The sequence below is a fragment of the Zea mays genome, chromosome 4, assembly GCF_902167145.1.
Source record: "Zea mays cultivar B73 chromosome 4, Zm-B73-REFERENCE-NAM-5.0, whole genome shotgun sequence".
In the NCBI taxonomy this organism is placed as follows: domain Eukaryota; kingdom Viridiplantae; phylum Streptophyta; class Magnoliopsida; order Poales; family Poaceae; genus Zea; species Zea mays.
The window spans coordinates 87,982,548-88,054,636 of NC_050099.1; the positions used below are offsets into that span (position 1 = coordinate 87,982,548).

Consider the following 72,089-nt stretch of genomic DNA (forward strand, 5'->3'; position numbering starts at 1 on the left):
GGCATCTTACTATACTTCTTGCGCTCATGGCGCTTAGAAGTGGCAGATGCCGATTCCGAGCCGGAGGTGGAGGGTGACGAAGAGTCGGTCTCGTAGTAGACCACCTTCTTCATCTTCTTCTTCTAGTCACCCTTCCGTTGGGACTTGATGGAGGAAGAGGATTCCTCCTTGTGCTTGTGGGCGGACTCCCTTGAGTGAGTTCTCCCCGAGCTTGTGGACATGTCGCCGGTCCCGATCTCCCTCATGGCGGATGCTCCCGACATCTCTTCGAGCGGTTAGGCTCTAATGAAGTACTAGGCTCTGATACCAATTGAAAGTCGCCTAGAGGGGGTGAATAGGCAAATCTGAAATTTATAAAGTTTAAGCACAACTACAAACCGGGGTTAGCGTTAGAAATATAAACGAGTCCAAAAGAGAGGGCGAAAACAAATCACAAGCGAATAAGAGCGGATGACACGGTGATTTGTTTTACCGAGGTTCGGTTCTTGTAAACCTACTCCCCGTTGAGGTGGTCACAAAGACTGGGTCTCTTTCAACCCTTTCCCTCTCTCAAACGGTCACTTAGACCGAGTGAGCTTCTCTTCTCAATCAAACCGGACACTAAGTCCGCACAAGGACCACCACACAATTGGTGTCTCTTGCCTTGATTACAATTGAGATGGAAACAAGAAAGAAGGAAGAAGAAAAGCAATCCAAGCGCAAGAGCTCAAATGAACACAAATGTCTCTCTCTCTCTAGTCACTAATTTGTTTGCAGTGATTCCAGACTTGGGAGAAGATTTGATCTCTTTGATTGTGTCTTTGAATGAAGTCTAGAGCTCTTGTATGTGGTTTGATGGCTGAAAACTTGGATGCAATGAAGTGTGGTGGTTGGGGGGTATTTATAGCCCCAACCACCAAAATGACCGTTGGTGGAGGCTGCTGTCATATGGCGCACCGGACAGTCCGGTGCGCCACCGGACACTGTCCGGTGTGCCAGCCACGTCACCAGGCCGTTGGGTTCCGACCGTTGGAGCTTCTGACAGGTGGGCCACCGGCAGTCCGATGGTGCACCGGACAGTCACTGTTCACTTCCGGTGCGCCTTCTGACGCCTGCTCTGACTCTGCACGCGCAGTCTGCACTGTTCCTGTTCACTGTAGCCGTTGCAGATGACCGTTGGCTCTTGGAGCCGTTGCTCTGCTTGGCACACCGAATAGTCCGGTGCTACACCGGATAGTCCGGTGAATTATAGCGGAGCGGCCTCCCGAATTCCCGAAGGTGGCAAGTTCGGAGTGGAACTCCCTGGTGCACCGGACACAGTCCGGTGCGCCAGACCAGGGCTGCCTTTGGGTTGTCTTTTGCTCTCTTTATTTGAACCCTTTCTTGGTCTTTTTATTGGTTTGTTGTGAACCTTTGGCACCTGTAAAACTTATAATCTAGAGCAAACTAGTTATTCCAATTATTTGTGTTGGGCACTTCAACCACCAAAATCAATTAGGAAGAGGTGTAAGCCTATTTCCCTTTCAGCCAGTCACATCTCAGGCCCTGTTTTAGTGCACACAAGACCATGAGGAGTATATTCAAGCATATGTCCGAAGGTTCTTGCGTCTGAGAGCACAAGCGCCTATAGTGCCTAATGAAATTGTCATTCAGGCCATGATTAAGGGGCTTTGTCCAGGACCTACTGCCCAGTACTTCGCTAGAAAGCCTCCACAGACTCTAGAGAAGCTGCTTCAAAAGATGGATGAGTACATCAGGGCTGACAATGACTTCCGCCAAAGAAGGGAGGAAGCTTACAGGTTCTTTGAGATGACCAGGGGCTTCGGAGGAAGAATCCACCCGAGGCATGTCAGGTCAATTCACAACTCCACTCAGAGTGATGACAGAGGAAGTCAGCTGCAGAGGCCGTAGTATACTTCACAATCTTCGGGGCAACAACAAAGCTCTTTTAGGCCGCCAGCTCCAAGAGGCAGAGGTGCCAGGGGCTTCGGAGGAAGATATGGGGACCAGCCCAGAAAGATCTACTGCCTATTCTGTGGTGAAGACAAGGGCCATACTACAAGAATGTGCCAAATCACCATCCAAAAGCAGAAGGAGATCGCAGAAGCCGAAGCCCAACAAAGTCAACCGAAGCAGGTCCTACACACTGCTTCGTGTCACTCACCCTACATACCAGAATATGTGGGTAATCATCTTGTAGCTTCTGTTGCTTCGGCTAGTCAGCCACAGGCTTCTTGGCCACAGCTTCCACCTCCGACGCCACTACAACCTGCCTATTCACGAGGTCAGCAGCCAGAAGGGAGCCATCAGACTCATCAGTAGCGGGATCTCAGGGAGGAATCCAAAGCTCGCACAGTCAACAGTACTGTGCCAGAATCAAAACACATCTATTAAGAGATATCCTACCTCTGAAGCATTTTTACATTCATTGTCATTTTCTTTTTAATAAGGAACAATCAATGTAAATCTAGTCTTGTAATTTTTAATTTCTTTTAATAGCTTCGTTCTTGTCATAATGAAATATATCTTCCCCACAGACTCACGAAGCTCAAAAACTGCTGAAGCTCAAAAGTCGTTCCTAAGGGAATGCAGAGCTAAAAATCCCATTGCAAGTTTTACCGAAGCTACAAAAAGTCGTTCCTAAGGAGCACAGCGTAAGCCTGCCGAAGCTACAAAAAGTCATTCCCAAGGGAGCGCAGTGTAAGTTTTCTTCTCAAAAGTCGTTCCAAAAGGAATGCAGAGCCAAATATCGCCAAAATATAAGGCGAAGCGCGAAAAGTCAACGCGAATACCGCCGAAATAGAAGGCGAAGAAGTTCAAAAGACGTTCCTAAGGGGATGCAAAACTTACACCGAAAAATAAGCGGTGAAGCCGAAAAATAAACGGCAAAGAGATTTTGATGGTTCCTAAGGGGACGCAGAGATTGTGTTTCAGCGTGGGTATGTGTCTTCGGCATTAGCATCATTCTTTGCATCATATCATCGCATCATATCGCATAGCATCACATCATACATCATATCACATCAATGACATCAATTGGAAACGAAGCCGATCTTCGGAGAATGCTTTACAAAAAATGAAACGATGCCAAGGCACAAAGCTGAGAATTACAGCTTCATCAGTTCTGATGTGGAAAGAGGGATCTATTGTTTACGAAGCATTGATGATTTTACAAAGTGTGGATGATTCTTACGAGGCATAAAAACTCTTGTTTACGAAGCATGAAAAGAAGGAAAGGTGTTTTTTCGCCGAAGGCTCAAAAACGGTATGTACATAAAGTTTCATGCATTACAAAGAACTGAATTACAAACAATTTACGTATTACATTGAAAAATATAAACATCAAACATTACAGACTTAGTTCAACAAATATTACATTAATATCCTAGAAATGTTTTTACAATAATTGCTATTCTTCCTTCAAAACTTTCTCTGCAACTTCGTTAAGCAGCTTGGTAACAACTTCGTCGACAATAGCTTCGACCATATTAATAATTTCTATCGCTTTCTTTGTCTCTGGGTCGGCCAGGTGGTCGAATGGCTCTAGGGGAGGAGATAGTTCAGCTGCGGTAGAAGACATCAATTAGTTCGAAGTCACGAAAATAAACAACAAAGCTAAAAGCCATTAAGTAATACATATCCGTCTTTCGAGTTCCGCAGCTTTCTCAGCTTCTTTCGTTGCTTCTCGAGCGTCATGAATATCTTTTTCGCTCTTCTTCATTATTTCATGAGCAATCCCTCGGCCGCCATTTTCCCAGATATCAGTGAAAAATTTTCCGCCTATTGAACTCGCTTCGGCCGAGGGGTCCTTCGTATCGTCAACAGAGAAGGCAGCTTCGGCCTGGGCCAAGGTTTTAACATGTTCGCAACCTGCCTTCTTCAAAACGGCTGCAGCCCCCCTCGCACCAGAGAATGTGCAGACGTCCCCGCGGTCACTCAAAATCTGCTCAAAAGCTTTGGCTTCACTACTGATCCACTCGATGACGCCCTCAGGGTCACCCCGTATGAAGTTGTCTTCGTTTCAGTAGGCGCCCACGTTGGCGAAGCTAGTCTTTATCTTTTTCACACACTCCACAGATTTTTCAAAGCACCTTTCTTTGGATGCCCGAAGCTCTACAACAGTTTTTTCAAAATAATTTTCCAGTATTCGCTGGCATCTCGATCAGCTTCGGCAATAGCGCATTTTAATTTGGCCTCAGCTAATTGTTTCCGAAGGTCTTCAATTTCACTCTTTTGGGTCTCAGCTTGAGTTTGGAACTAGCTTCGTCTTCTTTTATTTTGCTCACCAATGAAATTAATATTTTATCCTTTTCAAGGCCTCCGTTCCTTAGTTCAATTACTTCCAAACGAAGGTTGTTTAGAGCCATTTTGTACCCTTCATCTTCAATGTTTTTCTGTGCCCTGAGGGCATTACTAAGGATCAAGCCCAGCAAGAGAAAGTACAGTATTAAGCATAAACAAATAATTCATTTCCAAATACAAAATTTGATTTTCATACCTTTATGCTATTATATGCTAAACTGTCAGCTAATTCATCATTCGACAATACTGAGAGGCCATCTTCTAACTTCAGGAATCCGAAGCTTCTTCCTATCTCTTGGCTGACGGATATCTCGTTGTTATCCGGGAGACAGTATAAAAAATCTTCTTCTCCGCTGCCATTAAACACCAGTGCCCCCTTTGGGTATTTCAGTTTTTGGGCATAATGGTGAGCTTCTCGTTTTTCTTCCAAAGAAAGCATCTTTCCCGAAGCATGGCGGATGATATAATCAATGCTCTCTTCCAAAGCTTCGGGAGCAGGAGTAGCAACCTTTTCAGGCAAAGTTTGCTCTGAGGCTTTTTCTTCTATTGCTTTCTCTTCAATTTCTGAAGGTTTTTTCTTGGCAAGCTCTGAAGGCCCAGCTTCGGCACTAGCTTGGCTTACTGCAGCTTTAATTTCGGTCGGCTTCGTTTCAGCTTCGGTTTGCATTTTTGAAGCCTCGGTAATTTTCCTTGAAGGAGTAGAACTTAAAGCCTTTAGTGTCTCTAGCACGTCTAGTACATTTGCCATCCTTCTTCTTTTCGGAGTTGCCGCAAGACTTTTTTATGCCTTCGGCACTGTCACTTCCGCCGAAGGACTTAAAATTTCTAACATTTTTGTTCCTTCAGTTTTTGGCTCTTCGGCGTTATCTCTACCAGTCTTTGACTCAGCTTGCTCGGCTGAGGGTGCCTTCAGCATGATGGCCGGTTCTTCAGCCTTCTGCGTAGGAGGAATGGATTCCTTTGATTCAGCAGCTGAACAAGTCTCCCCGCCAAACTCAGGCACCACGGTCGGCTCAATATAACGTGGCCGATGGGTAAGGACTTTCAACTTTTTGCTCTTTGGTGCAGGCTCATCTGGAGTGGCTGAAGCAGCAATCTTGGCTGAAGCAGCAACTTTCCTCTTCTTTCCCCGTCCCCGCAGCGGGTAGCTGTAGTCGGGGTAAACAAAACCAATAGCATCAAAAACTCTATTCAATCTCTTTTTCCCTCGGCTCCCGAAGGATGTGGATAATGCATTATCTTCTGCTTTGGAATATGGCCCAAGCAATTCATCACTTATAGATTCGATACATTTCAGCCAGTCATCATTTGGTTCATCAAATTTATCTCCATATCTGAAGGTGTATTTTAGTTGAACCAAGTCACCTTCGCTAGATTCGGTGACAGTCTCTGTCGGCATCTCCCAATCCTCTACAAGCGGCCATACTTTGAAAGTTATATGCTCTTGGATTAAATCTCTTGTACCAATGAAAAAACAGACAGTACCAAAGGCCTTTTGGCATGCTTCGGCGGCTTCATCGATTTCAACCTTCGGCCTTCGAAGGCCGAAGCGGGACCAAATGGGGCGCACAATAACCTCCTTAACATCCCCCTCGCCACTAAGTCGTTCTTCACATAAAACCATTCTTCCATCCAATTCCCTGGCCACCTCTTCCGAAATTTTGGCACTGGGTAACTTGCGTTGGGACGGGCGATGAACCTGTAACAACCGAAGTTGTTGTGATACTGTTCCTTCCTCGTGGCCTTCGTCTCATACATGAGTTTGTGCATGCTGCAGAAGCACTTTGCACTTGGTTCTAGCCCTTGACTCCTTACTGCCCAGACAAAAATCCCCATCCTTAATATAGCTTCGGGGGTAATCTGATGGAGGAAGATCTGATAAATTTTTAACACTTCGACCACAAACCTGCTCAGTGGGAACCGAAGCCCAGCTTTGAAGAAGCTTCGGAAAATCACAACTTTGTTCTCCTCAGGCGCAAGAACGTTGTTGTCTTCGCCAGCCCTCATAATAGACATGTCCCAAAAGTATCTTCCCCTCATATTTTCAAGGTGACTTTGCTTGATGGTCGATTTTCCAAAAATTGCATGACTCGGCCTCCAAGGTCGATCCTCGGAGTCTTCGCCTCCACTCTGTCACACCCGGGTTTCAGGGGTCCAAAGCCCGGGCGCGAACATAATCACTAGGTGTGCTAGGACCAAGTCTCACACATATGATGAATCATGGCACAGGATCGAATGTCACATATTTACTAAATAATAGGAATCTATACAAAATAAATAATTACATTATAAGGAGACAACGGTCCAGCAACCCAAAGTTGACTGGGAGACGACAGCCTAGACCTCTCACGAACTCGTCACAACATCCTCCATGTGCCTCATCCCGTGGTACCTGTTCTTGACCTGTGGGGGGTGTGAGACAGCAAGAGTGAGCTCACATACGTTTATCGCTCAACAAGTTGTGGGGAATAATGTGAATGAACTCGCCAAAGGTGGGAGCTCACGTGAAGTGTGAGGCTTACCAAAGAGGATGGTTAGAGCTGAGCATTGCTTTTAAAGTTGGTCAAAATTTTATTAGAAATTACTAAGTATAAGTAAATACCAACCCAATTAAGTAGTAGAACAAAAGTAACAACCTCACCTGCGATGCAATGCATATAACAAATTGGATTTAGTTCCATAATTTAATCATGTGAGGGTCTGAGCTGCTCATGACCATGAGCACGGCTAGTATACCAGTTTTACACTCTGCAGAGGTTGCACATCTTTACCCACAAGTCATGTCACCCATCTGCCAAGGGATCGCGACTTCCCATACACCTCTACCGAGGAGGCGAGGCAGGGTAACACTACGAGGCCTTTACAAAGTTCCAATAGCTTCAGAAAACCCGCTACATTTTATAGGAAGCTCCAATGCAGGGATCCCTTGCCTGACCGCCATCGCAGCAAAATCAACCAAGGACCTCCCTACACTGACCACTCCCCTACTGCCCTTGCCCCTTTCGGATAAGGTAGTCCTCCACTAGCTTTCCTAATTAATCAGCCAAGGGCGTCCATAAACCCTTGTGGTAGCACTGTTTTCCTAGGTGGTCGCTCCATGTTCCAATTAACATAATGATCTTATCATGAACAGTAAATAACAACGGATAACAAAAGTATAATCATGAATAATGTGTATCTCAATGCCCAAAACCACATATAGCACTAGCAAGTACTACCCAAAAAGATCAGTGGTAAACAAGGCATAAAGATAGACAAACTAGGGTAACCTATTAGGTCCCATCAAAATTAACCTATGCAGATCATTATGATTAATTAGAAAATGAGTGGGTAAAAGAAGTGATCAAGGGCACAACTTGCCTGGGACTTGAGATTCCAGGTACCAGGATGATCTTCAGGTGACTCGTAACCTCACGCTAGTCGTAGCAATACAACAAACATGGTATAGGCAAAATCAACATTACATCAAACATAAGGACAACTGCATAATAATATTCTACGCGTTGCTACGAGATCGTAGAAACAAGAACCACTAAATTCAGAGCTACGGTTATTAAGTTAGAAATTTCTGAAGTTATTTAATACCTAGAATAGAGTTATTCATGTGAATAATTTTAGATCAAGTTTCATGGTTAGACAAAGGTACTAGGTAATAAACAATACTTAAACAAAATTAATGCCACTGGAATGAATCAATTTGAAGCTAAATTCATCAAGTTATGAATTTCCTAAGTTTGGGACATTATTTTGCATTAAAAAAAATTTCTGTATTAAATTTAATAGATTTCTGAGTTACTTGGACAGCGGCCACTATTTAACAGAAACCCAGGGGGTTCTGCGCATACGACACCAAGACTCAGAACTCCCATAGTGTGGACTGCGGGTTGATTATCTAAGAAATCGAGGACTCTTTTGCATACTTCTCCAGCCGAAGGGGTATCGGCACACCGGAGCCGTTGGATTAGATCCGATGGACCAAATTTAATGAAATGTGATTCTCTCACAGCCCCACGATCTATGACCTATGGCCCCTGATCTACCCAGTCGAACCGTTAACCCGACCAATCCTGGCCGCTAGTTAGAGAATCAACGGCCAGAGCCCTTTCTTCTTTCTCCCTACATCTGAGCGGTCAAAAGTGGAGCTCCAGGGCGGCATAGTTCACCGGCACGTAGAGGTCCGGCGACCCGGCGCGTCCCCCCAACTGAATCGACCCAGGCCTCTAGCAGTGTTTAACGAACTCGTAGAAGTCACATACCGGCGTTGGTCACTGACATAGCAGGCTGGCCACGGAAACAGGCGGATCCGCGGCGACGACGTATCCATGGCAAGCGATTCCAAGAGCTCCGTCCACGATGAGGCCACGACGGTATTCCGAGCGGCATGATGAGGCCCATGGGTCCAATTCCGAAGACCCGCCCTAACCGCATGCCAATCCTAGAGCCGCGCCGCCAGTGAGATGCCCATGCGGCGGCCAGGATCTTCTCTCGCCCCGCTCCGCTCTGTACTGGTGTCCCCATCAAATCCCGGCACGGCATGGGGGGGTCCAAGGGGCGGCTCAACCTTTTATAGCACGGCGATGGATCGGATTCCGAAATCAGCACCGATTTGGGGGGAAATTAGTTGGAGGAACGTGAGGTACGCACGCTTCTATTACGAACGACGCAACGGAGAAGGAGGAGCTGACCTTGCGGCCCCACTGGTCATTGGGTTGGAGCACACTGACTCCACGCGACATGGGGCTAATGAGCAGGGGAGCGACTGGCGAGGCGGCCCCACTGGTCAGCAGCGCGGCGCGCGCGACAGGTAGTGGGCTGGGGCAAACGGGCTGCGCGGTGGGAAACGGTATTGGGCCGAGGGGGTGTGGCAGACTGGGCTGACTGGGTGACTTCGGTCCAGCATCAGGTTTGTTCCATCCTTTTTCTTTTCTATTTCTATTTTTATTTCTTATTTCAAATCCAATTCAAACCATGTTTAAATTCTAAATTTCAAATTTATGCACAAGAAAAACTCCACATGATGCACAATTTCTACATAATATTTATTTATTCAGTTATTTTATTTAGGCTAGGTTTTCAACATGAAGTACACACACCACATTATTATTTTGAGTGTTAAGTTGGATTAAAGGTATATTCAAAAAAAATCTCCCTTTGTTTTGATAGGAACATTTTCCAATGTCTACTCTTTATTAGGATTTATTTTAACTATTGTTATTTTATTATGATCATTTACCTTTAAAAAGGGTGAATTATAAAGTTTAATTATTTATCAAGGGTAATTTGCTCAGATTTCTTCTCTCTATCCCAAATCTAGAATTTGGGTGTTACAAATCCTACCCCCCTTAACAGAAATCTCGTCCTCGAGATTTGTAAGGACAGGGATGTAAAAAAAACTTTACTTATAGTTTAGCATTAACTTCTAAGAAGTGCCATGTTATTTAGAAAGTGGTTATGAAAACATGGGTATATATATGTATAGCCACTTTATTAGGTATGATAAAAGATGTCTTTAAAGCATAGATAGGTTTGTGTAAGAAGTAGTGGGTAAGAAAAGACTCCATCCAAGATTGTGGATCTTGATTCCTATGAAGGTATGGCTTGACTCTTATTATTCTTTCAACGAGTTTGATCTCCTTCTTTTCGAGTCTTCATCCAGATTAGGGACAAGAGGTTAAGATAGATCTGTAGGTAACACGTTAGTAGGTTGAGTAGCTAGTTTGGTAGATGGCTACGAGTTAAATGAGATTAGTCAGAATCTGGTTTGGTTGTTTGCTTCTAGATGGGTGGGATAGGTTATGTAACCTATTATGTAGGTCAAGTTGTTGGGTATGGCCGAGTTGATCTAGGTCACCAGTTTAAGCTTAAGTGGATTTGGAGTATGGCTTTATTCTTTGTACCAGCATTAAGTAACTTACTCAAGATTAGATCATAATAGATTAGATAGAATCTAGATTAGGTTGGTACGACTAGATTAAACTAGTTAAGATCTCATCATTTTGGATTAGATCCTAGTGGTTACTTTAGGATCAGATAAATATAGTGGTTAGGATAAAACGAATCTTTCATGATGAGATGAATCTATTAGGATAAGAGACAATCTTCTAAGATAAGATGAAATGGTTAGAATGGGATCTTTTAGGATAAGATAAATCTCTTAAGCTAGATGTATTCCAATGGGGATAATCTATGTTGTCTAGTTATTTTATAAATATATATTTTTATACCTATGTGTGTATGCAGATGCAATTGTGGACATTACTCCATAACTCATCACACTCAATCAAAAATCCAAATCAGACATGTATCACAAGAACAAACATTCAAGCATATAAATATTGACAAAAATAGTTTTGATTTTGTTCCTAAGTGTAGGTCTCCTATTCCTAAAGTCACTTTAGGCACATGATTTCAAAGTGTGAAATCCACATTTGTATTTAGAAAGAAAAGGTAAGAATAATCAGAGTGAAGCGGAAATAGATGAGACAAGATTAAGAAAAGTTTAGATAAGAATCAGAGTAGCAAAGGTGAGGTTAATCAGAGTAGAACAGTAGAAGGTGAGACAGGATCAAGATAAGTATAGAAAGAATCAGAGTAAGTGAAGTAGGTAAGGGTTTTGTTTGTTTCTATCAAGGTTTCGTCCTACAGTCAACATTCCTCTGGTACCACTTCTGTCACACCCGGGTTTCAGGGGTCCAAAGCCCGGGCGCGAACATAATCACCAGGTGTGCTGGGACCAAGTCTCACATATGATGAATCATGACATAGGATCAAATGTCACATATTTACTAAATAATAGGAGTTCTATACAAAATAAATAATTACATTATAAGGAGACAACGGTCCAGCAACCCAAAGTTGACTGGGAGACGACGGCCTAGACCTCTCATGAACTCGTCACAGCATCCTCCATGCGCCTCATCCTGTGGTACCTGTTCTTGACCTGTGGGGGGGTGAGACAGCAAGAGTGAGCTCACATACGTTCATCGCTCAACAAGTTGTGGGGAATAATGTGAATGAACTCGCCAAAGGTGGGAGCTCACGTGAAGTGTGAGGCTTACCAAAGAGGATGGTTAGAGCTGAGCATTGCTTTTAAAGTTGTTCAAAATTTTATTAGCAATTACTAAGTATAAGTAAATACCAACCCAATTAAGTAGTAGAACAAAAGTAACAACCTCACCTGCGATGCAATGCATATGACAAATTGAATTTAGTTCCATAATTTAATCATGTGAGGGTCCGAGCTGCTCATGACCGTGAGCACGGCTAGTATACCAGTTTTACACTCTGCAGAGGTTGCACATCTTTACCCACAAGTCATGTCACCCATCTGCTAAGGGATCGTGACTTCCCATACACCTCTACCGAGGAGGCGAGGCAGGGTAACACTACGAGGCCTTTACAAAGTTCCACTAGCTTCAGAAAACCCGCTACAGTTTATAGGAAGCTCCAATGCAGTGATCCCTTGCCTGACCGCCATCGCAGCAAAATCAACCAAGGACCTCCCTACACTGATCACTCCCCTACTGCCCTTGCCCCTTTCGGGTAAGGTAGTCCTCCACTAGCTTTCCTAATTAATCAGCCAAGGGCGTCCATAAACCCTTGTGGTAGCACTGTTTTCCCAGGTGGTCGCTCCATGTTGCAATTAACATAATGATCTTATCATGAACAGTAAATAACAACGGATAACAAAAGTATAATCATGAATAATGTGTATCTCAATGCCCAAAACCACATATAGCACTAGCAAGTACTACCCAAAAAGTTCAGTGGTAAACAAGGCATAAAGATAGACAAACTAGGGTAACCTATTAGGTCCCATCAAAATTAACCTATGCAGATCATTATGATTAATTAGAACATGAGTGGGTAAAAGAAGTGATCAAGGGCACAACTTGCCTGGGACTTGAGATTCCAGGTACCAGGATGATCTTCAGGTGACTCGTAACCTCCCGCTAGTCGTAGCAATACAACAAACATGGTATAGGCAAAATCAACATTACATCAAACATAAGAACAACTGCATAATAAAATTCTACGCGTTGCTACGAGATCGTAGAAACAAGAACCACTAAATTCGGAGCTACGGTTATTAAGTTAGAAATTTCTGAAGTTATTTAATACCTAGAACAGAGTTATTCATGTGAATAATTTTAAATCAAGTTTCATGGTTAGACAAAGGTACTAGGTAATAAACAATACTTAAACAAAATTAATGCCACTGGAATGAATCAATTTGGAGCTAAATTCATCAAGTTATGAATTTCCTAAGTTTGGGACATTATTTTGCATTAAAAAGAATTTCTGTATTAAATTTAATAGATTTCTGAGTTACTTGGACTGCGGCCACTATTTAACAGAAACCCAGGGGGTTCTGCGCAAACGACACCAAGACTCAGAACTCCCACAGTGTGGACTGCGGGTTGATTATCTAAGAAACTGAGGACTCTTTTGCATACTTCTCCAGTCGAAGGGGTATCGGCACACCGGAGCCGTTGGATTAGATCCGATGGACCAAATTTAATGAAACGTGATTCTCTCACAGCCCCACGATCTATGATCTATGGCCCTAATCTACCCAGCCGAACTGTTAACCCGACCAATCCTGGCCGCTGGTTAGAGAATCAACGGCCAGAGCCCTTTCTTCTTTCTCCCTACATCCGAGCGATCAAAAGTGGAGCGCCAGGGTGGCATAGTTCACCGGCACGTAGAGGTCCGGCGACCCGGCGCGTCCTCCCCCAACCGAATCGACCCGGGCCTCTAGCAATGTTTCACGAACTCGTAGAAGTCACATACCGGTGTTGGTCACTGACATAGCAGCCTGGCCACAGAAACAGGCGGATCCGCGGCGACAACGTATCCATGGCAAGCGATTCCAAGAGCTCCATCCACGATGAGGCCATGACGGTATTCCGAGCGGCATGATGAGGCACATGGGTCCAATTCCAAAGACCCGCCCTAACCGCATGCCAATCCTAGAGCCGCGCCGCCGGTGAGATGCCCATGCGGCGGCCAGGATCTTCTCTCGCCCCGCTCCACTCTGTACTGGTGTCCCCATCAAATCCCGGCACGGCATGGGGGGTCCAAGGGGCGGCTCAACCTTTATAGCACGGCGATGGATCGGATTCCGAAATGAGCACCGATTTGGGGGGAAATTAGTTGGAGGAACGCGAGGTACGCGCGCTTCTGTTACGAACGACGCAACAGAGAAGGAGGAGCTGACCTTGCGGCCCCACTGGTCATTGGGTTGGAGCACACTGACTCCACGCGGCGTGGGGCTAATGAGCAGGGGAGCGCCTGGCGAGGCGGCCCCACTGGTCAGCAGCGCGGCGCGCGCGACAGGTAGTGGGCTGGGGCAAACGGGCTGCGCGGTGGGAAACGGTATTGGGCCGAGGGGGTGTGGCAGACTGGGCTGACTAGGTGACTTCGGTCCAGCATCAGGTTTGTTCCATCCTTTTTCTTTTCTATTTCTATTTTTATTTCTTATTTCAAATCCAATTCAAACCATGTTTAAATTCTAAATTTCAAATTTATGCACAAGAAAAACTCCACATGATGCACAATTTCTACATAATATTTATTTATTCAGTTATTTTATTTAGGCTAGGTTTTCCACATGAAGTACACACACCACATTATTATTTTGAGCGTTAAGTTGGATTAAAGGTATATTCAAAAAAAATCTCCCTTTGTTTTGATAGGAACATTTTCCAATGTCTACTCTTTATTAGGATTTATTTTAACTATTGTTATTTTATTATGATCATTTACCTTTAAAAAGGGTGAATTATAAAGTTTAATTATTTATCAAGGGTAATTTGCTCAGATTTGTTCTCTCTATTCGAAATCTAGAATTTGGGTTTACACACTCTCTGCATCATAACTGTCACTGTCACCAGTGTCTTCAGACAGGCCTTCCAAGATTTCCTTGGTAATCTTCTCTATATTTGTCTTCTCCATTGACTCGATAAACCCAGCTATATAAGGATTAGCAGCCTTCTTCTGCTCAAAGAGCTTCTCCTCTTCAGTGAGCTTCGTCTCAGCAGCAACTTTCTTGTCTTGAGACATCTTTTCTTCGGAAATGACGAAAATGTGTCCTTAAAACCGAATCTTAGGAAGTCTGAGAAACTAAGCAAGCGTTGGTGAGCAAGAGCTATAAAATTGAGCAAACAAAGCAAGTGGCACAAACAGTGTACCAAATCTGGCCAGGGTGAGTTCTTATTTATACGCTCGGCGCGCTCTAAATTGGAGGGTCCCGCCTGTCATTGACTGTTGCTATTCTAGCAAAGGGAAGGTGTTTTTGGACCTTCGGCTTAAGGCCTTCATCCATGTCGCAGTCTGAATTCGTTAACCTAAACAAATTAATACTGCGAGGGGCTACTGTTGGGGCGCCTTCATCCTCCGAAGGTCCTCAAAAACGTAATTTAACAACGTCTTCCAAGTATAGCTTATGGACAAGTACCTTCGGACTCAGGGTAAAAGCATACACGACGGGAGGAGCATGGTCATGACGAAGGTTGCCGCTGCTCCGAAGCCACACTCAAGGGAGCTTCGGCTCAATCGCAGAAAAGGGGACCGACTTGAAGGGGAAAGGGTTGTTTAGTCCTCATAGATTTATCTACAAGTCAATAATAAATGTAAAGGGCATGATTGTAATTTCTCATAGGCTGCGTCCTGTGCCTATAAATAGATGAACAGTACCCCCGTACTGTTCACGCGGACTTGTACTCTCTTTTGCGTCACATTTGTACTTTCTAGCCTTCTATCAAGTCGAAGGTACCTTTTGTAATTCAATATAGTTCTTATCTTTCCATGATTATATAATGAAGAATGAATAATATTTAATTATTTGTGTTGTTTCTCATATGTCATATGTTTCTTCTTCTATTTTAACATATACTGCAATGATGAAGGTATGCCCTTCATGACCTTCGTCTGAAGATCATTATATCCTAAGGGAAATAATGTTTTGACAGACGAAGGGCATTAACATTTAACATTTTGTGTTGCATTGTTCTTAACTCATAGCATTTGAGAACAAGTCCCCAACAGGTATAAAATGTGTAAATGCGGAAAGTGAATTATAGAATTGTATAGGACATAGATGGGTCAAGGGACACTTGCCTCCACCAACCAGCTGTTTCTCAGGGGCTTCTCCTGCGAGCTCTTCAGACTCCTCAACCAGACCGTTATCTATGCGAGCATCCATCCATTTGAATTAGGAAATAAACAGTACAACATCCAAGAGAGCAAATAAGTCAAATATGCATAAAATATGACATACGATTTTGCATTCGCAATTACTAGAAAGAGAAGAAGGAAGGTATCACAGTGGTTAAAGTTATAATCGAAGCGTATTACGGGTAGGTGTATAATTAATCATTACTTCATCTAGTTCTACCTAGTCATACTAACAAGTATTAATCACATGCACTAATAGAGTTATAACTATTTCCAATTAGTCGACATTAAACAAAGTCAATGATTAACTACATGAGATAACTAACGTAATCAATTTCTGAGTAGAGTTCCTTTTCATTAACATAAATAACATGATCAACGTGCATAAAATACACAAGGGAGGGGTGGTAGACGGGTGCCTGGGGGTAGATGGGCACGTCTAGGGGTAGACGGGCACGTCTCGAACGCGACAGGGCGCTACGCGTCGCGCCGAGGGCACGGCTGCGCACACCACGCGAGCACGCGCGCGCGCAAGGCCGCGCTGACGCGCCGTGAACGAGTCGCGCACAAGCCGGGGCCAAGCCGCAGGCAGGGGGCCGCGCCACGCAGGGGCACCGCGGCCGTGCGAGCCGAAGCCACACCGAGCCGGGGCCGCGCTGCGCAGGGGCACCACACCGTGCCGAGACGGGGCAAGGCGCCGCGCAGGGGGCGGGACCGCGCGCAAGGAGAGGGATGAGCCATGGGCACGCCGTGGCCACAGGCGCAGGGAGCCGGGCCGCCTTGGCCGCGCACCAGGGACGTGCCGGGCGAGGCTGCGCAGGGGCATGACGGGGCGGGGCGGACACGCCGCGCCGCGAACAGGGGTGGGCGAGCCGGGCGGGAGGGAGCCGCACCGGGGCAGGGCTGCACCGGGGCGGGGGGTGGGACGCCAAGGGGGATGGGACGCCGAGCGAGGAGCCTCGCCGCGCGCCATGACCGCGCGCCGAGGCAAATGGGGCCCCGCCGGGACGAGCGCGAGGGAGAGGGAGCCGGGGGCGCCGAGGGGCACCGGGGCAGGGCCGCGCCAAGGCCGGGACGGGGCTGAGGCCGAGTAGGGGAAGCCGCGCTGGGGCCGGGCCGGACGGCGCCATGGCCGGGGAAGGGAAGGAAGGGGGAGGAGAGAGGAGGGAGGGGCTTACCATGCGGGGTCGAGGGCGAGCGGCATCGAGGGAGAGAGAGAGACGTGCGCAGAGTAGGGGAGAGAGAGAGAGGTTTGAGGAGGGGGTGGGGCTGACGGGTGGGCCCCACCAGGGGCGGCGGCGGTTACGCCCACGCGCGCAGCGCGTGGAGGACGCGGGGGAGTGGGCGGCTGGGCTGCGCGCATGGCTGGGCCGCGCGGGGCCCACGGCGGGGAGGGGCACCGGCTGGGCCGTGGCTAGAAGGCGGCCCAAAGGGGGCGAGAGAGAAATTTCCCTTTCTTATTCTTCTCCTAATTTTCCGTTTTAATCTATTTTCAAATGCATGCTTTCACAAATTCATTCAACGAACAAAATAGATGCATGGACCGGCATGGTGCAACAATCCAAAAGATTTAACCCTAGAGTTTTACTTACACGAGATCTCGAGCTAAATCTCGCTAGAATATTTGAAAAAGAACAAGGCATAGTGAGAAGAAAAATAAAGAGGAAAGGTAACGCCCGAATTTGGTGAATGTTGGAGAAAGAAAAATTCAACTCTCTAATTCGGGGCGTTACAAAGAAGTGTCTGCGTGTGCCAGAGGACCAGTTGCCAGTGGAAGGTCTGGAAGTCCAAGAAGACTTGACCTACATAGAGAAGCCAGTGCAGATTTTTGAGACTGCAGACAGGGTCACCTGGAGGAAAACCATCAGAATGTGCAAAGTCAGATGGGGTCACCACTCTGAGGAAGAAGCAACCTCGGAGCGTGAAGATGATCTGATGGTCAAGTATCCCGAATTCTTTGCTGGCCAACCTTGAATCTCGAGGGCGAGATTCTTTTAAGGGGGATAGGTTTGTAACGCCCTAAATTTGGGGGGTAGAATTTTTTCTTCTTTAATACTCACCAAATTCAGGCGTAACTCTCTTTTCTCTTCTCGTTTCGCTCCTTCTTCCCAATTTCAAAGCAGTATAGCGACTGGTGTCCGTGTTGCGTGTAAACACAAACTTAAGTTGTCATGGGTGTTGCATCATGTCGAATCATATTTCTTTTGCCTGATGTTGTGTTTAATCGTGTGTTTGCCTAGTCTTGTTTTGGATTTCGTTTCGCGATTGGATTCCAATCTGTGGTTGTGGGCGTCGTGGGTTTTTGTCCCGTGGTGCGGCCCAGCCCGGCCCTGGCCCGCGCGCCCCTGGCGCCCCTGCCCCTCCCCATTCACGCACCCCCCTCCCTTCTCTCCTTTTTCCGCTCATTCAATTTTTCCCGCGCAGCAACTTCCTCTCCTCCACCTCTCCCTCTTCCCCGTTGTACCCTAGGTTTTGGAGACAGTGATCGCCGGATTTTGACCCCGAGGTGAGCTCCGCTCCCCTCTCTCTCCCTTCCCCTCCCCTTCCTTCTCCATCTGTTCGCGTCTCCTGCGCGACCCCTGGCGGCTCCCCGTGCGCGCCCCTCGCGGCCCCCAGTCGGCGCCCCTGCGCGGCCCCCCGCGTGCCCCTGCTCCCCTGTCCCGGCGCGCCCCTACGCGCCCCCCGGCGGCGTCCCTGCCCAGCCCCCACGCACCCCCGCGCGGCCCTGACGGTGCCCCTCCCCTACTCAGCCCCGGCAGCGGCCCCCTGCTCGGCCCCTCCCCCGTGGCGCCCGTCCTGTCCCCGACGCGGTTTCGCGCGCCCCCGGCACGCGCAACGTGTTCCCGCGCGCGTGGGGATTGTTTTATGGTTTTTAATTAATTTTAAACTTTGTTTAATTAACATGCTGCGTCGCGCGCTTCATCACGCGACGATCCATTTTAATTTCAGATTATTTAATGTGTGGCGTCGCGCATCCAGTCGTGTGATATTACTTTTTAAAATTCAGTTTGGATGACGTATGCCGTCGTGCGCTTCGTCACGTGACGCTTGACATTATTTTCATAATTAGTTTGAGTGTCTCGTGGCGCGCTCCGTCGCGCGATGAGTCGTTTTATTCTTAATTCAGTCTAAGTGTTGTGTCGTGCGTTTCACCGCACGACCATCCTTTTTAAATTTACTTTGGTCCGTTTATAATGATTTAACATGTAACATGATTTTATCCTATGCATAGCGCGATGGCCAAATTAATACTATTCTGTTTAGACGAGTGCTTTGATTTATTATCGCGTAACGTGATCGCTCTTCGATCGTAGCCTCGACCGTTACTTTCTCTTTCTTGCTTAGTCATAGGTGTGAGCCCTGCGCCGAGCATCTATTTATTTATGATATTTTATTGTATGGTGTACTGTTCTTTTGTATTAAATTTGTGGAATGTATGTTTGGACTCGTATAGATAACGGTCAGTTGGTGGAGTCCGAAGGAGTTGCAGGTGAAGACCCTGAGCAGCAGCCGGTTGGTGAAGGCAAGTGTCCCTTGACCCATCTATGTCCTACTCATTCTTATAATTCACTCCCCGTATTTATACAATTTATACTTAAGGATTGACTAGCTTTTGATTTATCTTGTCCTTGTTTACCTATTGTGGTTGGGTTATTTTGGTTTAGCTTCATGCTAGTGCTTCACATTAATCAATGAACATGATGAGATTATCTACGATACGTTGTTTTCCCTTTTGATTATGATGATGATACTGTGACATTTAAGGGGACTCGAGCTATTTCTCGAGTGCCTCTCCGTAAGGATTGGTTCGTTGGATGACCGCCTGGGAAAACAGTGCAACCATGAGGGTGGAATGGGACGCCCTTAGCTGAATAATTAGAGGAACTAAGGTGTAGTTCTCTTCGCCGTCGTGCTGTCAATGGGGCTCGGTGTATGCGGCTCGCTCTGCCAAGGTTGGTTTGCCCCTTGGGGATAAGTGCGGTACATTTAGGAAACCTAACGGGCAACTACAGCCTCAGGGAATCTTTGTAAAGGCTACGTAGTGAAACCCTGCCTATTCACCTTGGTAGTGTTTAAGGGTTTGATCAGCCCGAGGCAAGAGGGAATCACAGCTTGTGGGTAAAGTGCGCAACCTCTGCAGAGTGTTATGAAACTGGTATATCAGCCGTGCTCGCGGTTATGAGCAGCCAAGGGAGCTCCATTGATTAGAGTTACTTTGATTAGAGATTCATTGATTAGAGATACTTTGATCAGAGATGTTTGGTTTACAGGTGATGGCAAGGATGATGGTTTGATTATGCTTATGGTAATGTTTCTAGTATTCTTTCCGTTTGGAAAGGGTACTTTTGGGTTAATAACTTGGGTTAATGCTAAAACCTGGCTCTCTATTAGTAATAATAACATGACCAACTAAAAGCAACTGCTTAACTTAACCCCCACATAAAGCTAGTCCACTATAGCCAAACGGGACATATTGCTGAGTATGTTGATGTGTACTCACCCTTGCTTTACACACCAAACCCCCCAGGTTGTCCTCGTTGCAACCACTGCTCAGGAGAAGATGAAGTCGTGGAGGAGGACTTCCAGGAGTTCCAAGAGTACGATGAGTTCTAGGCGTGGGTTAGCGGCAAACCCCCAGTCGGTTGCCTGTGTAGGCCGTTTGTATCTACGTTTCTTTTCCGCGCTTTGATAATTGTTAAAGACTATGTGGATGTCTCGGACATCATGATGTAATCGACTATTACCTTCTTTTATGCTATTATTTGAGCATTGTGTGATGATGTCTAGTTATGTAACTACTGTTTACGTGAATTGCTGATCCTGGCACGTACATGGTTTGCATTCAGTTTGCCTTCTAAAACCGAGTGTGACAGGGGCACTGGACACAGCGGGTCGGGCAGAAGCGCGGGGGCAGGACGGCCCGCATACATGCCTCACACGGGGTGCAGGCGCTGCGCGCTCGGGATGCACGAAGGGAGATGATCCCCACTTAAAAGGAGTTACTCTCTCTTGTTCCAGAATTATTAACGTTTAAGGGCATGTTGGAAGCACACCAGTTTAAAAAAACTAGTTTCTAGAAACTGGTTTATGAAAAAAGATGAATGGAGGTGTTTGAAACTCAGAGGAATCACTTTCTAGTTTTTTATACACAATTACTAGCATACCCTTCCTCTATTTTAAAAAACGGTGGCGATAGATTTAAATTCCACAAAACCAACAAGGACATGATGTAACTAAACAAACAAAAACTAGTTTTAGCTAGGGGAGAGTAGCGGTTTTTAAGAAACTGGGAATCCAGTTTCTATAAACTAGGACATGAACTGGTATGTTTGGAACCACTCTAGTTAAACTAGGACATGAACTGGTATGTTTGGAACCACTCTAGTTTCTATCTATAAAATAGTTTCTTAGAAATTGTGCCCTTCCAAAAGAACCCTAATGCATTCAAAGTTTAGATGAGAATACATGACCTTTTAGCTATCCATATCACAAAAGAGCCAATAAGATGCATGGCCAGGGGTCGAACATCGAACTAGACACCAGAGGTTTTAAAAACGCAGTCACACCCGTACGAGCTTAGAGGCATTACTGATTTCAAGTAGCACACAAATGGTAAAACAGAAAATATGTGTCCTTTAGAGCTAGTTTGGGAACCTCATTTTTTAATAGATTTTTATTTTCCTAAGGAAAAATAAACTAATTTTCGAAAATGAAAATCACTTGAAAAATGGGGTTTCTAAACTGGCCCTTAATGGTTTCTTGGCATGTCTAAAACGTCAAAAAAATTTAGACCATGATAGAGTAGAGATTTAAAAGTGGCGACTAGACAGGCCTTGGCTCTTGTGAGTGTGAGTCCTATTGTCGCACTTTGTAGGTGCATCTAACAACCTAAATTCAGTTGTACGGGATTTCACCATATTAATTAAATTACTACTAATACAACAGGGGGCACTAGAGCAGCTTGTTAATAATGGCAAAACCACCAATCACAAACTGAGCAGCAGAGCATTATGTGCCTGTTTGTTTCGGCTTTTCGCAGCTTCTGGCCACAAAAAGCTGCTACGGACTGCTAAACAATCAGTTTTTCAGCCAGCTTCTATAAAATTCGTTTGAGTCGTCGCAAGTAATCCGTCACTTTATAGATCCTGAGCCTCATGGACAACTTTATCTTTCTTCGCACGTAATCCTAATGATACTCAGATTCTCTACACAGACAGGTTCTCTCCACAACTAGATTTTCGGAAAAGCTGGTCAGAAAAAACTGAAGCAAACAGGCCTATATGTCAAGGGGAGAATCGCACGACCTTTTCGTGATCTAATAGCCGACTTTGGTGATCTAAACATAAACACCAACGGTAAGAGTTTATACGACTTTCGGCAGACTGCCGCAACAGCTAATTGGTGAGCAGACACTTTGCGTGGGTAGTACAAACGTACTGTACAAAAGGAGAGGCAGAAGATGTCAGTGACTGGAGTGTTTCATGTTGACACGTCACACGTACGCGTGGTACAGTCCCGCGCCACCCATCACACGGTGACGCTGACGCCTGCTGTGCAGCGCGAGGGCGAGGCGGCGGCCTAGGATCCGGAGCCCCGCCCGCCAGCCAACAACCACTAGCCAGAACAAGTAGCTCCTCGTTGTTACGTGTTGAGGCTATCCTCAGCGGTTCTCTCTAAATTTTTCCCCCTATATCACTTTTCTGGGTCACATCATCAATAGTGTATCCCCTACTTTTTCATCTCCCGCAGTGGTTTCCCCTAAATACTCCCCCTATATCCCACTACAATATAAAATATCATTTTCTATACCTACTTTTTATCTACTATCAATTTTTCTTCTACTATTAATTGAAGGCGGGCCCACAGGAACAGTGGTAGGGGGAGAGAGCGCGCGCGCTGCAGCTGAGGGGAGAGAGAAGAGTACCGCGCGGTGGAGTGCGCGATAGCGTGCTGCGCTGCGGGCTTTAGCGCGCACGCTGTAGCCGCCATGCAAGGGAGCGCGCGCGGTAGCGTGCGGCGCTGCGGGCAGTCTGAGACTGTCTTCAGCGGTTCCCTCTAAATTTGTCCCCCTATATCCCACCCATGTGTCACGTCAGCGATCTCTCTCCCCCTATATCTCCACGCTCTACAGCGGTTCCCCCTATAACAATCATCTATACCCCACCACACCAATATTATATACTTTCATCATCAACTAACTCAACTACCATCAAATATTAATTTTATTTTTATTTATTCTTTGCACAGTACACGGGCGTATTTTGGTCCACATTTAATTAGCAAACTTGATAATTAGTATTAATACGTAAGTATAAATACGGTCGAATTTTATGTTTTTTTATAAATAGAAATTCTCATTCTTCTAGTACACGACACGAGTGGCTTGCACGACACGACTGGCTTGTACTGCAAGCCACGACTGCCTGGCTTCCTTCACACACCGAAGCCACCTATAAATAAGGTACCCTGGGGGCATGCTCCACTCATCTACACACTCGTCTCTTCTGTATCATCCGCCATTCCATCACAAGTCGCACGACCTTTTCGTGATCTAACAGCCGACTTTGGTGATCTAAACATAAACACCAACGGTAAGAGTTTATACGACTTTCGGCAGACTGCCGCAACAGCTAATTGGTGAGCAGACACTTTGCGTGGGTAGTACAAACGTACTGTACAAAAGGAGAGGCAGAAGATGTCAGTGACTGGAGTGTTTCATGTTGACACGTCACACGTACGCGTGGTACAGTCCCGCGCCACCCATCACACGGTGACGCTGACGCCTGCTGTGCAGCGCGAGGGCGAGGCGGCGGCCTAGGATCCGGAGCCCCGCCCGCCAGCCAACAACCACTAGCCAGAACAAGTAGCTCCTCGTTGTTACGTGTTGATGCTATCCGCAGCGGTTCTCTCTAAATTTTTCCCCCTATATCACTTTTCTGGGTCACATCATCAATAGTGTATCCCCTACTTTTTCATCTCCCGCAGTGGTTTCCCCTAAATACTCCCCCTATATCCCACTACAATATAAAATATCATTTTCTATACCTACTTTTTATCTACTATCAATTTTTCTTCTACTATTAATTGAAGGCGGGCCCACAGGAACAGTGGTAGGGGGAGAGAGCGCGCGCTGCAGCTGAGGGGAGAGAGAAGAGTACCGCGCGGTGGAGTGCGCGATAGCGTGCTGCGCTGCGGGCTTTAGCGCGCTCGCTGTAGCCGCCATACAAGGGAGCGCGCGCGGTAGCGTGCGGCGCTGCGGGCAGTCTGAGACTGTCTTCAGCGGTTCCCTCTAAATTTGTCCCCCTATATCCCACCCATGTGTCACGTCAGCGATCTCTCTCCCCCTATATCTCCACGCTCTACAGCGGTTCCCCCTATAACAATCCTCTATACCCCACCACACCAATATTATATACTTTCATCATCAACTAACTCAACTACCATCAAATATTAATTTTATTTTTATTTATTCTTTGCACAGTACACGGGCGTATTTTGGTCCACATTTAATTAGCAAACTTGATAATTAGTATTAATACGTAAGTATAAATACGGTCGAATTTTATGTTTTTTTATAAATAGAAATTCTCATTCTTCTAGTCCACGACACGAGTGGCTTGCACGACACGACTGGCTTGTACTGCAAGCCACGACTGCCTGGCTTCCTTCACACACCGAAGCCACCTATAAATAAGGTACCCTGGGGGCATGCTCCACTCATCTACACACTCGTCTCTTCTGTATCATCCGCCATTCCATCACAAGTCCGTAGTACGTACTTGTAGTTTAGCTCGTCATGGAGTCATTGAAAAGCCTTGTGTTGTCCTCGTCATCCGACGATTCCGACGATGAGATAGATAACTTGTTCCTTTCCCAACATATTGACCACCTTGTACTAGGAGACACGAGCACGCGCCGTAGGCGCTGCTCATTGCCTCGCCGAGTTATCCATAGGGACCACGCTGCTGGAGAAAATCTCATCAAACATCACTACTTCGGACCTAATCCTGTGTATCCATCACATGTTTTTCGTCGAAGGTAAATTTCCTAAGTAATGATTTTACTTGCATTTGGAGGTTCGTTTTATTAATTTTTGCTTTGTTTTCGTTTATAGGTTTCGGATGCATCGTCCTTTGTTCCTACGTATCCTTCGTGCCGTTCAGCGAGAAGACGAATACTTCACTATTCGATGTGATGCAACTGGTTTAGCAGGGCTTGGTTCATTGCAAAAAGTTTGTGCTGCATTGCGTATCCTTGCGTACGGGTTACCAACCGATGCGGTAGATGAGTACATACAAATTGGACAGACTATGGCTAGGTGGGCAGTTCTACGTGGCCCTGCTTATGGTTGGGATCGTCATCACCTCGCAGAGATGATGACTGCTTGCATTATTATGCACAACATGATTGTCGAGGACGAAGGAGACGGTGCAGCTAATGTGGACTTCATTGGCCCGACTGGCCCCCGTGAAGCGTGTAACAATATTCCTGAGGTCCGCAACGAGTGGCTAAATAATCATATCCGCTCCGAGTTACCCAACGATCCCGACGAGGACATCACATGTCAGGCCACATACTTGTCTTTGCAGCACAACCTGATAGAACACCTTTGGGCTCGTCGAGGGTCCATGGGTTGATGGCTTTTATCCATAATATGTGGTACAACAATGTTGTTTAATTTGTAGTATGAACTAAATCATGAGTACCACAACTGCAAGTCGTTTCTGGTTTCTTGGTCGGTAGTTAACAACTCATGCTTATTTGTATGTGTAATTCCTCTGCTACAAATAAGTTGCATATGTTGCCAAACTTGAAGTCATGTATGAAAAATCCTTATTATGAATATCAATAATCTGAAAATAAACAATGTTCAAAAACCAAGCTGATGTTCTCAAACAACTAAGCAATTGTTCAAACACTTTAAATCACACATGTCCAAACACAGAGGACCACGGTTTGCCGATACAAAGGTGAGAAACACCTTATCAAATAAATTAGTACTCTTCAGACTGGATTGTTGATGAAATAGTCGATTAAACCTTTTCTCCTTGCGATGTAAACAGCTCTCAACTCTTCTGGTAAAGCATCCATGTCCATAGCATAAAGTTTGTTGAGCTCTTCGTCTTTTTGCTTCCTGTATTCCATCATCAATTTTTTTCCTGAACTTCTATTTCCTTGGATTGAACCTCCAACTTCTTGAGTTCAACTTCCTTCATGAACTCAATGTTCTGTTGTTTTAGGTCTGATTTTTCTTCACTTTGCTTCAATCTTGCTACTTGAATGTCATGGATTCTTGAAAGGTAGTCAGTAGACTGGGATGAACTGGACATTGACTTCTTCCTTGATGCTTTCACGGAGTCACGTCTTAATGGTCTCTTGCCTTTTGAACCACCTTCATCATATTCCACTTCATTAACAGAGCATGTAGGTGTAAGACTACGGAAAGGCTCCGTCCCCGCATTGCCTCTCCAGGGGCTTCCATGAACCATGGCATCCCATTTGGGTTCGTATTTTAGGCGCGTCCAGCAATGCATGAAATGAAAAGGCTTTTTCTGTGATGTTGCATAAAGAGTTGCAGCTTTCGAAGTCTACACAATATTTATAACCAGACGTCAGTGCACGAATAACAGTAAGATGACATAAACCTTGACATACATAACGTATTACAATGAATATCATTGTACCTTGTCGTTATCTGTGAGGCCACTCTGGTTTTCCCTTAGGACTCTAGCGTAGAATCCAGCAAATTTGCCTGTTTCAGCTCTTATTTTGTCCCACCTGCTGCTGAGAGCCCTATTCAGTCTCAAAGGAAACTCACCTCTAAGTTCATTGTACCTTTTCTCAATTCTAGCCCACAAACCCTCCTTCCTCTGCCCTGTGCTAATAACTGGGTCACTACTAATCTCTAGCCATGTTTTGCAAAGCAACAAGTCTTCATCAGGTTTGAAGTTCTGTTCCTTTGTCCTCCTAAATGTCCTAGGTGTATCAGAAGGTTTGCTAGGGCTGTTAACTTCCTGGACACTGTGTTCTGCTTCGGATTCAAAATTTATAGGGTCAGTCTGGTTGGGAACATGGGTGGAAACCTGTGGACATGGAATGGGTGGTACCAGCTGTGGTTGACCGAAAGATGTTTGTGTAGGAGGACCCCTAGGATTCATCATACCAAAATATGGGTTCCATGGACTACGAAAGGTATATGGAGATGGGTCATTAGGTCCCTGGGACCAGGTAGGATTGGTCATATGGGATGTAGGATTACTAAAAATAGAAGCCTGTGTTGGGTCCAAACCTTGGGCCTGCCACATCTGAGGATCCCACAGGGGTGGGGGGAAGATTTGGTTACCTGAATTGGGGCTGGCAGCAAGTGGTTGAAAAGGTGTATTTGTGTTGTTCTCAGCCATTCTGGAATGAAATACATAAATACATTAAGTTGGACAACAGATAACAAACTTGGACTATAAAATACAAACTTGAATTCATTGCACATAAGGGTCACAGAAAATGAACAGAAGGATGCAACATTTCACATAATTTCATACAAAAGGATGAAGCATTCCACATAAGGTTCTTACAAAAGGAACATAAGCTTGAAGCAGTCCTACATCGGTTACGCATGCATCACAGACATAACACAGAAGTTCCTAATTTATTTGGATGCATTAGTACCACTACGACCAAGGTCGAGGTACCACTATTACAGGTTCCAAATGCTATACCTAGTGGACCTGTCCGAGTCGTAGGAGTCATTGTCACTGGCCTCATACAATTCTGGTGAGGAAGGGGGGGGTGGAAGTGAATTGTCTAGGCACTGTCTTCGCAGCCTCAGCAAGGTTAATTTGTTCCTCCATCCTCTCCTTCTCTGGGTCAGACCTTGCTTTGCTCTCCAGTGCATCCTGCTCCAGCAGGTCTACCTCCTTTCGAATAGCAAGTAGAGCATTCAGAAGGTAATGCTCGTCACCCAAATGACGGAAAGCCTCTTCTAAAAACGTCCTAATATTGAAAGCACCACTTTCCACTGAGGAAGCAAGATTGAGGACCAAGTTTTGCAGCACTTTGGCATCATGGCTGCTCATCTTGATTCGAATCCTCAAGTAGTTGCTCCTTGGCTAGACAAGGTGCGTACATAAAAAAATTAGGGGCAGTGTTGTTACTATTTTGTGAAATTGAAGTGTTCTTGTCAGATAGGAAACAACTGTGGGTTGCAATATAATAAAGTAATGTGGCAAAATAATAAACCAAACAGTGCATGGCAGTTACCAAAGAATTGTTGGTTCAAATGTTCATGCACTGTAAAGTATTTCAACACAGTATCCGTGCCTTGGTCCATATGTTAGTTTCTTATAAAAAACAAACTTGCACAACTAACATGGAAGCACAGACAACATACATGGACAGTACACTTTAGCAGATTAATAAAAACAAAGAACTTAAGCGAAAAAGGATTTAGAACCTCAGTTAGTTGAAGTGGACGTCAAATAATGAAATTAAATTTTTCAAGCTGCATAATAAGTAAAGGTATCGTCAGTTCCATGCAATGCTTAGTCATGTAAGGAAAGAGTACTCCAAATTGTATGATAACTGAGTAGAACTCATACACAGAGGTACTTAGTCCAATTACAAGAAATTGATATGCAACAAAAAGGGGATCTTTTGGGGAAGTAAACGGTAATTGGTACTTAGTTGTTCGCATAGGAAGAAGAACATTCATTTCAGTACGAGCAACATTGAGCAAACAACATACAAACAACATGACTGCAAATTAATTCACCAGTTACAGTTTGGTGGATACACTAAAATGAGCACACGACGATGACGAATATCAAAAGCAGACAAGAGTCTTCATGTCGTATCCTATGATCGATAACTTAAACCATTGGTCTTGGTGTACATGATAACGACGGATCAGTTAACCTTAATAGGCGATTCGGAGGACCGAGTTAACCCTAGTTGTCCAAGTTCGCCATGAACAAATAAATCGATCTAGTTAAACAAGTGAAGTACACGTAAACCCTAGGGTGAATCGAACATAGGTTTTTTTGGGACACGGATTAAATCGGAGGTCTAGAATTTAGAGCAGCGAGTCACGTACCTTGGACCTTGAAGCTCTAATGACGCAGATCGGCTGAGCGTAGATCTGTCGGCGAATCGACGAACTCCCGTTGACCTCCTCCCCTCAGACGCCGAACCGGCGGACAGAGACGACCGGCGGCGGCGCCTTCGCACGGATCGGCGGTGTGGCCGCTCCACGAAGCAAGCCGGCGGATCCGCGTGGACAACGATCTCTGCTGCTCGCCGCCCGGACCAATAGAAAGGAATCGCGGCCGTGGGCGGATCCACGGCTTCCTTCTCTGGCGGCGTTGCGGTCGCGCTAGAATCGCCTGGAGCTCGCTCGACGGAGTATTCCGACCGCGCGCGCTTGTCTGGGAAGCTACCGGCCGAGGGGGAGGCGAGCGCGGTAGCGTCCCCATCCATTTAGCGGGAGAGAGAAGGAATCGGGAGGGGATAGGAGGAGGAAGAGGGATGCGGTGAAGGGGATAGGGGTGTACTGTAGCCCCTATATGGGCTACAGTAATAGGGGAGGGGGAGGGGAGAGTCGTCCGTTGAAGACAGTCTGAGGCACGCGCGCATCAGAGAGGGAGAGGCTGGGCCGGGGCCCTCTCACTCTCGTGATCCCGTCGCGGCGTCACGTCACGTGGATGAGATGACGCGAGAGTGGAAACCGCCGGCCCCAGCCGCTCAACGGCTCCAGTTGTCGGGGACCATAATTAGGGGTACCCTCAAGACGCCTAATTCTCAGCTGGTAACCCCCATCAGCATAAAGCTGCAAAGGCCTGATGGGTATGATTAAGTCAGGGATCAGTCCACACGAGTGACTCGATCATGCTTCACCCGAGCCTAGCCTCGGCCAAGGGCAGCCGACCTCGAGAGACTTCCGTCTCGCCCGAGGCCCCCTTTTTATGGCGGACACATCACCGGCTCGCCCGAGGCCTTGGCTTCGCTCAGAAGCAACCTTGACTAAATCGCCACACCGACTGACCAAATTGCAGGGGCATTTAACGCAAAGGTGGCCTGACACCTTCATCCTGACACGCGCCCCCGGCAGAGCCGAAGTGACCGCCGTCACTCCACCGCTCCACTGGCCAGTCAGACAGAAGGACAGCGCCGCCTGCGCCACTCCGACTGCAGTGCCACTCGACAGAGTGAGTCTGACAGGCAGTCAGGCCTTGCCAAAGGCACCACGGCGAACTCCGCCCCGCCCGACCCCAGGGATCGGACTCGGGCTAAGACCCGGAAGACGGCGAACTCCGCTCCGCCCGACCCCAGGGCTCGGACTCGGGCTAAGACCCGGAAGATGGCGAACTCCGCTCCGCCCGACCCCAGGGCTCGGACTCGGGCTAAGACCTGGAAGACGGCGAACTCCGCTCCGCCCGACCCCAGGGCTCGGACTCGGGCTAAGACCCGGAAGACGGCGAACTCCGCTCCGCCCGACCCCAGGGCTCGGACTCGGGCTAAGACCCGGAAGACGGCGAACTCCGCTCCGCCCGACCCCAGGGCTCGGACTCGGGCTAAGACCCGGAAGACAGCGAACTCCGCTCCGCCCGACCCCAGGGCTCGGACTCGGGCTAAGACCCGGGAGACGACGAAACTCCGCTCCGCCCGACCCCAGGGCTCGGACTCGGGCTAAGACTCGGAAGACGACGAAACTCCGCCTCGCCCGACCCCAGGGCTCGGACTCCGCCCTGGCCTCGGCCGAACGACTTCCGCCTCGCCCGACCCCAGGGCTCAGACTCCGCCCTGGCCTCGGCCGAACGACTTCCGCCTCGCCCGACCCCATGGCTCGGGCTCGGCCACGGCAACGGATGGCAGACTCAACCTCGGCTTCGGAGGAACCCCCACGTCGCCCTGCCTAGGGCACAGACCGCCACGTCAATAGGAAGCGCCATCATCATCCTACCCCGAATCGACTCGGGTCACGGAGAACAAGACCGGCGTCCCATCCGGCCAGCTCCGCCGGAGGGGCAATGATGGCGCTCCACAAGCTCTATGACGACGGCGGCCCCCAGCTCTCTTACGGAAGCAGGACGACGTCAGCAGGGACTCGACCGCTCCAACAGCTGTCCCTCCGCCAGGCTCCGCCGCACCTCCGACAGCCACGACATCACGCCAGCAGGGTGCCCAGATCTCTCCGGCTACCACATTGGCATGTACCTAGGGCGCTAGCTCTCCCTCCGCTAGACACGTAGCACTCTGCTACACCCCCCAGTGTACACCTGGATCCTCTCCTTACGACTATAAAAGGGAGGACCAGGGCCTTCTTAGAGAAGGTTGGCCGCGCGGGACCGAGGACGGGACAGGCGCTCTCTTGGGGCCGCTCGCTTCCCTCACCCGCGTGGGCGCTTGTAACCCCCCTACTGCAAGCACACCTGACCTGGGCGCGGGACGAACACGAAGGCCGCGGGACTTCCACCTCTCTCACGCTCGACTCCGGCCACCTCGCCTCTCCCCCCTTCGCGCTCGCCCACGCGCTCGACCCATCTGGGCTGGGGCACGCAGCACACTCACTCGTCGGCTTAGGGACCCCCCTGTCTCGAAACGCCGACAGTTGGCGCGCCAGGTAGGGGCCTGCTGCGTGCTGACGAACAGCTCCCCGTCAAGCTCCAGATGGGCAGTCTCCAGCAACCTCTCCGGCCCGGGACGGTGCTTCGTTTCAGGACTCTTGAGTTCATGTCCTTCGACGGCAGCTACGACATGATACTTCTTCCACCGCCGCGCGACTACGACAATGGCGGCCGACAACCCGCCCGCCGGCGGCGGAATCGACGACGTCTTCCCCGCGTGGTGGAAGGGCAACATTCGGGCTCGCTCCGTTCTCTCCCCCGCCAACGGAGGCGGAGGCGGGGCCGTCAAGGCCAGGTGGGAGGCCGCGCTTCGTCGGCCGTCAAGCGAATCGGCGCCCCCGACGCCCCGACGGAAGGCACGCCGGACGTCAACCTCGCGTTCAAGACGGAGGCAAGCGCCGTCCCCCCGCGGCACGCTGACCCCGAGCAAGAAGACGACGCCGGCGCGCTCGCAGAAAGCCTGCAGGACGTCGCCCTCGAACCAGAGTTGATGGTGCGACCAGTCCCCGATGTGACTACGTCGCTCCTCGTCGACAAAAAGGTACCGACTAACTCCCATCTTGCGTCATTTCGACTCGGCCTCAACCCGCCAAACGACCTCGTTTTGGCGGGCGCTCTCATTGAGGCGAGTGCAACCCCACTGAGGTTCCGTATGCGGTCGCCTTGGGACCGACTGACGGACGTCTCGACCTACGGGCCCTCTGGGTCCGAGGAAGATGACGATCCCAGCATCGCTTGGGATTTCTCCGGACTTGGCAACCCCAGTGCCGTGCGGGACTTCATGACCGCATGTGACTACTGCCTATCCGACTGTTCCGATGGAAGCCGCAGCCTTGGCGACGAGAGCTGCGGCCCAAGCCGCGAATGTTTCCACATCGAGCTAGGGAATCCCTCCGAAGGCAACCATCTTGGCATGCCGGAGGACAGTGATCTCCCTAGGCCGGTGCCTCGCGCCGACATCCCACGGGAGCTAGCTGTGGTCCCCGCTCCGGCGGGGGATTACGACCCACAACTCGAGCAAGTCCGCGAGGCGCAGGCCAGGCTCAACGAGGGAACAGGAGCGCTTGAGCCGATCCGTCGGGACGTCGGACAGGCGTGGGCGGGCCAATCCCTGGCCGGAGAAATACGTCACTTGCCCCAAGGTCTCCAGCACCGCGTCGCCAACGATGTCAGGAGCAGGCCGCCGCCCGCATCCAGCGGGGTTGGTCAAAACCTGGCAACCGCAGCAATGCTCATCCGCGCGATGCCGGAGCCGTCAACCACCGAGGGTCGGCGAATCCAGGGAGAACTCAAGAATCTCCTGGAAGGCGCTGCGGCCCGGCGGGCCGAGAGCACTGCCTCCCGAAGGCAAGGTTATCCCTCGGAACCTCATGTCGCGACTTCCCGATTCATGCGGGAAGCCTCGGTCTACACCGGGTGCACGCGCAACACCGCGCCTGCGGCCCCGGGCCACCTCGGCAACGAGCACCATCGACGCGACCGTCGGGCTCACCTCGACGAAAGGGTGCGCCGAGGCTACCACCCCAGGCATGGGGGGTGCTACGACAGCGGGGAGGATCGGAGTCCCTCGCCCGAACCACCCGGTCCGCAGGCCTTCAGTCGGGCCATCCGACGGGCGCCATTCCCGACCCGGTTCCGACCCCCGACTACTATCACGAAGTACTCGGGGGAAACGAGACCGGAACTGTGGCTCGCGGACTACCGCCTTGCCTGCCAACTGGGTGGAACGGACGACGATAACCTCATCATCCGTAACCTCCCCCTGTTCCTCTCCGACACTGCTCGCGCCTGGTTGGAGCACCTGCCTCCGGGGCAGATCTCCAACTGGGACGACTTGGTCCAAGCCTTCGCTGGCAATTTCCAGGGCACATACGTGCGCCCCGGGAATTCTTGGGACCTTCGAAGCTGCCGGCAACAGCCGGGGGAGCCGCTTCGGGACTACATCCGGCGATTCTCGAAGCAGCGCACCGAGCTGCCCAACATCACCGACTCGGATGTCATCGGCGCGTTCCTCGCCGGCACCACTTGCCGCGACCTGGTGAGCAAGCTGGGTCGCAAAACCCCCACCAGGGCGAGCGAGCTGATGGACATCGCCACCAAGTTCGCCTCTGGCCAGGAGGCGGTCGAGGCTATCTTCCGAAAGGACAAGCAGCCCCAGGGCCGCCCATCGGAAGAAGCTCCCGAGGCGTCTACTCCGCGCGGCGCCAAGAAGAAAGGCAAGAAGAAGTCGCAATCGAAATGCGACGCCGCTGACGCGGACCTTGTCGCCGCCGCCGAGTATAAGAACCCTCGGAAGCCCCCCGGAGGTGCAAACCTCTTCGACAAGATGCTCAAGGAGCCGTGCCCCTACCATCAGGGGCCCGTCAAGCACACCCTCGAAGAGTGCGTTATGCTTCGGCGTCACTTCCACAGGGCCGGGCCACCCGCCGAGGGTGGCAGGGCCCGCGACGACGACAAGGACGAAGATCACCTAGCAGGAGAATTCCCCGAGGTCCGCGACTGCTTCATGATCTATGGAGGGCATGCGGCGAATACCTCGGCTCGGCACCGCAAGCAAGAGCGCTGGGAGGTCTGCTCGGTGAAGGTGGCGGCGCCAGTCTACCTAGACTGGTCCGACAAGCCCATCACTTTCGACCAGGCCGACCACCCCGATCATGTGCCAAGCCCGGGGAAATACCCGCTCGTCGTCGACCCCGTTGTCGGCGATGTCAGGCTCACCAAGGTCCTGATGGATGGGGGCAGCTGCCTCAACATCATCTACGCCGAGACCCTCAAGCTCCTGCGCGTCGATCTGTCCTCCGTCCGAGCAGGCGCTGCGCCCTTCCACGGGATCATCCCTGGGAAGCGCGTCCAGCCCCTCGGGCGACTCGACCTCCCCGTCTGTTTCGGGACACCCTCCAACTTCCGAAGGGAGACCCTGACGTTCGAGGTGGTCGGGTTCCGAGGAACCTACCACGCCGTGCTAGGGAGGCCATGCTACGCGAAGTTCATGGCCGTCCCCAACTACACCTACCTGAAGCTCAAGATGTCGGGCCCCAACGGGGTCATCACCGTCGGCCCCACGTACAAACACGCGTTCGAATGCGACGTGGAGTGCGTGGAGTACGCCGAGGCCCTCGCCGAGTCCGAGACCCTCATCGCCGACCTGGAGAACCTCTCCAAGGAGGTGCCAGACGTGAAGCGCCACGCCGGCAACTTCGAGCCAGCGGAGACGGTCAAGGCCGTCCCTCTCGACCCCAGTGGCGACACCACCAAGCAGGTCCGGATCGGTTCCGGGCTCGACCCCAAATAGGAAGCAGTGCTCGTCGACTTTCTCCGCGCGAACGCCGACGTCTTTGCGTGGAGTCCCTCGGACATGCCCGGCATACCGAGGGATGTCGCCGAGCACTCGCTGGATATTCGGGCCGGAGCCCGACCCGTCAGGCAGCCTCTGCGCCGATTCGACGAGGAGAAGCGCAGAGTGATTGGCGAAGAGATCCACAAGCTAATGGCGGCAGGGTTCATCAAAGAGGTATTCCATCCCGAATGGCTTGCCAACCCTGTGCTTGTGAGGAAGAAAGGGGGGAAATGGCGGATGTGTGTAGACTACACTGGTCTCAACAAAGCATGTCCGAAGGTTCCCTACCCTCTGCCTCGCATCGACCAAATCGTGGATTCCACCGCTGGGTGCGAAACCCTGTCCTTCCTTGATGCCTACTCAGGGTATCACCAGATCCGGATGAAAGAGTCCGACCAGCTCGCGACTTCTTTCATCACGCCGTTCGGCATGTACTGCTATGTCACCATGCCGTTCGGTTTGAGGAATGCGGGCGCGACGTACCAGCGGTGCATGAACCATGTGTTCGGCGAACACATCGGTCGCACAGTCGAGGCCTACGTCGATGACATCGTAGTCAAGACAAGGAAGGCTTCCGACCTCCTCTCCGACCTTGAAGTGACATTCCGGTGTCTCAAGGCGAAAGGAGTCAAGCTTAATCCTGAGAAGTGTGTCTTCGGGGTGCCCCGAGGCATGCTCCTAGGGTTCATTGTCTCCGAGCGAGGCATCGAAGCCAACCCGGAGAAGATCGCGGCCATCACCAGCATGGGACCCATCAAGGACTTAAAAGGGGTACAGAGGGTCATGGGATGCCTCGCGGCCCTGAGCCGCTTCATCTCACGCCTCGGCGAAAGAGGTCTGCCTCTGTACCGCCTCTTAAGGAAGGCCGAGTGTTTCGCTTGGACCCCCGAGGCCGAGGAAGCCCTCGGCAACCTGAAGGCGCTCCTTACAAAGGCGCCTGTCTTGGTGCCCCCGGCGGACGGAGAAGCCCTCTTGGTCTACGTCGCCGCGACCACTCAGGTGGTTAGCGCCGCGATTGTGGTCGAAAGACAAGAGGAAGGGCATGCATTGCCCGTTCAGAGGCCGGTCTACTTCATCAGCGAAGTGCTGTCCGAGACTAAGATCCTCTACCCGCAAGTTCAAAAGCTGCTGTATGCTGCGATCCTGACAAGGCGGAAGCTGCGACACTACTTCGAGTCTCATCCGGTAACTGTGGTGTCATCCTTCCCCCTGGGGGAGATCATCCAGTGCCGAGAGGCCTCGGGCAGGATCGCAAAGTGGGCGGTGGAAATCATGGGCGAAACGATCTCGTTCGCCCCTCGGAAGGCCATCAAGTCCCAGGTGTTGGCGGATTTCGTGGCCGAATGGGTCGACACCCAGCTGCCAACGACTCCGATCCAACCGGAGCTCTGGACCATGTTTTTCGACGGGTCGCTGATGAAGACGGGGGCCGGCGCAGGCCTGCTCTTCATCTCGCCCCTCGGAAAGCACTTGCGCTACGTGCTGCGCCTCCATTTCCTGGCGTCCAACAATGTGGCCGAGTACGAAGCTCTGGTCAACGGATTGCGGATCGCCATCGAGCTAGGGGTCAGACGCCTCGACGCCCGCGGTGATTCGCAGCTCGTCATCGACCAGGTCATGAAGAACTCCCACTGCCGCGACCCAAAGATGGAGGCCTACTGCGACGAGGTTCGGCGCCTGGAAGACAAGTTCTTCGGGCTCGAGCTCAACCACATCGCTCGGCGCTACAACGAAACCGCAGACGAGCTGGCTAAGATAGCCTCGGGGCGAACGACAGTCCCCCCGGACGTCTTCTCCCGGGATCTGCATCAACCCTCCGTCAAGCTCGACGACGCGCCTGAGCCCGAGGTACCCTCGGCTCAGCCCGAGGTACCCTCGGCACAGCCCGAGGTACCCTCGGCACAGCCCAAGGTACCCTCGGCCTCCGAGGGTGAGGCACTGAACGTCGAGGAAGGGCAGAGCGGGGCCACGCCAGATCAAGATTGGCAGGCCCCGTACCTGCAATATCTCCGTCGAGGAGAGCTACCCCTCGACCAAGTCGAGGCTCGGCGGGTAGCGCGACGCGCCAAGTCATTCGTCTTGCTGGGCGACGAAGAGGAGCTCTACCATCGCAGCCCCTCGGGCATCCTCCAACGATGCATCTCCATCGCCGAAGGTCGGGAACTGCTGCAATAAATACACTCGGGGGCTTGCGGCCACCACGCAGCGCCCCGAGCCCTTGTCGGAAATGCTTTCCGGCAAGGCTTCTACTGGCCAACGGCGGTGGCTGACGCCACTAGAATTGTCCGCACCTGCGAAGGGTGCCAATTCTATGCGAAGCAGACGCACCTGCCCGCTCAGGCTCTGCAGACAATACCCGTCACTTGGCCCTTCGCTGTATGGGGTCTGGACCTCGTCGGTCCCTTGCAGAAGGTGCTCGGGGGCTACACGCACCTGCTGGTCGCCATCGACAAATTCTCCAAGTGGATCGAGGTCCGACCTCTGAACAGCATCAGATCCGAGCAGGCGGTGGCGTTCTTCACCAACATCATCCATCGCTTCGGGGTCCCGAACTCCATCATCACCGACAACGGCACCCAGTTCACCGGCAAAAAATTCTTGGATTTTTGCGAGGATCACCATATCCGGGTGGACTGGGCCGCCGTGGCTCATCCCATGTCGAATGGGCAAGTAGAGCGTGCCAACGGCATGATTCTACAAGGGCTCAAGCCTCGGATCTACAACGACCTCAACAAATTCGGCAAGCGATGGATGAAGGAACTCCCCTCGGTGGTCTGGAGCCTAAGGACGACGCCGAGTCGTGCCACGGGCTTCACGCCGTTTTTCTTGGTCTACGGGGCTGAAGCTATCTTGCCCACTGACCTGGAATACGGCTCTCCGAGGGCGAGGGCCTACACCGAACAAAGCAACCAAGCTAGCCGAGAGGAATCGCTGGACCAGCTGGAGGAAGCTCGGGACAGGGCCTTACTACACTCGGCGCGGTACCAACAGTCCCTGCGACGCTACCACGCCCGAGGGGTCCGGTCCCGAGAACTTCAGATGGGCGATCTGGTGCTTCGGCTGCGGCAAGACGCCCGAGGGAGGCACAAGCTCACGCCCCCCTGGGAAGGGCCATTCGTCATCGCCAAAGTTCTGAAGCCCGGAACATACAAGCTGGCTAACCATCAAGGCGAGATCTACGGCAACGCTTGGAACATCAAACAGCTACGTCGCTTCTACCCTTAAGATGTTTTCAAGTTGTTCATATACCTCGCGCCTACGCAAAGTTTAGTCGTCAAGGAAGGGTCGGCCTAGCCTCGGCAAAGCCCGACCCTCCCTCGGGGGCTAAAAGGGGGGAGACCCCCTCTGCGTCGAATTTTTCCTCGAAAAAGGATCTCTTTTTAGCAGGATTTCTTTCGTGCTTCTTGACTACTTCGGAAAGCGGATCCTGGAAACGACGGAGTACACGTAAGCAGCCAAGGCTGACCGAGCCGAGGGACTCCTACGCCTCCGGGATACGGATACCTCACTCATCACCTTCTGCGATAAGTAACTTGCGCTCGGATAAAGCGACTCCGTGGACCGAACAAGTCTTCACGTTCGGAAGCTCTCCTGCCGAAGCAGTCCTTCAAGCTTTCTCGACTAAGTCGGGGACAGGGCCTCATGGACGGGTGAACGTACGCATAAGCGGCAAGGCCGACCGAGCCGAGGGATTCCCACGCCTCTAGGATACGGATACCTCACTCGTCCCTTCCGCGAAAAGCAACTCTCGCTCACACAAACATCCCTGTTACTGACAGAGTCCAGATGCTCGAAACAAGAGGAAAAAAGGCGCAGCTTCGCAAGCGTGGCGAGGGTGTGTTTTTTCTGGCCTCGGCGGCCGCAGAAAGCACACGCTACAAGATGACCTGATCCTGCAGGCTCGGGTCTTCACGCTGAAGGGAGCCGTAGCACCCTCGGCATCGACGACGTCTCCAGCAAAGCCCGACCCAGCCTCGGGCGGCGACGCGGCCCAGGGACTCCTCCGGGAATCCGGCCCGAGCAGGCGGCTCGACCGGTTACCCCTGGGGCCTCGGTCAACCGGCTTCCAAGGGCGCCAGCCCGACCCGAGGTCTCGACTGATCGACTTCGGCGTCGGCTCCGCTGACGGACAACACGGCTAGGCTCCGGCCAACCAGGTTCCCATTCTCGAGCCAACTCCGCCTCTGTTCATACTGATATCGCTACCCCTGGCCTCGGTCCACCGAAGGGCAGCCGAGGGGTCTCTTTAACTAAGCTAGAGGAACCCCAGACAACAAGGCCGAACGGGCCGGGGGATTCCTACGCCTCCAGGATACGGATACCTCACCCGTCACCTTGACATAGGGCGACTCATGCTTGGTAAAGCGGTTCAGATAATCAACAGGCGAGACTTAGTGCTCGAAAATGAGGAAAAAACACGGCTCCGTGCCGAAATTACATACATGTTCAGGCCCCGACAGCCACAATGAACAAAAAACACTGGCATCCAAGGTGCCATCACAAACGGGACTCTGGTTCCGTCCCCGAGGGTACGAGTGACCTCGGGCCTGCGGGGCGACGAACGCCGGGAGGCTCGCCAGCGACCTCTGCAGCGGCAGCCATGGTCCCAGGTGAACGCGGTCACCGGAAGGCTCTTGTTCGCGGTCCCGCTTAAGGGATGCGAACAAGCCATCAAAGCCAAAGAGCGGGCCGCTCCCGAGCGTTCCGGTAGATCCTCGCTGCCGTCCTCGCCTCGAATGCGAGGGGGAAGACGGAATGTTGCATCCTAGCTGGACGGCAACAGTTCGCCTTCCCCGGCATGACTGGAGGACGACTCCGTCGTAGCGCGGGAAGACGATTGCCACCACCAGAAGCTGGAAGAGGAGGTGGTTCGCCGACCCGCACACGAGGTAGAGCCCTGGCTCGCCTCGACCCCCGCCCCAGCAAGGATGACGAACACACCCGATGCTGAGGGCGGGATCACAGCCTGGTTTGCCTCTCCCCATCCAGGAGCTGGAGGTCACCGTCTTGGGTGGCCACCGGCGGAAGGAAGCAACCAGGCTGCCTGATGAAAATCCTTGAAGCCGAACGATGGCTGAGAGGTACCAACTCCCATGGAGTTGCGTTCCTCCAACGAGGGGGCGGAAAGGCGGCGGATACCCCCCATCCGGGGGCTTGAAAGATGGGAAGACACGGCGCTTAAGGGAGGAAGAAGACATGGTTGCCTTCCGAAAGGAGTCTCCCTCCTTTTAAAAGGCAACTCTCCCTACGTGCGCCCCCAGGCGCCACGGGCTGAGTCTTCTCCAACACGCTCCAAGGCCCTCCCCTGCGACTCGGGGGCTGGGTCCCGCATGTCATGCAAGCCGGCTCAGGGCAGAAGAAGCCGAACCGCCGCGCGTGGTGCGCACGACCGTCCAGCGGCTACAAGCGACCCCCCATTTCCGCCCAGACCAACGGGCAGAAGGGGCGGGCAGCCATGCAGGCGGCATGCAACCGCGCCAGATGGACGCGCTTCTCCGACTTCTGACACGCCAGCTTGGGAACCCAGGCCCACGCGTCGAGCAACCGGCGCGCTAGTTGCTGCATGCAAGCAACCGCACCGCCACTTGTGCCACCATCGCGCCTCTTCGGTTGTGGAGCCAATGCCGCGACTCGAGGCGACCCAACAGCGCCAGCATGGCGCGTCGGTCAAAGCGACCGAAAGAGGGCCGGCAGTAATAGCGGTGGCAGGCGGGCGGGCGCAGCAGTCACGTCGTCAGCCAGGCTCACGTCCCATCCTGGGACAGCAAGAGAGCCTCCTCTCACGGCGTGGAGACGGTGCACCCGTGACCCGTTCCTCGAACGGATCGCACGCGCGCAACGGCCGCCCCGCCAACCACTCGCCCCGTCGCATTAACTCCGCGGCGGGACACGCGGCGCCTCTGGCAGGAGGAGCGCGCAACGCTTCACCTTCGCCGTAATAATCGCGTCAGAAAAGGTACGCCATGTCGTCCGATTTCGTATCCTTTTCCGTTTTCCTCTTTCTCTATCTCTTGCAACAGGGACCGGGAAAGGGGGATACCCCGAAAGGGATCCTTCTCCACGAAGGAACCGGGCTCCGAGCCCCCCACTACTGATCAGGGGTTCGAAGGCTGGCCCTCCGAAGGGTTCAACAGCCACCTCAGATCGCGTGGGCCCGACACCCACTACTGGTCAGGGGTTCGAAGGCCAGCCCCCCGAAGGGTTCCATGGCCGCCTCAGGCTACTCGGGCTCCGCGCCCATTACTGATCAGGGGTTCGAAGGCTGGCCCCCGAAGGGTTCACAGTCGCCTCAGACACCGAGCGAGGGATGACCAGGGGTACGTTCGATACATAACCAAGGCTCGGGCTGCGCTCCCGAGGTACCCTAGGACATTTCCGAGACCAGCGGGAACGATCTTGTAACGGAATCCCATCGGAGGGAGGCATCGAGCCCTCGGACCCCGTCGCCAGGGGACCGGGTCCGGCAAATCACCCGCAGGTACTTTTGGGCGTGCCTCTGGGCCCCTAGCCGACCCCCAACGAACGGGGCACGGACGTCCACTCGGATTACCCGCTTGCAGCTCACCGGAGACACCATGTTCGGTGCCCATCGAGGGTAGCATGGCGCACTCCCCCCCTCCTCCTTGCGGAAAGGCGACGTAGGGGCGTATGTAAAAAGTCAAGTCTGTCCCTGATCGCCCTCTTGCCCTGTGCAGAGGCTCGGGGGCTGCTCTCGCAAAAACCGGCTCCGGCCAAATCGTTGACAGCGTCAACATACCAGCCCGAGAGCTTGGACCCCGACCGTGCACCCGGGCTACGGCCAGTTCGCATGAGGGAACGACCAGACCAGCCGAAGCATTACGCAAGGTATTAAGACCTCGAAGGAGTGTAACCACTCCTCCGAGGCCTCGGGGGCTACACCCGGCGGGTGCGCTCGCGCGCACCCACCGGAACGAAATGCAACCGAGAAAGGCTGGTCCCCTTGCAAAAAAGTGCGACAAAAGCCTCCAAGCGAGTGCTAGCACTCCCTTCGAGGCTCGGGGGCTACTGTCGGGGACCATAATTAGGGGTACCCTCAAGACGCCTAATTCTCAGCTGGTAACCCCCATCAGCATAAAGCTGCAAAGGCCTGATGGGTACGATTAAGTCAGGGATCAGTCCACACGAGTGACTCGATCACGCTTCACCCGAGCCTAGCCTCGGCCAAGGGCAGCCGACCTCGAGAGACTTCCGTCTCGCCCGAGGCCCCCTTTTTATGGCGGACACATCACCGGCTCGCCCGAGGCCTTGGCTTCGCTCAGAAGCAACCTTGACTAAATCGCCACACCGACTGACCAAATTGCAGGGGCATTTAACGCAAAGGTGGCCTGACACCTTCATCCTGACACGCGCCCCCGGCAGAGCCGAAGTGACCGCCGTCACTCCACCGCTCCACTGGCCAGTCAGACAGAAGGACAGCGCCGCCTGCGCCACTCCGACTGCAGTGCCACTCGACAGAGTGAGTCTGACAGGCAGTCAGGCCTTGCCAAAGGCACCACGGCGAACTCCGCCCCGCCCGACCCCAGGGCTCGGACTCGGGCTAAGACCCGGAAGACGGCGAACTCCGCTCCGCCCGACCCCAGGGCTCGGACTCGGGCTAAGACCCGGAAGACGGCGAACTCCGCTCCGCCCGACCCCAGGGCTCGGACTCGGGCTAAGACCCGGAAGACGGCGAACTCCGCTCCGCCTGACCCCAGGGCTCGGACTCGGGCTAAGACCCGGAAGACGGCGAACTCCGCTCCGCCCGACCCCAGGGCTCGGACTCGGGCTAAGACCCGGAAGACGGCGAACTCCGCTCTGCCCGACCACAGGGCTCGGACTCGGGCTAAGACCCGGGAGACGACGAAACTCCGCTCCGCCCGACCCCAGGGCTCGGACTCGGGCTAAGACTCGGAAGACGACGAAACTCCGCCTCGCCCGACCCCAGGGCTCGGACTCCGCCCTGGCCTCGGCCGAACGACTTCCGCCTCGCCCGACCCCAGGGCTCGGACTCCGCCCTGGCCTCGGCCGAACGACTTCCGCCTCGCCCGACCCCATGGCTCGGGCTCGGCCACGGCAACGGAAGGCAGACTCAACCTCGGCTTCGGAGGAACCCCCACGTCGCCCTGCCTAGGGCACAGACCGCCACGTCAACAGGAAGCGCCATCATCATCCTACCCCGAATCGACTCGGGTCACGGAGAACAAGACCGGCGTCCCATCCGGCCAGCTCCGCCGGAGGGGCAATGATGGCGCTCCACAAGCTCTATGACGACGGCGGCCCCCAGCTCTCTTACGGAAGCAGGACGACGTCAGCAGGGACTCGACCGCTCCAACAGCTGTCCCTCCGCCAGGCTCCGCCGCACCTCCGACAGCCACGACATCACGCTAGCAGGGTGCCCAGATCTCTCCGGCTGCCACATTGGCATGTACCTAGGGCGCTAGCTCTCCCTCCGCTAGACACGTAGCACTCTGCTACACCCCTAGAGGACGGGACAGGCGCTCTCTTGGGGCCGCTCGCTTCCCTCACCCGCGTGGACGCTTGTAACCCCCCTACTGCAAGCGCACCTGACCTGGGCGCGGGACGAACACGAAGGCCGCGGGACTTCCACCTCTCTCACGCTCGACTCCGGCCACCTCGCCTCTCCCCCCTTCGCGCTCGCCCACGCGCTCGACCCATCTGGGCTGGGGCACGCAGCACACTCACTCGTCGGCTTAGGGACCCCCCTGTCTCGAAACGCCGACTCCAGCAAAGCGCGACGAAAAACATTAGAAAATATCTTCAATGACATCTAAACTTAGGAGTGAAAACGAGCGGATACGGACGGATATTAGTTTATCCTGTATCCTACCTAATGTATTTAAAATGGATTCGGGATCGGATACGGATAACTAGAAATGAGACCGAGACGGATACAGATACAGGGACCAGATATTTATCCGGGCGGATAAATGACAGATACGAATATTATTTGATCGGATATCGGATACTTGTCGGATAATGCATTAATTGATTATCATAAAATATTCTTGTTCGACTACAAAATTGCAAATAAATTATCAATACTAATAAACATTTAATAGAAAATAATTTCAAGTTCCCACATAAAAAATGGTAAAGTGAAGTATAGATTATGTTGAAACTTGGATACTTATAGTGATTTAACGTGTAACTCACGCAATAAGTGGAAATAAAATAGAAGAAACTTTGACATCCTGTGGATTTTATGGTCCCATTATTTTTGTGACTATATGTGGCCATATTTGTACCTTCGTATAATTTCATGGATTTCTGAGGTTATTTGTGCATTATTAATTTCTTTCTACATAAAATCATCAAAATATAATTAAAATTTATAAAATACACTAGTTTTGATCCAAAATTGCAAAAAGCTTACCAAAACAAATAAACAATCTATTCAAATATAACCTCAAGTCCCCACATGAAAATAATAAGTGAAATATTGATTTTGTTGAAACTTCGATACATAAAATGATTTCATGTGTAACTCACACAATAAGTGGGAGTGGATTGAAAGAAACACCAACATCTTATGGATTTTATAATTCAAATGTTTTTGAGAACTATATGTGGATATATGTTGTGTCCCAGTAAAAGTTCATGATTTTTTAGGCTCTTTGGTGCATTATTAATTTCTTGTTGTAGAAAATCATCAAAATACAATTAAATTCATAAAAATATTGTAGCGTCGACCGAAAATTACAAATTAGTTACCAATATTAATAAATAGTTTATAAAAAGATAATCTTAAGTTCCCACATGGAGATAATCTTAAGTCCCCACATGAAAATGATAAAGTCTATTATTTTAATATAAATTTAGACATTATTTCAATGATTTTGGCCTAAATATATGTTTAAACAAAAATGTGATGTACTACAAAGTTATAGATCCCTTCGAGCTCTACAGTTTTCATATAAACTTTATCTTCATCCGATTTCATATGTAAAAGTTATGATTTTATAACTATATTATTATGCAGAAAAAGAAAAAAACGGGTACCCGAATTCCGGGTACCCGTATCCGACCCGAATATCCGGGTATTTACCGGGTAGTATTCGCTCCGTATCTGAAGCTGCATTATCCGGGTACTACTCGTATCCGTCCCGAATATAAAAATACACAAATCCGTATCCAAAAAAACAGGTATTTGCACTATCCGTATCCGGTATACGGCAGGTATACCTGACCCGTTTTCATCCCTATCTAAACTTGTACCAATTCGTTCAATGTCATCAGAATTTATAGCTTCCCTTCAATGCCGTTAAATTTAAATTTTAATCCCTTGAATGCCATTACTATTAGTTTGGAGCTAGCACCGTTAGTTCAATTTAAAGTCAATCTCTCCGATGCCATTAAATTCTATATTGATCCCTTCAATGCCACTAGAAATTGGTTCGATCTATTTTGGGTTTAAAAATTCCAAAATCAAAAAATATAGATAAGATTTTTAAAATTCCACGATTTTTAAAAACTTAAGTACATACTTTTTTGTAAACCCCAAAATTACTCCGCTATATCAATTCGGTTTATTTGATTCCAAATATTTTTTCAAACAAACAACAAACACTAATGATCACAAAGGGAGCTAAATTCTAAAAATCAATATGGTATATTCGCGTTTCAAAAAAATGGGTTCTAAAAATGTGGATTGAAGTTCTAAAAAAATTAAAAAATTTATTACATATTATTTTAGAACCCAGAAAACTATGTGGTTATTCGTTTATACCAATTTGATCTATTCGGATTTTCATATATTTTTTTAAAAAAATTATTAGGAAGCAAATAGACCGAACTAATATATCGAAGTAATTTTGGAGTTTTGAAAAGTATGGACTGAAGTTTTTAAAAATCGTGGAATCTGATCCATATTTTTTGATTCTAAATTTTTTAAACCTCAAATAGATCGAACCAATTTCAAGTGGCATTGAAGGGATCAATATAGATTTTAATGGCATTGGAGAGATTGACTTTAAATTGAACTAACAACGTTAGCTCCAAACTAACGGTAATGACATTTAAAGGATTAAAATTTAAATTTGATGGTATTGAAGGGAAACTATAAATTCTGATAGCATTGAAGGGATTGATATAAGTTTAGATGGCACTGAAGGAATTTTCTCAAAACATTTCACTTCCGGTGCTGCCTCATCAATCACTCCCTCTCTCTCCGTTAGGGATGGCAATTGGTCCTACGACCAAATACCCTATGGATATTTATTCCATTAAAGTACCTAATAACTTATAGATATTTATTCCATTAATATATATATATATATATATGAGCTAAATATTTTATATATTATTTTTTATTACACAAAACCTTCACCTAATAGATAAACGGGTATTTAAACGTTCCAACATCACTCATACTCATTAACCCGGTATAAAATATACGGTATAAACCTTTACTCATACTCGTTGTTTCTTATGCAACTATGTATAGATATTATTACGATAAATTTGACCACCATCCTAACCATACGGTTTGATTTTTGGCTCGTGTGTCTATATTGTTAGAAATTAAATGAGTTGATGCTTAACTATGGCACATGTTTTATTTATTTAAATTTGATGTTTAGCACCTAGTATTTTTTATAGTTCATTATATTTGTTGAATGATACTTAGCGTATATGATAGATGTCTAATTTTTATGGATATGAGTGGTTTGACGTGTGATACATACCCATATAAGTATAGGTATGAGGATAAATCTACACCACCAGGCACCAGTGTGAATATAGGTAACAATATATTTATTTTTTATCGTAGATATGAGTATGAAATAGTAATACCAATAGATATTTACCAATACCATATCTACTCTCCGCCTCTCCTCACATACCAAGGCCGGCCGCTACGGTCCACATGAGGCTACAGACGTGCAAATCGTACAGCCAAGTCGAAATCCGATGAAAAGAGTTTTGACCTGATCGTATATGAATCCGAATATTCAACATACGAATTTGTATATGTATTAAAATGTTTAAATTACATAATTATAATATCCATAAAAACAAATATAATATCTGCGATATCGAGACCTCTAGAGCCTCTGTTAAAAAAGAATGTAACTACAAGTTTCATGTCATTTAAAATAGTTTAAGTTTCATTAATTTTTAATAAATGATATTGATATCTGAAAGGATCACAATGCACAAGAGGGGGTGAATTGGGCTTTTCTAAAATTTCAACAAAAGTTAAACTCCAAGCATGAGCCCAACTTCACCCAAACTACTAGCAATAAGTAAATACTACAAGATATACAACAACTCTAAGTCATTATTACAAATATTAACTAAGAAAATACAAAAAGTAAAATGTGGAATGTAAAGCAAGGGTAAGAAGACTCCTCCAAATTTTTTCCGAGGTATCGAAGAGTTGATACTCTTACCTAGTCCTCGTTGGAGCACCCGCGTGACGGAACCTCCCAAGTCATTAGGACCACCTACGGTTGTGCTTGTCCAACGGACCTCGGACAATCCTGAAGATGTACATAATTACTCGACAAGTTCGGTATCTGTATCCTTTACCTTTCCCAAGAGCGTTTCACCCGTCACGTAGATATTACAACACATCGAATGAACGAATAAGCGGAATCAATTACAGTAACTTAATTTACATTAAAATATAGAAAGATTGTTATTATTACAGACCAGCGGTATATGAGTGCATAAGCATTATTATTACAAACTCGGGAGGCAAAAACCCCTCCCGCATAGAAGTATAGTGTTTTTCAAAAGGAGGACAACATCCTCCCGAGGCTTCACTTTTGAGACTCTTCTTTTGGCACCACCTTAGACGAAAAGAAACAAAAGTTTGCTGCTTCCTCACCTACAACAACATGGGTTCGAAAACCCTGAGTACGAAGTGTACTTTCGCAAGTCTTACCCGTCAAAATAAAAGACTCACAAGGATATGCTAGCTTGAGGGAATCAAGGTAAGGCTTAATCAAGAATCAAGACTCTGTTTGCAAAAATGCTTACTAATAGTGGATCCTTAAAAATCCAGTTTTATTAGCAAGTTAAGTCATTACCTGTCACTAGAGTTCTTTCTACCCTAGTTCAAGCACTTGGCCTATACTAGCCATCTTTTATCATTCCTTTAAGTTCACTGGAATGCTACGTGTAGGTCAGTGACCAAGTCTTCATGTCCGAGAAGTAACGGCGATCCGAATCGATTAATACCCAGCTGAGGATCTTCAATCACACGACATATGTAGCACTTAACCCTTGCATATGTCAACTCGCCACCGAGGTTCTTAACACTACAAGAAACTGATAAATGTTCGTGGGTAAAATTAAGAACGTGGGTACTGACGTTCTTAATTGAGTTAAGTTCATGGGTTTGTTGAAGAACGTGGGTACCGAAGTTCTTAGTTTAAATTCATGCGCCCTAGCTAAAACCGTCGAACTTATCGTATTAGGAACGTGGGTACCCACGTTCTCAAATTAAGTTCGTGGGCCAAGTGGACACCGTCGAACTTAACCCAAAAAACCTAAATCCCTAACCTGCCCACATGAGTCTCTCTCTCACTTTCCCGCCCACATACCGCGCGCGCCGTCGCCAGGACTGCTCCATCGCTCCACCGCCAGCCCGCGCCCAGCCACGCTCTCACCGCGCCACCGCTCCACCACGTCGCCGCCAGCCCGCGCCCAGCCACGCTCTCACCGCTCCACCGCGCCGCCACCAGCCCGCGCCCAGCCTCTCTCACCACGCCACCGCACCGCCGCTAGGACCGCTCCGCGCACGTCGTCGCCCGCACCGCGCCCAGCCTCTCTCACCGCGCCACTGCACCTTTGTCAGGACCGCTCCGCGCGCGTCGCCGCCAGCACTGCGCCTAAGCCTCGTCGCCATTACCACGTTCGCCGCCCAAGCTCGCCCTCGTCATCATTGCCTTGGCCTGGCCGCGTCGTCTTTGCCTTGTATATGCCTTTGTCGGCCCTCGCCCTCGTCGCCTTCAACCGCCCGAACGCGCCACCAACCAGTACCTTGGCCTCGGATCGACCTCACCCTTGCCCTCGTCGGCGCTGATCTTCACCCTACCCTCGCCGGCACTCGACCTTGCCCTCTATGGTAAAAAATATCTCTAACAATGGTGTATGTATGGTTGTCGCATGAACACATTCATAAATCTAGGCCAACCTTGGATAGCTTGGCACATTGTTATGTTAGAAGAAACATGGTGCACTTGTTCTTGTCGGCATAAACTTATACATAGTATATGAAAGGGAATTAGGCTTACACCTTTTTCCTAATTGATTTTGGTGGTTGAATTGCCCAACACAAATAATTGAACTAACTAGTTTGCTCGAGTTTATAAGTTTTACAGGTGCCAAAGGTTCACAACAAGCCAATAAAAAGACCAAAGATGGGTTCAAATAAAGAGAGCTAAAGACATCCCAAAGGCACCCTGGTCTGGCGCACCGGAGTGTCCGGTGCTGCACCGGACAGTGTCCGGTGCACCAGGGCACTCGACGCTGAACTCGCTACCTTCGGGAAAATGGGAGGCCGCTCCGCTATAATTCACCGGACTGTCCGGTGAAGCACCGGACAGTGTCCGGTGTCACACCGGACTGTCCGGTGTCACACCGGACTGTCCGGTGTGCCAGCGGAGCAACGACTACTTCACGAGCAACGATCGACTGCAACGGTCAGCCCAGAGGCCCCACCTGTCAGATCTCCAACGGTCGAACCCCAACGGCTGGTTGACGTGGCTGGCGCACCGGACTGTCCGGTGCGCCATGCGACAGCAGCCTTCCAACGACCATATTTTGGTGGTTGGGGCTATAAATACCCCCAACCACCCCACATTCAATGGCATCCAAGTTTTCCACCTTCAACACATTACAAGAGCTATAGCATTCAATTCTAGACACATCCAAACAGATCAAATCCTCTCCCAAGTCTGGAATCACTCCAAATCAAATAGTGACTAGAGATAGAGTGACATTTGTGTTCATTTGAGCTCTTTCGCTTGGATTGCTTCTTTTCTTTCTCATTCTTATTGTGATCAAACTCATTTGTAATCAAGGCAAGAGACACCAATTGTGTGGTGGTCGTTGCGGGAACTTTGTGTTCCGATTGATTGAGAAGAGAAGCTCACTCGGTCTAAGTGACCATTTGAGAGAGGGAAAGGGTTGAAAGAGACCCGGTCTTTGTGACCACCTCAACGGGGAGTAGGTTTGCAAGAACCGAACCTCGGTAAAACAAATCCTTGTGTCTCACGCTTTATTTGCCCGCGATTTGTTTTTCACCCTCTCTCTCGGACTCGTTCTTATTTCTAACGCTAACCTGGCTTGTAGTTGTGCTTAAGTTTATAAATTTCAGATTCGCCCTATTCACCCCCCCTCTAGGCGACTTTTAATTGGTATCAGAACTCGGTGCTTCGTTAGAGCCTAACCGCTCGAAGTGATGTCGGGAGCATCCGCCAAGAGGGAATTTGGGACCGGCGAGAAGCCCGCCACAAGCCATGGGAAGGCTCCATCCGGGGAGTCCGCCAACAAGGTGAAGGGATCCCCTTCACATGACAAGCCGCGTCGGAGTGGTGACAAGAAGAAGAAGATGAGGAAGGTGGTCTACTACGAGACCGATTCTTCGTCGCCATCCACCTCTGGCTCCGACACGCCGTCCGTAACTTCTAAGCGCCATGAGCGCAAGAAGTTTAGTTAGATTCCCCTACGCTACCCTCGCATTTCCAAATGTACTCCATTACTTTTCGTCCCATTAGGCAAACCACCTATGTTTGATGGTGAAGATTATAATATGTGGAGTGATAAAATGAGGCATCATCTAACCTCACTCCACACTAGCATTTGGGATGTTGTTGAGATTGGAGTACAGGTACCATCACTGGGGGATGAAGACTATGATTCAGACGAGGTCGCCCAAATCCGGCACTTCAACTCCCAAGCCACCACTATACTCCTCGCCTCTCTAAGTCGAGAGGAGTATAACAAGGTACAAGGACTAAAGAGCGCCAAGGAGATTTGGGACGTACTCAAGACCGCGCACGAAGGAGATGAGGTGACCAAAATCACCAAGCAGGAAATGATCGAGGGGGAGCTCGGTCGCTTCCGGCTTCGCCAAGGGGAGGAGCCACAAGACATGTACAACCGCTTGAAGACCTTGGTGAACCAAGTGCGCAACCTCGGGAGCACCAAATGGGATGACCATGAGATGGTCAAGGTTATTCTAAGATCCCTCGTTTTCCTTAACCCTACGCAAGTTCAATTAATTTGAGGGAATCCTAGATATACACTAATGTCTCCTAAGGAAGTAATAGGAAATTTCGTGAGCTTTGAGTTGATGATCAAAGGCTCAAAGAAAATCATCGAGCTAGATGGCCCCTCCACGCCCGAAGCACAACCGGTTGCATTCAAGGCAACAGAGGAGAAAGGAGTCTACATCAAGTAGACAACCCATCGATGCATCTAAGCTCAACAACGAGGAAATGGCGCTCATCATCAAGAGCTTCCGCCAAATCCTCAAGCAAAGGAGGGGGAAGGATTACAAGCCCCGCTCCAAGAAAGTGTGCTACAAGTGTGGTAAGCCCGATCATTTCATTGCTAAATGTCCATTATCTAGTGATAGTGACAGGGGCGACGACAAAAAGGGAAAGAGGAAAGAAAAGAAGAGATACTACAAGAAGAAGGGCGGCGATGCCCATGTGTGTCGCGAGTGGGACTCCGATGAGAGCTCCTCCGACGAGGACGCCGCCAACATCACCGTCACCAAGGGACTCCTCTTCCCCAACGTCGGCCACAAGTGCCTCATGGCAAAGGACGACAAAAGGAAGAAGGTAAAATCAAGATCCTCCACTAAATATGCTTCCTCTAGTGATGAAGATAATTCTAGTGAAAATGAGGAGGATAACTTGCGTACCCTTTTTGCCAACCTAAACATGCAACAAAAGGAAAAAATAAATTAACTAATTAGTGCTATTCATGAGAAGGATGAACTCTTGGACTCCCAAGAGGACTTTCTAATTAAGGAAAATAAGAAGCATGTTAAGGTGAAAAATGCTTATGCTCTAGAAGTAGAAAAATGTGAAAAATTATCTAGTGAGCTAAGGACTTGTCATGATACTATTGCCAACCTTAGAAATGAAAATGCTAAACTAATTGCTAAGGTTGATTCTAATATTTGTGATGTTTCAATTCCCAATCTTAGAGATGATAATGTTAACTTGCTTACTAAGATTGAAGAATTAAACGTCTCTCTTGCTAGCCTTAAGATTGAAAATAAAAAGTTAATTGCTAAGGCTAAAGAATTAGATGTTTGCAATGCTTCCATTTCCGATCTTAGAGATAACAATGATATTTTACGTGCTAAGATTGTTGAACTTAATTCTTGCAAACCCTCTACATCTACCATTGAGCATGTCACTATTTGCACTAGATGTAGAGATATTAACATTGATGCTATTCATGATCATATGGCTTTAATTAAACAACAAAATGATCATATAGAAAAATTAGATGCTAAAATTGCCGAGCATGACTTAGAAATTGAAAATTTTAAATTTGCTAGAAGCATGCTCTATAGTGGGAGATGCCCTGGCATCAAGGATGGCATTGGCTTCCAAAAGGGGGACAATGTCAAACTTAATGCCCCTCCTAAAAGATTGTCAAACTTTGTTAAGGGCAAGGCTCCCATGCCTCAGGATAACGAGGGTCACATTTTGTACCCTGCCGGTTATCCCGAGAGCAAAATTAGGAGAATTCATTCTAGGAAGTCTCACTCTGGACCTAATCATGCTTTTATGTATAAGGGTGAGACATCTAGCTCTAGACAATCAACCCGTGCAAAATTGCCTAAGAAGAAAACTCCTACTGCATCAAATGATCATAACATTTCATTTAAAACTTTTGATGCATCTTATGTGCTAACCAACAAATTAGGCAAGGTAGTTGCCAAGTATGTTGGGGACAAACACAAGGGCACCAAGACTTGTGTTTGGGTACCCAAAGTTCTTGTATCTAATGCCAAAGGACCCAAAACCGTTTGGGTACCTAAAATCAAGAACTAAACTTGTTTTGTAGGTTTATGCATCTGGGGGCTCAAGTTGGATCATCGACAGCGGGTGCACAAACCATATGACAGGGGAGAAGAAAATGTTCTCCTCCTATGAGAAAAACTAAGACCCCCAAAGAGCGATCACATTCGGGGATGGAAATCAAGGTTTGGTCAAAGGATTGGGTAAAATTGCTATATCTCCTGACCATTCCATTTCCAATGTTTTTCTTGTAGACTCTTTAGATTACAACTTGCTTTCAGTTTCGCAATTATGTAAAATGGGTTACAACTGTCTTTTTACGGATACAGGTGTTATTGTCTTTAGAAGAAGTGATGATTCAATAGCATTTAAGGGAGTGTTAGAGGGTCAGCTATACTTAGTAGATTTTGATAGAGCTGAACTCGACACTTGCTTAATTGCTAAGACTAACATGGGCTGGCTCTGGCATCGCCGACTAGCACATGTTGGAATGAAGAATCTTCACAAGCTTCTAAAGGGAGAACACATTTTGGAACTAACAAATGTTCATTTTGAGAAAGACAGGATTTGTAGCGCATGTCAGGCAGGGAAACAAGTTGGTGTTCATCATCCACACAAGAACATCATGACGACTAACAGGCCACTCGAGCTCCTACACATGGACCTTTTCGGCCCGATAGCTTACATAAGCATCGGCGGGAGTAAGTACTGTCTAGTTATTGTGGATGATTATTCTCGCTTCACTTGGGTGTTCTTTTTACAGAAAAAATCTCATACCCAAGAGACCTTAAAGGGATTCTTGAGACGGGCTCAAAACGAGTTCGGCTTAAGGATCAAGAAAATTAGAAGCGACAACGGTACGGAGTTCAAGAACTCTCAAATCGAAGGCTTTCTTGAGGAGGAGGGCATCGAGCATGAGTTCTCTTCTCCCTACACGCCACAACAAAATGGTGTAGTGGAGAGGAAGAATAGAACTCTATTGGACATGGCAAGAACCATGCTTGATGAATATAAGACTTCGGATCGGTTTTGGGCTGAGGCGGTCAACACCGCCTGCTACGCCATCAACCGGTTATATCTACACTGAATCCTCAAGAAGACATCATATGAACTCCTAACCGGTAAAAAGCCCAATGTTTCGTATTTTAGAGTCTTTGGTAGCAAATGCTTTATTCTTGTTAAAAGAGGTAGAAAATCCAAATTTGCTCCTAAGACTGTAGAAGGCTTTTTAATAGGATATGATTCAAACACAAGGGCATATAGAGTCTTTAACAAGTCCTCTGGACAAGTTGAAGTTTCTTGTGACATTGTGTTTGATGAGACTAACGGCTCTCAAGTAGAGCAAGTTGATCTTGATGAGATAGGTGATGAAGAGGCTCCGTGCGTCGCGCTAAGGAACATGTCCATTGGGGATGTGTGTCCTAAGGAATATGAAGAGTCTCCAAATGCACAAGATCAACCATCTTCCTCCACACAAGCATCTCCACCAACTCAAGATGAGGATAAGGCTCAAAATGATGAAGGAGAAGATCAAGATGTTGAGCCACCTCGAGAGGAGAGCAATGATCAAGGGGGAGATGCCCATGATCAAGATGAGGAAGATGAACAAGTTCCAAGACCGCCACACCCAAGAGTCCACCAAGCAATCCAACGAGATCACCCCGTGAACACCATCCTCGGCGATATTCAAAAGGGGGTAACTACTCGATCTCGTGTTGCTAATTTTTGTGAACATTACTCTTTTGTTTCCTCTATTGAGCCACACAGGATAGAGGAAGCACTACAAGATTCGGATTGGGTGGTGGCAATGCAAGAGGAGCTCAACAACTTCACTAGGAACGAGGTATGGCATTTAGTTCTACGTCCTAATCAAAATGTTGTAGGAACCAAGTGGGTCTTCCGCAACAAGCAAGATGAGCATGGTGTGGTGACAAGGAACAAAGCCCGACTTGTGGCCAAAGGATATTCACAAGTCAAAGGTTTGGATTTCGGTGAAACCTATGCACCCGTAGCTAGGCTAGAATCAATTCGCATTTTACTTGCCTATGCTACTTACCATGGCTTCAAGCTTTACCAAATGGACGTGAAGAGTGCCTTCCTCAATGGACCAATCAAAGAGGAGGTCTATGTTGAGCAACCTCCCGGCTTTGAAGATAGTGAGTACCCTAACTATGTTTGCAAACTCTCTAAGGCGCTTTATGGGCTCAAGCAAGCCCCAAGAGCATGGTATGAATGTCTAAGAGATTTTCTTATCACTAATGGCTTCAAAGTCGGAAAGGCCGATCCTACACTCTTTACCAAAACACTTGAAAATGATTTGTTTGTATGCCAAATTTATGTTGAGGATATCATATTTGGGTCTACTAACGAATCTACTTGTGAAGAGTTTAGTAGGATCATGACACAAAAATTCGAGATGTCTATGATGGGGGAGTTGAAGTACTTCTTAGGATTTCAAGTGAAGCACTCCAAGAGGGCACCTTCATTAGCCAAACGAAGTATATTCAAGACATTCTAAACAAGTTTGGGATGAAGGATGCCAAACCCATCAAGACACCCATGGGAACCAATGGGCATCTCGACCTCGACACGGGAGGTAAATCCGTCGATCAAAAGGTATACCAGTCGATGATAGGTTCTTTACTCTATTTATGTGCTTCACGACCGGACATAATGCTTTCCGTATGCATGTGTGCAAGATTCCAAGCCGACCCTAAGGAAGCTCACCTTACGGTCGTAAAACGAATCTTGAGATATTTGGTTTATACTCCTAAGTTTGGGCTTTGGTACCCTCGGGGATCCACATTTGATTTAATTGGTTATTCGGATGCCGATTGGGCAGGGTGTAAAATCAATAGAAAGAGCACATCGGGGACTTGCCAGTTCTTGGGAAGGTCCCGAGTGTCTTGGGCTGCAAAGAAACAAAATTCCGTAGCTCTTTCTACCACCGAAGCCGAGTATATTGCCGCAGGCCATTGTTGCGCGCAATTGCTTTGGATGAGGCAAACCCTTAGGGACTACGGTTACAAATTAACCAAAGTTCCTCTTTATGTGATAATGAAAGTGCAATCCGCATGGCGGATAATCCCGTTGAGCATAGCCGCACTAAACACATAGCCATTCGGTATCATTTCTTAAGGGATCACCAACAAAAGGGGGATATCGAGATTGCATATATCAACACTAAAGAACAATTAACCGATATCTTTACCAAGCCACTAGATGAACAAACTTTTAACAAACTTAGGCATGGGCTAAATATTCTTGATTCTAGGAATTTCTTTTGATGTTTTGCACACATAGCTCATAAATATACCTTTGATCATGTCTCTTTTATATGCTATGACTAATGTGCTTTCAAGTGTATTTCAAACCAAGTCATAGATTGAAAGGGAAAAAGAGTCTTCAGCGAAGACAAAGGCTTCCACTCCACTCCATCAAATTACTCATCCTTCGCCGTCGCTTCGAGCAACTCTCCAACTTTGGTATAATCTTCACTCATATTTTGTTTGCCAAAGGGGAGAAAGTAGTAACAAGGGCTTATATTTCACTCAAGTATCCGTTTTTGGCGATTCATGCCAAAGGGGGAGAAAGTATTAGCCCAAAGCAAAAGGACCGCACCACCACCAATTTTCAAAATTTTAAAGGTCTTGAAATGATGAATTTTTCAATTTAGTATCTTATGTTTGATAGAATTTCAAATTGGTTCACTCTCTTCAAAAACTAACATCTAAAACCCTCTTGAACACTAAGAGGAGGATTTTATTGAGGGGGAGTTTTGTTTAGTCAAAGGAAAAGCATTTGAAACAGGGGGAGAAAATTTCAAATCTTGAAAATGCTTCTCAAAATCTTATTCATTTACCTTTGACTATTTGCAAAAGGACTTTGAAAAGAATTTACAAAAGGACTTGCAAAAACAAAACATGTGGTGCAAGTGTGGTCCAAAATGTTAAATATAAAGAAACAATCCATGCATATCTTATGTGAATTAATAGTGGTTCAATTCTAAGTAACCTTTGCACTTACAATTATGCAAACTAGTTCAATTATGCACTTTTATATTTGCTTTGGTTTGTGTTGGCATCAATCACCAAAAAGGGGGAGATTGAAAGGGAATTAGGCTTACACCTTTTTCCTAATTGATTTTGGTGGTTGAATTGCCAAACACAAGTAATTGAACTAACTAGTTTGCTCGAGTCTATAAGTTTTACAGGTGCCAAAGGTTCACAACAAGCCAATATAAAAGACCAAAGATGGGTTCAAATAAAGAGAGCTAAATACATCCCAATGGCACCCTGGTCTGGCGCACCGGACTGTCCGGTGTGCCACCGGACAGTGTCCGGTGCACCAGGGCACTCGACGCTGAACTCGCTACCTTCGAGAAAATGGGAGGCCGCTCCGCTATAATTCACCGGACTGTCCGGTGTGCCAGCGGAGCAACGACTACTTTACGAGCAACGATCGACTGCAATGCATTTAATGTGCGCCTGCGCGCGCAGAGGACAGAGCACGCGCAGTTGGCGCACTGGACAATCTACAGGACCTGTCCGGTGCACCACCGGACAGCCTAGAGGCCCCACCTGTCAGAGCTCCAACGGTCGAACCCCAATGGGTGGCTGACGTGGCTAGCGCACCGGACAGTGTCCGGTGGCGCACCGGACTGTCCGGTGCGCCATGCGACAGCAGCCTTCCAACGACCATATTTTGGTGGTTGGGGCTATAAATACCCCAACCACCCCACATTCAATGGCATCCAAGTTTTCCACCTTCAACACATTACAAGAGCTATAGCATTCAATTCTAGACACATCCAAAGAGATCAAATCCTCTCCCAAGTCCGGAATCACTCCAAATAAAATAGTGACTAGAGAGAGGGACATTTGTGTTCATTTGAGCTCTTGCGCTTGGATTGCTTCTTTTCTTTCTCATTCTTCTTGTGATCAAACTCATTTGTAATCAAGGCAAGAGACACCAATTGTGTGGTGGTCCTTGCGGGAACTTTGTGTTCCGATTGATTGAGAAGAGAAGCTCACTCGGTCTAAGTGACCGTTTGAGAGAGGGAAAGGGTTGAAAGAGACCCGGTCTTTGTGACCACCTCAACGTGGAGTAGGTTTGCAAGAACCGAACCTCGGTAAAACAAATCCTTGTGTCTCACGCTTTATTTGCCCGTGATTTGTTTTTCACCCTCTCTCTCGGACTCGTTCTTATTTCTAACGCTAACCCGGCTTGTAGTTGTGCTTAAGTTTATAAATTTCAGATTCGCCCTATTCACCCCCCCTCTAGGCGACTTTCAGTATATCACACATGTGGAATCATTTGGTTGAAAATGTTTCTGTTTTGCGGAATCATTTGGTTGATGCTTGTTGTGGATAGAAAACTGAAGCTAGTGTTTGCATCTAACTGTAGGCTCATTTGATTTGAGGCTCTGGTCTCTCTCGCCACTCTAATAGTAGGCCGACCCACATCTCCTTGACCACCACCGCCTCTGTAGCCTCCACGAAGGTTCCACGTAAACACCATACACTGTCCTTGAGTTGTATTTCCCATTGTTGAGAACCCACATGTTGTACAGAAGATCTATCTATGCGACTTGTACCATTTAAACCTAGGGATCACAAATAAATTACAGTAGGAATAACAAAACGCGTCCCCTTTGCAAAGCTTCGACTGTGATATTGGGTGCATTAACACCATGTATGACTGGAAGTTCTTCAACTGATGATGACTATTGCATTTTTTATGAAACCTAAAGCCGTGTTTCCATCTAATTGTAGGCCCATTTGACTGTAGTCTCCGGTCTCTCTCTCCACTCTAACTACGGGCCGACCCGCGTCTCCTCGACCATCACCACCTTGACGATCTCTGTGAAGGTATTTTCTTCTTTCTTTGATGCATATTATTAGAATTAGTTTGTTAGTTAAAATTTGATGCATGATTTCTTTGATGTCTAGTGATCCTTCCTAATAGAAGAAGGGCATAATGATGTTTATTTACACATTTTTTATTTATGTTTGTATGCTTAATGATGTTTGTTTACACATTTTTTATTTATGTTTGTATGCTTAATGATGTTTATTTACATATTTTTTATACATTGAGTTATTTGGTTTTGGAAATGGATGACAATAGAAGAAGGGCGATGTATGATGGATTCAATAGCGTGACTCTAGGTCACTCAAAGGAATGGGTTAGGGTTGCAAAACAATTCGTGGATCTCGCATTTTCCGGTGGATCTCGTGTGGTGAAGTGTCCGTGTACCAGGTGTCAGAATTTTATGTATGTGAGAAAGATCAAAGAACTGGAGCATCACCTTTGCAAGAATGGGTTTATGCCTAACTATCTTGTGTGGCACTCACATGGAGAAGTAGAGCAGAATATGACAGAGTCAGAAAGAATTGATGATGATGAGGAGGATCGGATGGATGACTTGGTGGCTGATATTAGTAGAGAGTATCCAACATTGGCCTCAGAACAGGCTACACCGGATGAAGTGCAGGAGTTTTATAAGCTTCTTCACGCGTCAGAGGAAAAAGTGCATGACGACACCACTGTGACCATGTTGCAGGTGGTTACACGTCTTATGGCAATGAAGGCAAAGTATAACTTCTCGAATAATTGCTATAACGATATAATCAATCTGATTATTGATCTCATCCCATCGAACCATAAGATGCCAAAAGACTTATACCAGTCTAAAAATATTGTGTCCGGTCTTGGGATGAAGTATAAGAAGATTGATGTGTGCGAAGATAATTGCATGTTGTTCTGGAAGGAATATGAAGCGGCCACCCATTGTCAGAAATGCGGTAAATAAAGATATGCGGAGGTACTAAAAGAGGATGGAGCTACTTTTGCTACAAAAGTGGCAGTTAAACAACTTCGATATATGCCCATCACTCCAAGGCTTAAACGTCTGTTTTTAACCCCAGAAACTGCGAAGCTAATGTTGTGGCATAAGGAAGGAGAACGTGAGATCCAAGACCCAGACATTACGATGCATCCATCAGATGGCGATGCTTGGAAGGCTCTGGATCGTTTTGACCCAGAATTTGCAAGAGACGCTAGGAGTGTTCGTCTAGGCTTGTCCACTGATGGTTTCACTCCTTACGACAACAGTTCAACTTCATACTCTTGTTGGCCGATTTTCATCATGCCCTACAACCCCCCTCCCAACAAATGCATGAAAGAAGGGTTCATATTTCTTGCCCTTATTATTCTAGGGCCTAAACATCCTGGAAAAAAGATCAATGTATTCATGCAACCGTTGATTGAAGAGTTCAAAGAGCTATGGGTAGGGGTAAAGGCTTATGATGGTCATCTAAAACGTGAATTTACCTTATGTGCTGTATATTTGTGGTCAATTCATGATTTGCCTGCATATGGTATTTGGTCTGGCTGGTGTGTCCACGGTCGACTGTGTTGTCCCATATGCATTGTGGCGAAACCGCCCAAATTATTCCAGCTTAAGTGCCCAAGTCGCACCTTTAAGGGCAGCAACACACTTAAATAGGAATAACCCATCAGTCCCTCGGATCTAGTCCGATAAAGCCTCTTACCAGGATCGAATACCACTAGCTCACACGAAGGTGAGGCATAGAGAAATACAATAAAACATAATACCACAAATTTAATAAGTATCATTAGTGATTACATTATCGGAGTTTTAGAAATAATAATCATAAATTTCAATGCAGCGGAAATAACTAACGGAGAAAACCGAGTAACATGGCGAAGTCACACCATCACCCAATCAAGGAGGTACCTGCAAAAATTATGCAACAAGCAAGGCTGAGTATACTAATACTCAGCTAGACTTACCCGGTGTGAGGAGTCTACTCCTCTACCTCTAGACATGCAGCTGTTCGGCTGAGGGGTTTGGTTTGCCAAAAGCACTAGTTGAGTCTAAAATCAAGTTTTAGCTTTTCAAGTTTTAGTATGATCCTTTTAAACTAGATGAGTACCTAGCTATCTATACATGGTATCAAACATTTTATCAATCAATATCTTTTGCCACTCACCTCATTTCCACTTATTACTCAATGCATTACAATGGATCAAGCAGTCTCATTAGCTGCGAGAAGCAGACGATTCGAATCGAGTTTTTAAACCTTGCAAGGTAAACCTAAACACACGACGTGGCGAGGCACTCCGTCCCCATCGATTCCCTATCAACAGATCAGGGCTCACCGCCTTGGCGTACAATGCTTCACTGACCCCGACTGCCGTCGTGCAGTGACCGCACTTGTACCCACCAGAACCGGAATGGGAGACCACGTCTCAGGTCGCGTGAGGGATAAAGTCTGTTGCTAGGTTCACTCAGGTACTAGGCTTACCGATTTACCATATTTCTCGGCATGTGCTTAGTACGTTCAAACGCTTGACACAGGTATCCACACGTTAATCCTTATTCCAATTTCGTCTCGTAGACTACGCATCCCCATGGATCCGTGTCCATAGACCATCATTCTGTTATCAAAGTGGATACAACCAATTCCTGACCTCGCGCGAGTGCTAGAAAAATCACTCGACTTCTACCGAGATCCCTAATTAGTAAAGCAGCTACTCGACCTAGCATACTTGTATCCATCACAAAGGAAATCCTGAGTTCATGCAACTAAGGTTTCAGTCAACTCCTACACTTAAGTGCACAGTACAAGCCTACAAACATTAAGTACAGTAAAATAGCATATAGAATTGGTTATGCATAAAACCGGGGCTTGCCTTTTCTTTAACACTTAGGTAGTGTTTGCTGGGTGGCACTCGCTTGGCGAGCATCCACTGGTTATGTCCATCATTCTTCAGGTCGTCCACCAACTGCATCTTGTGGTTGGCACCACATCACTTGCACGAGCATCATCTTTTGGTCCTAAATGAGATGCAAGATGCATATGTATGAATATAATGAAATAGCACAAGATACTTTAAGTACATGCTAGCGAATTAAACACTAAGTAGCAAGACTTCATAAGCAACCACACACACTAGCGTTAGCTAACTACATATCATCGAGCGCACAACATTAACACCACTAAAAGACGACAAACATTTTGTATATTTACGCAACACAATTACGACCGCATAAGTACGAGCATTTATTTAATTTGCTACGGCTTTTCATTAGTTCTTCTATTTATCACACAAAAGCACCACCGACCACACAAGTTCAATAGAGGACATAGGCATCAATGTCTATGGAAATTCTATATCGCAATCAACTAGAGGAAGAAACATATAAAACATGACACATAGGCAATATTAAGCTTAGCCATTTCCAGTCTATGTCCTGTTAAGTGCTAACTAAGCATTTTTAGCCAAAAAGGGTGAACTCAACCATCAAATGGACACTTGCAGATTTTTGGACAGCAATACAACAGTTACTTGTTTTAATCATATCTCTTCAATTATTAATCCAAAAATAGCGAACTAGGGCTTTCTAGAAAGCTTAAAAGGTGAACTAACTCTTTGGTATTTTGACCTCAACCTGATTCATCACTTAGCAAGTGTTAGACTACCCGTCTAGGGTTTGGGGTGTTCCCCTTGTAATTACCGTCTCACCCTCACTGTAATGGGCCTGGCCCATTTACTAAGTCTATTAATACCACTCCCAACCCTGTTTAGGGTTATGGGTTCGCATTCCAACATGGTATCAACTTAGGTTTAGGTTTTCCAACAGCAGCTACAGCCGCCGGGGGCTTCCTCCTCCCCTACAGCCGCCGCCGGCCCCCCAGCCACCGGCCTCCCTCCCCCCGTCGGCTCCCAGCCGCCGGCCTCCCAACTCCGGCCCTCCCTCCCTCCCTGCTCGCCACGCCGCCAGCAGTTCCGGTGCCCCGACGTCGCCCCAGCCTTGACTGCGCCGGTCCCTCTCCCTCAGCCGCTGGCCTCCCATCGCCGGCCCTCCCTCCCTGTCCGTCGTGTCGCTAGTTGGCCCGACGCCCCGTCGACACTCCAGCCACGTCCGCGCCAGGCCGCTGCCGCGCCGCCAGCCGCGACCGCGCCAGGAGGCTGCCACGCCGCTAGCCGGACCGCGCTCGGCCGCAGAAGCCCCACCGCGCATCCGTCCAGACGCCCCTGCTGCGTCTTCGCCCGATGGACGCCTCCACTGCCGCCACCACTGCGGCCAAATCCAACGTCAGGGTCACCACTGGCCCTGGCACACACGCCCCTACTGCACTCAGCAGCGAGCTTGCCCATGGAGGGGCCCCCTACATCGCCGGCCTTGGGCCGATCCACGCCGCTTCCCCACTGCCCCTGCGCCGCGGCTCCCCGCCGGGCTTCCCTGCCTTCGCTTCACCCACCTGGAGTCACACAGTCGTGCCCTCCGCACTCCCCACCACCGAATCCCCGCTCGTCGGCACCCTCGCTACGATCCAGGCCGCTGTGACGGCCTCGCGGGAGCGCGAGCGCGCTGCCTCCCTCGCCCTAGAGCGTGAGCGTGCCCTGGGCGCCGCTTTGACCACCAGATGGCCACCACGCAGCGCCTCCTCGGCCGCCCGACACGATGTGGAGCCCCTAGAGGACCCCAACGCCTCTGACCTCGACGGCAACCTCATCACTGCTCTCCACGCTCAAGCCGCCGGCCTGCACAACATCCGGGCCCTCGTGTCCGTGGTGTTGGATCCGGCGTCTTCCCACTACCCCCGTTGGCGAGGATAGGTCCTTCTCACGCTGCGGCGGTTCGTCCTTGACGATCATGTCCTCGTCGACCATGACACTCCGTCGCCTCACTCCTGGTGCCTCATGGACAACGTTGTCCTCTCGTGTCTCCACGGCATCATCACCGTTGAGCTACATGACATCATCCACGACCAGGCGGACACTGCGCGCCAGGCGTGGCTCGCTCTCGAGGACCAGTTCCTCGGGAATCGGGATGCTCAGGCACTCCACCTCGATGACCAATTCCACCTGTTCTCTCAGGGGGACCTCTCCGTGGGAGAATACTGCTGCCAGATGAAGGGCCTGGCTGACTCTCTCCGCGATCTCGGCGAGCCAGTTGCCGATCGTACCTTGATGTTGAACCTCCTGCGTGGCCTCAGCCCCCGCTACGGCCACCTGAAGGCTCTCATCAAGAGGAGCGTGCCCTTCCCCACCTTCCACGCCGCGAGGAACGAGCTTCTCCTCGAGGAGCTCACCATGGCGCATGAGGCGCCCACTCCTGCCTCGGCTCTCTACAGCGCTCCTACCAGCGGTCAGCCACCTTAGGGGGGCCAGGCCACCCGTCCTCCATCGACCGGGGCTCCTGCCCGCCCTCCACCCCCCGTCCCGACGACCCCTCGTCCGACTTCCACGACCGACGGAGGTCGTCGCTCCCGCAAGGGCGACTGTGAGGGTGGCGGACCCTCTCGTGGTGGTCCCTCCAGCCGGGGTGGCGGCCACACGTGGCCGTCCTTCTACAACCCCTGGACCGGGACCATCGCCATGTGGACGGGCCAGGCACCGAGTGCCCCCCGTCCCTCGGCGCCGGCCCTCCTGACTGCACCTCTCTACGGCATGCCCCCACCGCCTCCGTACGGTGTGCCCATCGTGCCCCAGGCTCCGCCCGCGCTCCTGCACCCGGGGACCCCCACCTCGACGACTTGGTCCCCGCCGGCTGGAGGTTGGGACAACGCCTCCCTCGCTGCTGCTTTCAGCACCATGGCGATGACCCCTCCCTCCTCCGACTGTGTGATCGACTCCGGTGCCTCCTACCATACCACTCCCACTGCATGCATGCTCTCCCGCTCTCATTCCCCCTTTCCTCTCACCCATCCTCGATCGTCGTTGGAAACGGTTCCACTCTGCCAGTAACCTCAGTAGGTGCCTCGGTTCTCCCTGGGTCGTTTTACCTCAATGATGTTCTCGTAGCTCCCCACATCACTCACAATCTCCTTTCTGTCCGTCGTTTCACCACTGACAACTCATGTTCCATTGAGTTTGACCCCTCTGGTTTTTCTGTGAAGGATCTGGCCACCAGGACCCCTCTCGCCTGCTGTGACAGCTCGGGACCGCTCTACACGCTCCAGCCCTCTACCGCCGACGTGTCTCCACCTCCCGTTCTGGTCTCCACCACCTCCTCCACCACTTGGCATCGTCGTCTCGGCCATCCTGGACCCGACGTCTTGACCAAGATTACCAGTAGTCTAGATCCTTCATGTAGTAGGGGACATTTTGAGGGCCTCTGTCACGCTTGTCAGTTAGGTCGACACACTCGTCTCCCATTTACTACTTCCTCTTCTCGGGCTGAGCAGGCTTTTGACCTGGTTCACTGTGATCTTTGGACCTCCCCTGTACTCAGTCTTTCTGGTTATAAATACTATTTGGTGATTTTGGATGATTTTCCCATTTTCTCTGGACCTTCCCGCTTCAGTTGAAGTCGGACACATTCACCACCCTCACACACTTCTTCACCTAGGTATCCACTCAGTTTCGTCGCCCGGTCCGTGCTCTGCAGTGTGACAATGGCCGCGAGTTCAACAACAACGCCTCTCGTTCTTTCTTCCTCACTCATGGCGTCCAGTTGCGTTTCTCGTGCCCCTACACCTCTGCACAGAACGGCCGAGCCGAACGCATGATCCGCACCACCACCAATATGCTCCGCTGCCTTCTCTTCCAGGCGTCTCTCCCTGCTAGCTACTGGGCAGAGGCCCTGCACACTGCCACCCACCTCCTCAACTGTCTTCCCTCGAAGGCGGTGCGCCACCCTACCCCTCACTTCGCCCTATACGGCACAGCCCCTTCCTATGACCACCTTCGCGTGTTTGGCTGTGCCTGCTACCCTAACACTTCCGCTACCGCTCCTCATAAGCTTTCTCCTCGCTCCACCCGCTGTCTATTCCTTGGCTACTCTCCTGACCACAAGGGGTACCGGTGTCTGGACCTCACCTACCACCGCATCATCATCTCTCGTCATGTCATCTTCGACGAAGATGTGTTTCCCCTTGCTGGCTCCACCCCACCCACCGATCTTGATTCCCTCCTCGAGTCCGATCCGATTCCTCCCCAACCTCCGGCTCCCCGTCTTGCGCCGTTACCTGCTCCTCGTGCGGCCACGATGACCTCTTCTGCGCCACGCGCGGCCCCGTCGACCCCGCCTGCGCCACGCGCGGCCACGTCGATCATACCTGCCCCCAGCGCGGCCCCGTCGATCCTGCCTGCGCCACGCGCGGCCCCGTCGACCCCGCCTGCGCCACGCGCGGCCCTGTCGACCCCGGCTCGCTTCGCCAACCCCGCACTCGTCTACCATCGCCGCGGCCACGCCACTACCTCGGCGCCCCCCGACTCGGGCCCATCGACGAGCGCGGCCCGCTTCGCCGACCCTACCGTCGTCTATCACCGCCGCGAGCCGGCCACACCCGCCACTCTCGACGTTCCAGCGGTTCGCTCCGAGTCGTCCGTTTACCACCCGGTCGCCATCCACCGCGACCCCAAGCACGTTCACCCGATGGTGACTCGGCGCGCTGCTAGCGTTCTCTGCCCCGTCGACCGGCTGATCCTGGCAGCTGCTACGTCTAGCACTCCACCCGACGCTTCCCCGGTGCCCTCCTCCGTTCGCACTGCCCTCGTCGACCCACATTGGTGTTGTGCAATGGAGGAGGAGTACGCGGCCCTCTTGGCCAACCACACCAAGGACCTGGTGCCGCGTCCACCAGGCACCAACGTGGTCACCGGCAAGTGGCTATTTCGCCACAAGCTGACCTCGGATGGCTCCCTCGACCGCTACAAGGCCCGTTGGGTTCTTCGGGGCTTCACCCAGCGCCCCAGAGTGGACTACGACGAGACCTTCAGCCCCGTCGTTAAGTTCGCCACTGTTCGCGCCATCCTCTCCCTCGCCCTCTCCCATGACTGGGCGATCCATCAGCTCGATGTCAAGAATGCCTTCCTCCATGGCACTCTGACGGAGACTGTCTACTGCAGCCAGCCCACCGGCTTCGTCGACGCTGACCGTCCGGATCTGGTTTGCCGGCTGAATCGGTCCCTGTACGGCCTCAAGCAGGCGCCATGGGCTTGGTACAGTCGCTTCGCCTCCTACCTGTCCTCCATCGGCTTCGTCGAGGCCAAGTCAGACACGTCCCTGTTCATCTACCGGCGCGGCGACGACACCGTCTACCTCCTGCTCTACGTCGACGACATTGTGCTCACGGCATCCACCGCCAACCTTCTACACCGCACGATCGTCGCCCTTCAGCGGGAGTTCGCGATGAAGGACCTGGGGCCCCTACACCACTTCCTCGGCATCACCGCCGAACGACGGCCTCAGGGTCTCTTCCTCCACCAGCGCCAGTACGCCATCGACATCCTGGAGCGGGCTGGCATGTCTGACTGCAAGCCCTACTCCACGTCTGTCGACACTCAGGCGAAGCTCTCTGAGGACGACGGGCCTCCGGTCGCCGACGCGACGTCATACCGGAGCCACACCAGCGCGCTCCAGTACCTCACGTTCTCCAAGCCCGACATCGCTTACGCCGTCCAGCAGGTGTGCCTGCATATGCACACTCCGCGGGAGCCCCATCTCACTGCGCTCAAGCGGATTCTGCGCTACCTCCGGGGCTCCCTCGACTACGGCCTCCTACTCCACCCATCCCCGACGTCGGAGCTCGTGGTCTACACCGACGTTGACTAGGCTGGCTGTCCCGACACGCGCCGGTCCACCTCCGGCTACGCCGTGTTCCTGGGCGCCAACCTCGTCTCTTGGGCCACCAAGTGGCAGCCCATCGTCTCTCGCTCCAGCGCTGAGGCCGAGTACCGTGCCGTGGCCAACGGTGTGGTAGAGGCCTCCTGGTGGGGCCAGCTCCACAGTCCCCTTCAGCGCGCCACTCTCGTCTACTACGACAACGTCAGTGCGGTCTACCTATCCACCAACCCCGTGCAGCATCAGCGCACGAAGCACGTAGAGATCGACCTGCACTTCGTCCGCTAGCGTGTCGCTGCCGATGACGTTCGGGTTCTCAGCGTCCCCACCACTCTGCAGTTCGCCGACATCTTCACCAAGGGGCTACCGTCGAGTGTATTCTTAGACTTTCGATCCAGTCTCAACATCTGTACAGGATAGAGTTGTGACTGCGGGGGGGTGTTAGACTACTCGTCTAGGGTTTGGGGTGTTCCCCTTGTAATTACCATCTCACCCTCACTGTAATGGGCCTGGCCCTTTTACTAAGTCTATTAATACCACTCCCAACCCTGTTTAGGGTTATGGGTTCGCATTCCAACAGCAAGGTCAAAAAGTGCAATCACAGCAGCTCTGTCCAGATTTGGACAGATTCAGACTTGCAAATTCAAAAATTCACAAATAAAGATTCAGACATCCAAACAAAGTGATCCTAGACTTTCTGTAAAGGTAATAAAATTGTCTACATATCATTTATAAACATCTCAAGGTGATTCAATATTTAACTAAGGATAAAAGACACTAGAAGACTTTGCTATCCAGAACTGGACAGATTCAGTCTTCACACTTTAAACATCCATAACTTAATCTTTAGACCACCAAAAAGAGTGATCCAAGACTTTTTGGAAAGCATAGCAAAAGTACTACATAAATTTTATAATCACCAAGAAGTGATTCCAGGTTTAATCAAATCAAACATTACAGTTTTCGAAATCTGTTCTGACAGTGGACAGAACACAGCAACCAAGTTATAAAATTCATAACTCTTAAACCATCATGCCTATGGTTGCGAAATTTTAACACAAACAAGATAACAAAAGAATCTACAACTTTATTATAACGACCATGAACAGATTGTAACATTAAATTGAGCAAACAATGCAGTTTCTGAAATCTGTACAGAAATTGGACAGATTCAGTTACTGAATTTGTAAAAAACATAACTCCTAAACGATCAGACTTATGGCTGTCAAATTTTAACACCAGCAAGATAATAAAGTTATTTCCCACTTTTCTATAGCACATAACTACAGAAAATACAATTTAGTTCATCAAACATAGAGCACAGGGAAATCACTGCGTGCAGTCCAAAACAGCAATTAATAAATTTCAGCTCCTATACAATTCAAGAATCGCCGCGTTCTAGATACTTGAATTATTCTAACACTTTGATAATTGTTAGAGTTAAAATAACCAAGTGAGAACTAACAAGTAGACTTACTAATTTTTATACAAGTTATTTCGTGCGCTAGAACTACCATACACAATTAATCAACGCATTCACCACAATCATCAAATCTGGCATATATGTATATCGAAGCGCTTTTCACTCAATATTGTGCATTTTAACTTAGACATCACATGATCACTAATACTTGTCATCCGCGACCATAACCATACGCATTTAGACTACAACAAGCAAATCATCGTGATTATGAGCTTAACCAAACCATCTAACAAGTTGGTCAACCAAAGCAATAACATAGGCCGCTATACAACCTACACGTCGGCTTGCCTATTACTATCGCAATCCGAGACACAACATATATATATATATAACAATCACTTAACTCAATTGACTCCTACGTAACAGGAGTTGGCTAACACAGTATAAAACTTAGCAAACCATTTTAGACATTGTGACTCAAAATATGGGTGGGAGCAGATTAATTAGCTTCTCTTAACCATTTCTCAACTTAAATTGGATAACACACAAGTCACTAAAATAGCACATTGTTGGGGTCTAACATAGAGGTACTAACACATGGCGTAAAATTCCATAAGATTACATTTGCTACTGAGGGACCTAAAGCACTTAGGTGCACATCTTATCGGATTGTTCTTCCATTTTTAACAAGGACTGACTTATGAACGCTACTCGCCTCCAATAATTATTGGGCTGCGATAACGCTCATACAAGATATCTAATCGATCAACAAGACATTTATTTATCCCATGGGCATGGAATGTGATGATTGACAAAGCGAAGCATCAGATTGCCATACAACAAAAATCATGACAACACCGATAGATACTATCCACTAACCGTTTGAAAAAAAACCAAACTTACTTCTCGCTTGCCACTACATCACTCCTCAATCACACGACCATCATGAGCATACTTCACACGACTATATAATAGCGATCTAAGCGTCGTGTTACACAATACATACATCCTTTCTCGTTGCGAGTATAACCATAATGCGGCATATACCCGCACTCCTCAATCAATTATCTTACGCCACCACTAATAAAATACACCACGGCACACACAAATACGTGTCCCCATATTACGCACAAGACATCAACCGCACAAGTGACTCCAACATGACTAATCATACCCTCATTTGCATCGACTATCACAATCACCGATCACATGCATAAAACAAATACACTCTTCACGTAGACACCTATCGATGCATTCCCTAAAACATGATCCGCATTTATTTATTTAAACTTAGTCTTCGCGTCAAACAACACATCACATATATTCCTATCGAAATATAAAAAACATCCGAGTTCTTTTCTACTTCTTTTTCTTTCGCCACAAACTTCAATCCATACCAAAACAATTTTTTACACATATACACACATGCACATCATCGACCAAAGCTTAAATAGATTAATCCACAAACTACCAAGTGAACAACCTGGACGAATCGAGGCTAGTCACATGGGCTGTCCATAAGGCTTGGCGTTTCGTCGAACGGGCAAAGCGTGAAGCGCGGCGTCGACCACTAGCTGCGATTAGACACACACAACGGTTCAACATTTTTATCGAGAACACAAAAACAAAACAAAAAAATGTGATAGCAGCAAGGGAGCGGGGTGTCTCACCGGGGGTCGACGTCGTCGCGAGCGAGGCTGTGCAGCGAGCACGAGAGCGATGACACGCGATGAGGGGAGTGGAGATCGAACGGGAGGGCTGCTGCACTATGGAGGAGAGGGAGTCCTTGCTGTTTGTCGCTGGGGACAGAGAGGGGCAGGGAAAGGCATTGCTTGGGTGCTCGGATGGGGGAGCCGAGGGGGAGAAGGTCGCTGTGCAGAGGAGGTCGACCAGGGGTGGAGAAGGGCGCCGAGAACATGGGCTTTGGACGCCATGGCCATGGCTGCTGGCCGAGCAGGGAAGAACAGGGGGAGGGTGCTGGCTAGGAGAGGGCAGAGGTCCAACCACGGCCAAGGGGGAGAAGGGAAGCCAGACATGGGATAGAGGTCCCTGCGCCATGGGGAAGAAATCAAGCTCCCTGCTGATTGCCGTGGAGACCAGGGAGGAAGAGAAGGGGTGCCGACTGCTGCTGCGCAAGGGAGAAGGAGCAGTGGGCGTCGAGCAGCAGGAGGGGAGAGCTCGCGGCCATGGGGAAGAGCTCGAGCGCCGTTGACGGCCAGGGAGGGATCTGCGCGTTGGGGAAGAAGACTCCACGGAAGAGACGGCTGGGAGAAGAGAGAAAGGGAGTGGCAGCTAAAAAAGAATAGGGGTGGGAGTGAAAAATGACCAAGTGCAAGGGAAGGGGTCCATATTTATAGACATGTGCTAGGGTTAGGGTTCCAAATGGGCTGGGTTGGGCTTGGCCCAATACACTAAATTGGCTATGCTAATTATATTCCATTTTATTTTGTGGCATTTTGATCAAACACGGATTATCGGAACGCTAATTATTTCCCAGAATAAAAATGCTCCTGCGGAATTCATCTCTACGGAGAACAGAGCGAAATAGATTTTGGAAGATCGGGCGATTAACTCGACCGAGAGTTTGATTTGACTTCGCTCAGCAACAAATCCCTACGCATGATCCGAAAATAAATTGTCTCGGGATACGACCGACTTTCAAATTTATGATTGGAAGAGACAAATCGCGACATTTAAAAATCGTCGCCGATGTTGGTTTTTGAAATCGGATTAGACACAGAAGTATTAAGCCGAGTCGGATAAGAATTGATTAGAGGACGACATATTGAGTATTCCGTGTGAGAGTACGGACTTGGATTAGAATAGTCGGACATCGATCAAAGTCCAAGGAATCGGATTCAGACACAGCTCGACTAGCAACTGTCGAGCGTTTGATTAAATGAGCTTCAGATGAGGTTTATAATTCAAGAATGATTTTCGAGTTTGCATTCGTGCCTAGAAATAAAAGTTTTAACATGCTCCAAGTTTGGCCTTCTGTGAGACTGAATAACTCCGAATTTGGTGAAATGTGTACGAATAGTCTGGATAATCAGATACATACGTGAGCGAGAAATAGAAATTTTCACTGAGCATCTGAGATTGGGACAAATCTCCCGACATAACGTGAAATTGACACATGGGGTGTCACATGCATGGGGGACACACAAGCATATTGATTGGAGCATGGTAAAAAGGTCTCATTCTTTGATTGTCATCGACGGTTTCTTCCATCCAATCACCTGTTTCGAAATGATACAAAGTCATTTAGAAGAGGCATAAAAGTTAAAGACGGTCCACCAAAACGTTTAATGGGTGAAGATATCATGATACAACATCGTGCCCTTCAAAGGGTTGCAGAAGGTCATGAGTTTGAAGGCTATGGTCAAGATCACAACTAGACTCATATTTCTTTTCTCTGGGAACTTCCGTATGCGAAGGTATTGATTTTACCACACAACATAGATTTGATGCACCAAGAGCGCAATGTTGCTGAAAGCATCAGAAGCATGTGTCTAAACATTAAGGGTAAAACAAAAGAGAACATCAATGCCAGGAAAGATTTAGCTAATCTTTGCGATCGCCCTAGCCTTGAGGTCAAATTAAATCCTAATGGAAAGGAGAGGACACC

General features: G+C 49.2%; 1 protein-coding gene across 1 annotated transcript; it reads left to right on the top strand.

Moving 5' to 3' along the window:
* Window positions 1-24,179: 24,179 nt before the first annotated feature.
* Window positions 24,180-25,341, top strand: LOC109945532 (uncharacterized). The gene is made up of 2 exons (XM_020551853.3): window positions 24,180-24,498; window positions 24,575-25,341. The coding sequence occupies exons 1-2, from the start codon at window positions 24,257-24,259 to the stop codon at window positions 25,095-25,097; spliced, it is 765 nt and encodes a 254-aa protein (XP_020407442.1). The 5' UTR covers window positions 24,180-24,256; the 3' UTR covers window positions 25,098-25,341.
* The last annotated feature ends 46,748 nt before the right edge of the window (window positions 25,342-72,089 follow it).

Coding starts and splice junctions, on each gene's coding strand:
- LOC109945532 (XM_020551853.3), top strand. CDS start 24,257: ATGGAGTCATTGAAAAGCCTTGTGTTGTCCTCGTCATCCGACGATTCC. Junction 24,499..24,574: donor TCACATGTTTTTCGTCGAAG/GTAAATTTCCTA, acceptor TTTCGTTTATAG/GTTTCGGATGCATCGTCCTT.